This window comes from Schistocerca serialis, chromosome 2, assembly GCF_023864345.2.
Source record: "Schistocerca serialis cubense isolate TAMUIC-IGC-003099 chromosome 2, iqSchSeri2.2, whole genome shotgun sequence".
In the NCBI taxonomy this organism is placed as follows: domain Eukaryota; kingdom Metazoa; phylum Arthropoda; class Insecta; order Orthoptera; family Acrididae; genus Schistocerca; species Schistocerca serialis.
The window spans coordinates 1,047,073,702-1,047,145,790 of NC_064639.1; the positions used below are offsets into that span (position 1 = coordinate 1,047,073,702).

General features: G+C 41.0%; 1 long non-coding RNA gene across 1 annotated transcript; it reads left to right on the forward strand.

The window, feature by feature from the left end:
- Positions 1-13,769: 13,769 nt before the first annotated feature.
- LOC126456694 (uncharacterized) lies at positions 13,770-47,595 on the forward strand. Its single transcript, XR_007585376.1, has 2 exons — positions 13,770-14,520; positions 47,468-47,595. It is a non-coding gene; the product is annotated as an uncharacterized LOC126456694 (long non-coding RNA).
- Positions 47,596-72,089: the final 24,494 nt, after the last annotated feature.

A 72,089-nucleotide genomic window follows, 5' to 3' on the forward strand; every position in this document is an offset into this window, starting at 1 on the left:
GAGGGCCTATAACACTACCTTGCGGAATGCCAGATATCACTTCTGTTCTACTCGATGATTTACCGTCTATCACTACGAACTGTGACATCTCTGAGAGGAAATCACGAATCCAGTCACACAACTGAGACGATACTCCATATGCACGCAACTTGATTAATAGTCGCTTGTGAGGAATGGTATCAAAAGCCTTCTGTAAGTCCAGGAATATGGAATCGATCTTAAATCCCTCATCGACAGCACTCGTCATTTCATGGGAATAAAGAGCTAGCTGTGTTGCACAAGAACGATGTCTTCTGAATCCATGTTGGTTGTGTATCAGTAAGTAATTTTCTTCAGGGTGATTCATAAGTTTGAGTACAGTATATGCTCCAGAATCCTACTGCAAATTGAGGCCAGTGATATGGGACTGTAATTCAATGGGTTACTCCTATTTCCTTTCTTGAATATTGGTGCGACCTGTGCTACTTTCCAGTCTTTAGGAACAGACCTTTCGTCAAGTGAGCGGTTGAATATGATTGCTAAAAAAGGCGCTATTTTTTAAAGGAACCTGATTGGTATACCATGTAGACCGGAAGACTTGCCTTTCTTAAGTGATTTGAGTTCTTTCGCAACACCTAAAAGATATCTACTTTTATGTCACTCATGCTAACAGCTGTTCTGGTTTCGAATTCTGGAATATTTACTTCGTCTTCTATCGTGAAGGAATTAAGGAAAACTGTATTTAGTAATTCCGCTTTAGTGACACCATCATCGGTAACATTTCCATCGCTATCACGCAGTGACGGTATTGACTGTTTTTTGCCACTGGTGTACTTTACATACGACCAGAATCTCTTTGGGATTTCTACCATATTTTGAGACAATGTTTCATTGTAGAATCTATTAAAAGCATCTCGCATTGACGTTCGCACTAAATTTCGAGCTTCCGTGAATCTTAGCCAGTCTTGGGGATTTTGCGTTATTCTGAATTTGGCATGCTTTTTTCGTTGCCTGCCCCTGATCCATTGTGAAGCAAAATAGGATTCATAATGGATAATAATATTTTTAAGAAAGAATTAGATTTCCTGTCTGTTGTGTGTTCTTGGTAAGTATCGTCTCATTTTTCATACTATAAATTCTCTCTGAATAATGTGACTGAGACAACATTTACAATTTTGTGAAATTTTTCTTTTTCTTTCATAGTTAATCATTTCTTTGTTAAATCTTTATTACTGCTATTTGACCATCATTGTCGGATAAACCTTCAATTAGCAGCTCACATTAATTTCATTAAAGACAGATGGCTTTAGAAATAAGTTGTCAGTTGGTGTTGTACTATGTCTTATTCTTGTTAGGAATCTTACTGTGGGGGTCAAACAAAAGCTGGACGTTAGTAACTATAGTCACCCTCGAATGGAGTTGAAAACTATATTGGAATTCTCACATGATCACTCTCCAATTATTTCTGCTAAGTCTTATCGCTTGATGAAGTTTAACACTTTTCCTGCTAGGACCTACAGACTGTCAGGACTGGTAGTATGGATCGAAGTCTATTACTGAGGTTAGCTGAAATATATCGGTTCAGTCCAGTGTTCACTGAGGCCGACGACGCAGGCCTTTATTCCACTCTTTGGGCATATGGCCACTCCCCCTTTTCTCACCTTAAGCTTACTGTGATGTGATACTAACTTGTATGCGTCTAGGTGCATCTCTCTATTTTTATTTTTATTTTACACTGTTCTTTAGGATCAAATTGAGGAGCAAATCTCCATGGGCATGGAACGTGTCAGTACATGAAATTACAACAGAAATGTAATAATAGAAAAAATAAAATGTTTATGAATCCTAAAAACCCGACAAGCTATAAGTTAATATTAACGCAATCACAATATAACACAGCAGTCAGCCTAATTGTTCAAGGAACTCCTCGACAGAGTAGAAGGAGTTACCCATGCAGAAACTCTTCAGTTTGGATTTGAAGGTGCGTGGATTACTGCTAAGGTTTTTGAATTCTTGAGATAGCTTCTTGAAAATGGATGCAGCAGAATACTGCACGTCTTTCAGCACAAGAGCCAAGGAAGTACTATCCAAATTTAGATTGGCTTTCTCCCTAGTATTAACTGAGTGAATGCTGCTAATTAACAAGAAACGACATTAAAGAATACATGTATTGAGAGGCCAGTGTCAGAATACCCAGACTAATGAACAGGGGTCGACAAGAGGTTTGGGAACTTATACCGCTTATTGCCCGAACCGCCCATTTCTGAGTCAAAAATATCCTTTGAGAATGAGAAGACTTACCCTAAAATATAATACCATACGTCATAAGCGAATGAAAATAAGCAAAGTAGACTACTTTACGTGTCGAACTGTCACTTATTTAAGGAAAAATGACAGCATTAAGTCTTTGAACAAGATCCTGAGCTTGGGCTTTCCACTGCAGTTTACTAGCTCTGAAAACCTAGAAATTTGAACTGTTCGGTCTCGCTAATCATATGCTCATTCTATGTAACTAAAACATCAGGTTTTGTTGCATCGTGTGTTAGAAACTGTAAAAACTGAGTCTTACTGTGATTTAGCGGTAGTTTATGTTACGTACAACTTCCTTTACTACTGTGATGTTCGCCTGCTTTAGTTCTTCGTTGATTGTCCTTGGTATCGACATTCTGCGTTGTTATACTGGCTGAAAAATGGGGGGGGGGGGGGGGTGAACGTTCAACACTGACTACTGTAAATGATGTAGCCGACAGTTGCAGAGTTGCGTTTCATAGTTATTTACTTTCACTGTTCACAACCACCAAATATTACACAGTTAATATGGCCAGCTCACTATTGGTTAACTTTTGATAAGGCTCATTAATAGTTTGCAGGCAAACGTCAGCATACTGCTACAATAGTTTACTGTTGAGCACCTATGAGCAGTAAAAATGTAACCTCTCAGTTCTTGCAGAATAATACGGCGGTTAAGTTGATGCATTGTTGTTGATCAAACCAATACAACAGGTTTCTCGTTTGAAAATCGGCCGTGGACTGACTGTCTCGGGACCAAAAATATGGCCTTTATAATTGTAGCCTCACAGCCTTAGGTAGTGAAACTATACATTGTTCGATGTTTAAGTTACAGAAATTACAATTGAAACATACTTCATTCAGTTAACTGAATATATAGAAGTATTCCCCCTTTTTAACATTTCCTTCAACCACCAAGTTTAGGCCGAATTATTTGTTTAAATAATGAAATTAACAGACGTAGTTATACAAACAGTACTTTTTACAAAATTGGTAATTACTTTGGAATTAATTAAGGGCTGGCTTTTCTAATATAATTTCGAATAGAGCGAAATAAATACTTTCAGAACGCTAGTAGCAGTTCTTCCAAATGTTTATAATTATAACAGAATTTATATTTGTTTATAAGTCAACAATAGAATCTAAGTCACGAAACAATTACTGATTTCACCCTGTAACAAAAGTATTAACTAGGAATGGTCAAAGTGAATTAGGAAATGAAGCACAAAATTAGATCTGGTGCTAATTATTTAAGACCGAAGGCCAACCTTTCTCTTTTATTGAAATGCAAATTATACTCATATACGTTGATGGTACTTAGTCAAAATAGAAAAAAATGAATTTAAGGAGGCAGATGGCAAAACAAGAGAGGAAGTAAAGAGATCCCAGCTTGCTTCGTCACGCTACCAAGTTGGTGTCATCAGCAAACAGAAATATTTTAGAATCACCTTACAGCCCCTGTTTTAACCATGCCCCACTCGGACCCCACATCATAGCCATTCTGAGTGCTATGGAGAATGATCTTTTGCTGTCCTTAAAATAAGAGGTGAATCAATTGTGAGCTACTCCCCGTATTCCAGAATGGTCCAACTTCTGGAGCAATATTTTGTGATCAACACAATCAAACGACTTAGTTAAATCAAAAAAGATGCCTAGCGTTCGAAACCTATGTTTAATTCATCCAGTACCTCACAAAGAAAGGATAATGTAGAATTTTCAGTTGTTAAACCACATCTAAAACTAAACTGTACATTTGACAGTAAGTTATGTGAAGTGAAATGATGAATTATGCTTACATCCACAGCCTTTCCATTGACTTAAGCAAACACTAATGGGGGAGGAATAGTTCTAAAACTGTCTACAATATCCCTTTTTCCCTTTTCATAAATTGACTTTACTACTGCCTATTCCAGGAAACTGACCATTCCTAAAGGAAAAATTACAAGAACGGCTAAGTACAAGGCTAACATGTGCAGTATGACCTATACTTGAGTATTGCTCATCAGTGTGGGATCTGTACCAGGTCGGGTTGACAGAGGAGATAGAGGAGATCCAAAGAAGAGCGGCGCGTTTCGTCGCAGGGTTATTTGGTAAGCGTGATAGCGTTACGGAGATGTTTAGCAAAATCAAGTGGCAGAGTCTGCAAGAGGGGCGCTCTGCATCGCGGTGTAGCTTGCTGTCCAGGTTTCGAGAGGGTGCGTTTCTGGATGAGGTATCGAATATATTGCTTCCCCCTACTTATACATCCCGAGCGGATCACGAATGTAAAATTAGAGAGACTCGAGGGCGCACGGAGGCTTTCCGGCAGTCGTTCTTCCCGCGAACCATACGCGACTGGAACAGGAAAGGGAGGTAATGACAGTGGCACGTAAAGTGACCTCCGCCACGCACCGTTGGGTGGCTTGCGGAGTATAAATGTAGATGTAGATAGTACTTTAGTACTCTGCTAGGTACTCCGTCATATCCATGACAATTCCTGGTCTTCAGTGATTTAGAGATTGACTACATCTCCCCCTTGTCATTATAACAGAGGAGTGTTTCAAGTATCAGTCTCTGAAAGGCATTTTCCAATAGAGTTGTATGACTCCCCGTAGAAACTAAGTTTTCATTTAATTCACCAGCTATGTTCAGAAAATGACCGTTATATACTGTACACACGTCTGATTTATCAGTAAGAGGAACATTTTTACTACGTGCTAACATTATATCCTCGACCTTGTGCTGCTGACGAGACATTTCCTTCACGACTGACCATACGGTTTCTGTGACTTCTAGAAGATGTTCTCGTATGCGTGGTAGATCTGTAGAAATACCTTCAGATTTGTCATTGCCCTTACTACTGAGATAAGAAGCTCAGTTTTTATTGAACAACCTTGTTATATTTTGCTGGAAAAGTTCAATTTTATTATCGTTGTTAACCTTCGCGCTGTCCAAGCTGCCGTTTTTTGTTTCTCCATTTGTTATTCCAACTGTGTTTACAGTTATTCGGCAAATCTAGCTTTCGGAAACATTTACACTAAAAAAGGCTTACCGAAATTTGCTTCTTTGCCCTACACGACAATTTGCTCATAAATACGGAAATACTATTATTTCAGCGTGTATAAAGGCAATACTTTTTTCTAGAATATAGAACTTACTCGGCGATAGATATAGAACATTAAAAAGTTCTTTTTGGTACTGTATTTCTAAAAAGCAATGAGCCATTATATTGCTCAGCAGGATCGGTATATAGGACCATGCCAGTTCACTTGTGTAGGGGGAGAGACTGTTTGTCTGCAGGAAAGACAAATATGTGAGAACCAGATAGTACTACAGCGATAACTGACGCACAGACACGGACTACAACTCCCGCAGCGCCCTCCGTTGACGAACAGTCAAAGGCTGACAGGCCACATTCATACGCAACACTTGCATCGGTTTCTTATGTTTACGAGAACAGAGTAATGAAGGATAACTTCGCAGTGTAGTTGTATGAATAATATACACGAGGAAAAAGTGTAGAATCTAAGGGCCGTGTATAGATCAGTTGTATATTATGGTGATCAATGCTAAGCCTGCAGAATCAAATAAGCTGGAATTCGTTGTGCTATGAATTGTACGAGGTCTTGAGACATGGCCGGTGCTAGGTAGTATAGACTGTGTGACCTCTGAGCTGACACCTAAATTATATCCTTGATATGTTCGACATTGCCGGTATCCGGGTGAATTTCGAAGCCAGGACAACTGGAAGTTGTCATGTACCTCAAGCCGCTCTAGTGCGATTTCTCTTTTGTTGGAAGGACAGTTGGAGCTAACGGCTGGGCATTTTGATACCACTATTAACGTAATTGGAATCGTGTTTTATCTAACAAGGTGATTTGTTTCTGATGTTCTCGCCGAGCGAGGTGACGCAATAATTAAAAAAAAGATGTCAGAACAGGTTAATAATTCAAGGGCTCGTTTAAAAAAGACACGGCCAGTTCCCTTCCCCATCCTTTCCCCATGTCTCTAGAGATCCCGTCGTCAACGGGACTTTCAACCCTCATCTTCCTTTCGTTCTTCCATGGTACAGTAGTGGTGTTCCTCTCCCTTGCGTAGTACTGGCATTGTTTCGCTGATTTAAGAATGACTTACCTATGAATCGTCTGCTGTGGATGCTGCTTTGTACGAATATTCGATAAACTGTTTGCTAAAAAGTGTTTGTACGGTCCCCATTATTTCGTTGTGCTGTTAGTCGCGGCACGATAGTCATATTTCTCTTCATCTCGCACGGGACAGCTAAGAACTAAGGACCAATTTCAATTCCTTATTCGTTATTCTTTTCTTTTCTTCAAGTTCTCATTCATCTGTTCACTATATTTCTCTTCCTGTCTACTGACCACTCAGACCAGTTTATTTCAGTCTCTTACCTTCGAACCCTTCCACGTTAAGTTCTTTTCCCCTAAACACTTTTCTGACATTTGTTTCTTCAGCTTTTACGTAATTTTTTTCTAAATCCTTTAATACTACGTGGATCCAATTTGTTGTTGACTTTTAGTCCCAAAAATATTTTAACATGTTTTTGGTCAATCTATTGGCTTGCATTCGATATAAATATCCAAAAATACTAGTTTTCGTTTTCTCATGGCTTCTGATACGTTTTCTCTGTTTCGATAAATTCCATCGTTCATAGTTTCCAACCTTCCACAGCATTTTCGTGGGCCTAATATTTTCCTAATGAGTCGCCTTTACAGTATTCCTAATGTATCTAAATCGTAGTTTAATCCTAGATGTTCGCATGCTTACAAAAAGTCTGGCTTCAGTGCTATTTGCATTTTTTATTGTAAATGTATTTAGTTATACCAAAGGCTCTTCCCATTTGACATATCATTTCTTTTACAGCAGCTTTTTCCAAACCATCTCCTTGAATTATCTCCCAAAGATATTTACATTTTTTAATCTGTGAAGTAGTTTTTTTTTGTTTTGGTGAATAGGTATTTTAAGAAATTTCGGTGGATTTGTAATGTTTGTTAAAACTTTCTATTTTCTGCAGAAATTCTTGAACCAGTTTTACTGAGTGTTTCTTCTAAAAATTAGTTTGTTTACAGCAGATATCATATTTTCAGTAAACATAGCAAAGTTACCTGCAAATGCGAGACAGTTTATTGAAATATTTTTGTTTCCTCTTCAAAACTTATATTTTATTTCATTTTACTTTATTTGGTCTTCGGTGTTGTAGCATGCCAGCAGGCATTAATACCTGAGGGTAGTCTACTGTGAAGTATGCATCTAAAATTAATCGTTTAAATGATGTTGCTGCACGTAATGATGAAGTCCCATGCTTCTTGACAGAGCATAGGGGAACGATGCGGAAGTCCCGCGAAATTGTCAAGTTGTAATTCAAGTTATTTTATAATTGTGTGTGATACGGGGTGGAAATTCCTCAAGACTAGAACTTAGCGTGTCCAAGCCCCATACATAGAAAAGGAAGCAAGAAAGTTTGTAGTAACTGCCATGGCATAAGCGTCACAACTTCCAGTTACCAGGCTGTACAGGAAGATTTTAGAATCATGAATAGAGAAGATCATAACTGAAATGGAGGAACGATGTGGCTTTTGAAGAAGCGGGTCGTGTGTAGAAACACCTTTACCCTAACACAGATCATGGAGAAGAGATTCGAAAGGAATCCTAGCAGTCATCTGATCTTATTGCCAAAACTTTATGTAAGAAATATCACAAATCTCTACAGGTCAGCATAATGTGTCATTAAAGGGGGGGCATAAATTTCTAGAGAGACCTACAGAGTAACTAAAGTACTGGAACAAGGGTGCTGTCTGTCGTCCACACCCTTTAAGAAGTATGAGCAGAAGGTACTGGATCTCTGGTGTAGAAAGTGCATGTGCATGGGGATCGAAGTAGGGAATCACTGTATGTACACATTTTTAAATGCTAATGATCAGGTGGTCGCAGCAAACGATGAAGAGGATATATCTTACTTGCTTAGGAAGTTGTTGGAAAAGTAAAAAAAGTGAAGTCCGAAAATTTATTTTGAAAAGACTAATTGTCGATGTTGCTGAGTGGGGGGAAGTAACTTGGATATTGGCAGACGTGAAATTAAAGTGTGTAAAGAGTGTAAGTACATGGATCATATGCTATCACGTCATGGAAGATGCGACAGAGATATCCAACAACGGATCAGGCAGGAAGGGTGGCTATCCAAAATTAAATCCGTGCTTAGGTAATCAAAAATGAGTTTAAAAGTTATAATGCAGCTGTACAAATCCGCCGTGGAACCGGTAACAAGCTATGGAAGTGAGTGTTTGGAACTCACAAGACGAAATAAAAAGAGACTGAAAGCTTTGGAAATGGACCACTTGAGAAGAACGTGTCGAAGTTCCCGACTTGACCACGTAGAAAATGAGGAAATACGAGAATTGACGCAGACCTATTATAGTATTACGGCAAAAATGGAAGAAAGACAGCTAGGGTGGTTAGATCATGTCAAATGAATGTAAGAAAACAGATGGCCAAAGAGAGCACTTTCATGACATCTTCCTGGAAGAACAGTGTATAAAAGAAACGATGCAGAGAAGAGGAATAAAAGAGGATGAGGAATAATGGTGAGATAGAGGCGTCTGGCGACGGAGATGAGCGATGCGGCGATAGCTGTAGTACACCCACGACAAGAAGAATTCAAGGTGTACGATACATAGCCAATAATAACATTACATACGGGGTATAACAAAAATATTCCGACAGACTTCGAAGGGTTGTAGATGGTGCCTTGAGGAACAAATTGTGGAAAGGAACCGATGCTCGAGAACGCCATCCGACGTCGCTGCAGAGTGTCGGTGTTACAGTGGAAACGCCTGCCGTTGGTCCACTCCTTTTAAGGCGCGTACATATTAGGCCAACGAGAGACAGCCGTCGTTGGCCGACTTTTGCTTAGTGTCTACGGGCGGCAAATCGGAGCCAACGAAGCGGTTGGCCTTGGTTGTGAATCGGTCTGCTGGCGGTAACATCAAAGTGTTGGCGGTTGGTTGGCGTTGGGACCCCTCTCCCAGTGTAGAAGCCAGGTCGAATGTTCTCGTTGGTTCAAGGGCAATTTATTGTGTCTGTAGAACGGTGTGTATTTAAGTGTTTCAGGAGAGCCACAAATCGCACTAGTACGTTTTATTGACCGGTTTCGCTTTTTAATTTAACAAGAGCATCATCTGTAACTCTGGAATTTAAAGCTTAAAGTACAAAAGTTGGCTGTTAGATTAAAGAGCGAAACCAGCCGATAAAACATACTAAGTGCGGCTTGTGGTTATTACTGAAAAACTTAATTTAAACAGTGGCTGTTAATCTTTCCAGTTCGTTTTTGTTACTGCAGTTCGTAGGGGCCCACTAACATTCCCATTCACGATAAAACTCTATCAAATTTAATGCTCTCTCTGTAATCCTCTCTATACTCTAGTATTTTTAAACACAATAAATACACACAATTAGTGAGAGCAGGCACTGCCTGCAGGGGAAACAGCCACTGTTTAAATTAAGTTTTTCAGTAATAACCACAAGCCGCACTTAGGGGCTTGGGGCCAAGGGATTCGTCCATGTGGAATCGCAGTTGGCTCTGATAACTTGTCGAGGTTCCTCCCATTTTGATATTGTTATAAAGTAGCGTTTTAGTAACATATTCACTGGCCGATATCCATGCATCAGCATGGATGATGGGTATCAGACGGATGCCATATTCCTTTACTTCAGGAAAGCGTTTGACACGGTGCCCGACTGCAAGCTCCTAACTAAGGTACGAGCATATGGGATTGGTTCCCAAGTATGTGAGTGGCTCGAAGACTTCTTAAGTAATAGAACCCAGTACGTTGTCCTCGATGGTGGGTGTTCATCAGAGGTGAGGGTATCATCTGGAGTGCCCCAGGGAAGGGTGGTAGGTCCGCTGTTGTTTTCTATCTACATAAATGATCCTTTGGATAGGGTGGATAGCAATGTGCGGCTGTTTGCTGATGATGCTGTGGTGTACAGGAAGGCGTCGTTTTAAATATTTGGGCGTAACACTGCAGAGCGATATGAAGTGGGACAAGCATGAAATGGCAGTTGTGGGGAAGGCGGATAGTCGTCTTCGGTTCATTGGTAGAATTTTGGGAAGATGTGGTTCATCTGTAAAGGAGACCGCTTATAACACACTAATACGACCTATTCTTGAGTACTGCTCGAGAGTTTGTTACTGGCAGGTTTGATCATTACGAGAGTGTTCGGAAATGCTTCAGGAACTCAGGTGGGAGTCTCTAGAGGAGAGGAGGCGCTACTGAGGAAATTCAGAGAACCAGCGTTTGAGGCTGACTGCAGTACAATTTTACTGCCGCCAACTTACATTTCGCGGAAAGTCCACAAAGATAAGATAAGAGAGATTAGGGCTCGTACAGAGGCATATAGGCAGTCATTTTTCCCTCGTTCTGTTTGGGAGTGGAATAGGGAGAAAGATGCTAGTTATAGTACGAGGTACCCTCCGCCACGCACCGTATGGTGGATTGCGGAGTGTGTATGTAGATGTAGATGTAGATAGTTTTTGCTGTTGTTTCTTCAGCATCCAATGCTGTACCTGTGTTCTGGGCACCCCTGTCAATGTCTAGCAGATGAATTGGTGTTATTATGCGTCCTCTGCTCGTTTTGCGTATTTTCTGTGCTTTCAGTACGACAAGTTTGATTGTCACTGCCAGAACAATGAGTACATCTGTTCTTGCTTCTGTTACTATTGTTATGCTGTTCATTTCCATTCATAGTTTATTGATTTACGAACTGATTCATGGTGGCTTTGGCATTCTAGTTCATCAAATTAAATGAACTAAGGACTACTGTAAACTCCACCAAGCTGGTTTCAGAAAGTTTATTAATTTTTCATGGACTTTTATAGGCAGCTTTGCAAGCCGTTGCTTGCTTTAATCGTAAATATTTGTCCGAGTGATGCTAAATGTTATAAGTTTTACATAAGAAATGTATAATGTTCTTAATAAGCTTCAAATCGTGAGCTACACCCTTAATTTTTATGTATGAATTACTGAATTTACTCAAAGAACTTTTATTGTCTATGCCTGTGGCCACTTTCAGAACTCACATTAATCAACAATTTAATTTATTCAATAAGATTGAACCTTAAATTGCTGATGTATCCGTAGGCCACCAAAATAAAATAAAAACAGCGAATAGTTGCGGGAGTATGAGTAAGAACAGTGGCGTATTTAAGTTTACAAAATAATGATAAGTTTTATTAACCCCTTTGTAACTACAACTAGCTGATAAGTCTTACAATGACAAACAACGATCAGAAAAGGAATGATGTTTGGTTGGAAAAGCGTACACTGGGATGGAAGCTATACAAATTCTCCCCTGAATTAATCTCTTTTATAACGCTATGTGACTTTGTTTACATGAACCCACTATGAGGCCCAACTCCATCCAAATGGAATCAACTATGAGCAAGTATACCACAAACTACGGTTCACCTGAGTACAAGGAGTTGTGAATATCATTTAACAACTCCACGCCGGTGCAACAATATTTTACTCTTTCACCCCGATTCAGGCGGCAGCAGAAAACGGCACACTGTGGGCGAGAAGCGGTACACAGCAGCAGCTGTAATGTCCTGACACGTCCACGAAAATTTTCAAACCAGGTGGTCAGGCGTCCTGATTATCAGAGCGCGGGAAACTTCCCTATGAGAGCCCTGAAATCCCGTGAGATTTCAGTGTGAGGTGCACCCATTCGCTGGTCTGCCAAGACCAATTTGACTTACAGGAACGACGGTGCGTGCTGCAATTGTCAAACACCAGACGGTCGACTCTAGATGACAAATTTCACCCTCGTGACACACGATATGTCTGAGAAGCAGTTCCATTGTCAGTACAGTTGGAAACTGCCACTGGCTCTTAGTCCACCACAATACACAGACCACAACTCTCACCCACTAGGGAAAGACCGGAAGTACTCCACCAGGAGAGGAACAGAGGACGAAAGAATCACAATCACTTTCCACCAAGCCTCAGTATCGGAGCTGAATTAGCAAAAACGAAACCTCCCGGAGATCGCACAAACTTATCGAACAGTTCTCTACTCACTGAATCTCTCCTCTTGGCTGTTCTGTTGGCCTGGTAACCAATCCAGTTACAGGACCGGGGTTCCCACACTAGGGGAGCAAGAAGCCACTTTGCATATCTTCAGAGGAGCCAATCAGGGCCTCCCAAAACTCTCTTGTCTGAAAAAAGACGATTTTAGACAAGGGAGGCGCCTTTCTCACGCTGAGCATGGCCACGTTTTGCCAAATTATTGATTGAGAGGACGCCAATGCGCCCTGCTTCTCGCAAATTTCGTTGACCATCAGGTCTTACTTTTGTCACAAGACCACTTGCTTATCTGTGATTTCTCTGATTGTGGCTATTTACATTGCTGAAATTTCGCCTACGCGGATTAGCTCTACAGACTTCCATAACAGAGACGTTGGATCTAGCTCCCAAGTAGGTCAATCAGCTACTACTTGCAGGCTAGATATAAAGTCTCTGTTATGGAAGTAATCCACCTTTGTCTAGTTAGCAGTCTTCACTATAACAAACACAATTTGACGCAAAAAATTACTATCCCTAACATCAGCATGAAATTAATAATTATCACTTCCTTTTTTAATCTGTCACTAAAACAATATTAATTTTAGGGTAATAAACTGGACTAAAAAAAGGAAAATATGATCTAGCTTCGCCTGCCCATCTTGTTCAAACACCATGTACAGACATTCATATTGAATAAACAAATTTTTTTAATTACAGTATTTAACTACAAGACATTTTCACTTAATCTACAAGCTGAATTTTGAATTAGTTTCGAAGAGTAGCTTTTGGGAGCAAGTAGAAGCTAAGGAAATAAACAAGATTCACTTGGTTCCAACATGGGTTCAGCTCTGACAGAAGACGCCTCCTCCAAGCGCGTATTTTGTATCGGATAGTTCCTCAGAAACAGATTTCTTAGCAATCACTATCCACACAAATTTGTTCTAGCATGAAACCGAAAAAACAACAGTTAGAATTACAACAATGTAAATTAATTAAAACTCTATTATTTCACTTATATTGTTAATCGTCTTACCACCAATAAGCCACTTAACAATATTTTTTCTTTTGGTTGCTCGCTTAAACGTCATAGAACACAGGCAAAGATAATAAGTAACTCTTTTCATTGAAGAGTGCAAGCTAAGACTGAATACGAAATGTAACAATGCAACAGAATACTGACTTCTTAAACCAAGATTCAAATACCAGTTAACTCATTTCTGCCTGAATTAATTTTCACTTCTAAATTTTACAAATAAATATTTATTTGTTTATTGTCATCAAAGAAACATAACACAATAAGATAAACGAAAAAGTAATAATTCAAGCAAAAGAGGGCATGACATACACTCTAATGGAAAAAAATCATAGCACCAAGAAGGAGGTGCGACATAGACGAAAGTTGGTAGGCATGTTTCTACATCTGAAAGATGATGTCTATTCAAATTCGGCGGCAGTCGCATAAGAACGGCGCTAGTTGCGCCACTATGAGGATGCAAATCAGATTTACTTTAAATTCATGCTGTAACAGTCGTGAACGTTAGTTTCCTTTAAGATTGGACGTGGTGAGTTGATGTTAGCAAGAATGCCTGGAGTGGGCGCGCGGGGTATATTTGTCTCCCAGCGGTTTTCCATTGTGATTATTTCCGTTACGTTTAAAGTTGCAGCGTTCCCACGCTCAGTACCTTTCAAATGAGTGCATTGTTGAAGATCCGTTTACAGCTAACGTCAGTCGGACAGCTAAACAGAGACCAGCAGGAAGTTGAAGTGAGTTGGGGTACAACCGCCCACCACGCTCCTATGTACATAACAATTTCTTAAGGTAGGTGTTTTCCTTTTTTTTAACATTTTTCATACTAAATTCGCTGTAAGTACAATATTTAAAATTTTTATTAATCTGAATAAAATAGCTATGTTAACTGAAGTGATTCTTACGCAGTTTTCAACATGTTCTGTAATTTCAGAAACTGATACTCATAAACATGTTATTAGTTTAGTGATGTCAGATCCGAAGAAGAGTGGGTGTGTCTTCCGACACTGAAGTGTAAATGAGGTGGCTCGAAGAAGATGCGGAGAGTGATGAAAATGACATATTTGATCCTGAAGAATCTGATTCAAATGAAGATGATCAACTGATGGAAAGCGATCATGATACTGAAACTGAACAATTTTGCAGATTAATACGATAATGAGAACGGTAAGTCTTGTATCTCCTATTATCTTGGGAAAGACAGTAAAACAAAATGGTCTAAGTCTTTCCCTAAAGGAAACGTGAGAACAAGGTCATAGAATATAATAACTCATCTACCTGGCCACAAGATGCAAGCATCAGCAATACTTGCTGAAGATAAGTTATTAGATATTTTCTTAGACATCAGTGTTTAAAAAATTATAATTAACTGCACAAATATTTGTGTAAGAAATTTGAAAAGCAAATTTCAGAGACACAGAGATGCTAGACTTACTGATGAGACTGAAATAAGAGCACTTTTCGGTATATTCTACCTAACAGGAACCCTAAGAAATTCTAGAAAAAACACTAGCATTCTCTGGGATAACTCTAGAGGAAACAGCTTAGAATCCTGATACCTAACTATGAGTGAAAAAAGATTTAAATTTCTTCTGAGATGTTAACGTTTTGTTGACGTAAGGGACAGGAGCCTTCATAACAAAATTGATAAATTAGCCCCAATTAGAGACATTTTTGAGACTGTTGTTCATAATTTTTCAAAACACTTTGTTCCAAGTGAGTATTTGACTGTCGACGAACAGTTATTTTCTTTCGAGGAAAATGCCAATTTAGACAGTATTTTCCTAAAAAGCCCGCCAAATACGGCATTAAGACATTTGCTTTGGTAGATGCTAAAACTGCCTATACTTTCAACTTATATAACTTACGTTAGCACTCAGCCAGAGCGTCCTTTCAAGCACAGTAATTCTCTTACAGATGTAGTAATGAGATTAGTGGAACCTGTCTGCGGGACTCACCGTAATATTACTGGTGACAACTGGTTCAGCAGTACACCACTGGCTACGAAGCTATAAGAAGACAAGGGACTGACGTACGTTGGAACGCTCCAGAAAAACAAGAAGTAAATCCCCAAGGAGTTTTCACCTAATAGGCAAAGACCTCAATATTCTTCGTTGTTTGGCTTCTAAGAGAATAATACTCTAGTTTCATACTGTCCTGAAGTTAATCAAGCTGTTCTCTTGATATCTACGTTACATCATGATGATACCATTGATAAAGATACAAGAGATTCGCTGAAACCAGAAATTGTAATTTTTTACAATATGACAAAGATTGGAGTTGATTTACTTAATCAGCTAATCGATAGTGAAGGAGGCAATTGAAATTCGCTTGACGACGAATTTAATTAATAGTGATAGCGATTTCAATCTTGATAAATCGTGGATTCCGGCACTTGCTGTAATAAACTCGCAAAGACGTAGTCACAGTGCAGCTCACAATGATATATCGATATGCCAGCACGGTCAACTGCGGAGTCATAGATACAACTCGCGCATTATGCACGTCTCTGCCGCCGACCAACTTCTCTGGCGCATTTGCATCTGTGGCCGCATGCGCAGTAGCGCGGTACACGAATATAAAGGGACGGCAGTCTTGCAGCTCACTCTGAAGATGGATGAACGTTATACAGCCGAAATATTAGAAGAAGAAGGAGATTTCTTGCGGCTGCACACCCGAAACTTAATGGAACAGTCTTTGCGCCTCCAAAACCTGAAGAATCACAGCATTAACCCTCCCTGTATTGACTGGCCAAGTGCAACAGGCATGGAACGCCATCCCTTAAACTGACATCCGCCACCTTGTCAACACAATGCACGCAAGTTTGAGTGCTTCTATTCAACATTCTCTCAGTTATACCGGTTATTCATGCACCACCACTTGACATTTTATCGTGTGATCTTGCAATGTTTATCACTTAAATAAGTCATCTAGGCAAAGGTATTTCCAAAATTTCATTACCCTACATTAGCTAAATTTTTGTATTGCGATTTTTTTCGCTAGTGTATGTCACGCGAGGCAGAACATGCATTTTATGTGAAATAAATGGCAATAAATAAAATAATGCAGTGCATGTCAATTACATTACGTTTAGGCAATAGCAGTCATTTTCTGAGATACGGTACAAAACATTCTATGCACAAACCATTATCACATTTGCAGCACATTGTTCTTGGAGTTCCTTTGCAGTTTTCTGTAGTGCACCGTTTTCTTTTTTCTTGTGGCACCGTTGCTACCAGATGATTTTTCTCGTCATATACAATGTCATGCAGCCATCTGTCTTGACATGAATTACCTGCATGGCAACCAGGACCTCAGATTTTGCACTAGAAGTCAGGTAACATTTCACAATGTAACACTGAAACTGCAGTAGTAGCATATTCACACCCATCTTCCTGTAAACAAGCCAAGTTTTATGCACAAACACTTCCAGTAGCCACGTAGAAATTGCTCACAACCATTCTTTCCTATTATACTCATTCTATATAACGGTATATTTTCATCAGTTCGGTCGGTTTCTCAATATTTTGTTGCATTCTCCAATAATATGTGCTCGGCATGCAAGGATTCTTTTCTTCTCTTGTCTGGAGTATCAGCCCACAGAGCTTACTGAATTGATGGCACTGCTGGTCTAAGCAACTGTTACTGCAGGATTATCTAGCCATCTGGTGATAATTATTCCAATTTCCTTGCTGCTCTTGTAATCAAAGTCTTCCCTTTTATTCCTTTTGGACATTATATACTGTATTAGAGGGTACAAGTTGACATTCTTTTGCCAGACGAATCTCACGAATATCCCCAGTTGAACCATAACCTCGTTCTTTTAGGTGAGAAGTTGGTGATGTAAACAGGTTATCAAAATGAAACCTGTAGAGAAGATTTTTACTTTTCTCTGGAAGTGAACTGATCATTTGAACCAGAGGTATAGTACATTTTCCACGTACTTACTCGTACACTTCGTTCCTTTGTGCACCAGTTACTTGGCAGCCACTAGACAGCCCATGTTTGTGTTTAGGTACCATGCTTTGTACCCAAATCTAATGTCTTTACCTTCCAGAAATTGGTTGCATCCATGCCCGCCAAAATACTTTATCATGCCCTCATCATAATCCAAATCTTGCTAAGGCTGAAAGGTTGACACTTTTCTTATCATATCTATTTATGAACGAAGTTTCCACAGTTCATCATTTACATTGATTTGTGTTATCACATAAGTGAATGAATGTCAGAATTATTTCAAATCTGTCTCTTCTCATCGTGTTGTGCACCATTTTTTTCTCATGTCCAACCCTGAATCCCTGTAATACCTTCTGCTAAGCAGAAGATGTTTGACCGATAGAATTAGAATTCCTAGCAAACCTTGTATCTCTTCGTGTGTTATTTTGGGATCTGTGCAGTTTGTGAACAAAGCATATTCTGTTGATTCAGTTATGAGAAATTGAATTAGTTCATCATTGCAAAACAGTTCAAAGCACTGAACTGGAGACAAGCTTCTGTATTTACTACTACCACTCTCAGGAAATATAGTCATCACTTTACAGATCCTTTCTTCAACAAACTCTGACCACAATTTTTAAGATCTGTAGCTTTTTTGGTTAATCTAGTGTATCACGCTGAAAGCAGTCCGTCTGCAGTTCATCACCTAACATGACTTTGTTGGTCAAAACCGCTTCTGCACCAGCATGAAATTGCTTGGTCCAAGATTATCTATCTTTCCACCCCCACACTCTTCACCAGAATCTTCATCCAACTCCACATTAGCTTCAGGAGGATCAATAAATAGATGTGTTGCATCTTCTTCCTCCTTCTTAAGAACAGCCAGAACGACTAAACAGAGCCTTGTTGAAAACTTGGGTCCATGGCTTTGTGGGGTCTGAGTGACTCTCGAACCCTACCATCAGTTCTGAGACAGAAGGAATCATTATATTGACGGTTTTGCCTGAAGTGATATAAGTGATGGGATATCTCCTAATATCATGTCGGACCTTCTTTTACCCTGTGCAGCGCAGCATCTCGACGTGACATGGACTCAACAAGTCATTGGAAGTCCCCTGTGAAAATACATAATCTTTACCAGTCAATAGTCAGTTAAGTTGGACCAGAGGACCCAGTCCATTCCATTATGGGACCACCATCAGCTTGCACAGAGACTTGTTGACAACTTGGATCCATTGCTTTGTGGGGCTGAGCCACACTCGAACCCTGCCATCAGCTCGTATCAGCTGTAATCGGGACTTATCAGACCAGGCTACGGTTTTCCAGTCGTCTAGGACCCTACCGACATAGTCAGGCACTCGCGTCGCTCCTATAGCCGTCCATAATTGCGGAAGTATTGCCAATGCAGGATTTTGTTCACGAACTAACACCTCGATAGTGCCTATGTTCGATGGACAAATCATTCTCTCAAATTCTCCAGAATGTTCTTCAAACTAATCGCGAACTGTTGTGGCCCGATGACATGGCGCGTTGTCATCTGTAAAAATTCCGTCGTTGTTTGGGAGAATCAAGTCCATGAATGGCTGCAAATAGTTTCCAAGTTGCTCAACATAATCTTTACCAGTCAATAGTCAGTTAAGTTGGACCAGAGGACCCAGTCCATTCCATTATGGGACCACCATCAGCTTGCACAGAGACTTGTTGACAACTTGGATCCATTGCGTTGTGGGGCTGAGCCACACTCGAACCCTGCCATCAGCTCTTATCAGCTGTAATCGGGACTTATCTGACCAGGCTATGGTTTTCCAGTCGTCTAGGACCCTACCGACATAGTCAGGCACACGCGTCGCTCGTCTGCTGCCATAGCCCATTAACATAAAATTTCGGCGCACTATCCTAACGGATACGTTCTTCGTACGTCCCACATTGATATCTACGGTTATATCACATTGGCTTGCTTGTCTGTTAGCATTGACAACCTACGCAAACGCTGCTGCTCTCAGCCGTTAAGTGAAGGCCTTCTTCCACTGCTTTGTCCTTGGTGAGAAGTGATGACGGAAATTTAGTATTCTCAGGCACGCTCTTGATACAGTGAATCTCGGAACAGAGAATTACCTAATGATTTCCGAAATGGAATGTGTCTAGCTCCAACTACTATTCCACATTCAGAGTCCGTTAATTCTCCTTGTGCGGCCATAACCACATCAGAAACCTTTTCACATGAATTATCTGAGTATAAATGACAGCTCCGCCAATGTACTGCCTTTTTATACGTTGTGCTCGGTTTTCCAGTCGTCTAGGACCCTACCGACATAGTCAGGCACACGCGTCGCTCGTCTGCTGCCATAGCCCATTAACATAAAATTTCGGCGCACTATCCTAACGGATGCGTTCTTCGTACGTCCCACATTGATATCTACAGTTATATCACATTGCCTTGCTTGTCTGTTAGCATTGACAACCTACGCAAACGCTGCTGCTCTCGGCCGTTAAGTGAAGGCCTTCTTCCACTGCTTTGTCCTTGGTGAGAAGTGATGACAGAAATTTAGTATTCTCAGGCACGCTCTTGATACAGTGAATCTCGGAACAGAGAATTACCTAATGATTTCCGAAATGGAATGTGTCTAGCTCCAACTACTATTCCACATTCAGAGTCCGTTAATTCTCCTTGTGCGGCCATAACCACATCGGAAACCTTTTCACATGAATTATATGAGTATAAATGACAGCTCCGCCAATGTACTGCCTTTTTATACCTTGTGTACAAATACTACGATCTGTATATGTCCCTATCGCTGTCCCATGACTTTTATCAACTCAGTCTGTGTGCAACACACAATTAAAAACTGGATTAGGGACCTTAGCAACGAACTGAATTTTGTGGCTAGCCTGTGTCATAAATTTCAGCACCTTTTACATTATAATCAAGCAAAAGTTTTAAAAATTGTGATACATTGCAACAGAAAATAGTATTTACTTCTAACTCCAAAAGAGATTTTAGGAACTGAAGCACCAGGCACCGTCCTCTTCTGTGTTCCACCGACAGAAACCCACCTAAATATCAACAATGGATTGATCTTACCTGAGAGCCAGGCAACAATAGGCATTCGAAGTGCCTGAAACGTATGAAACAATAACAGTATGTTACGTGACGTATCTGTTCCGCTAGGCAGAAATGGGTTAATCTTAAATTTTTATCTGGGCTTCAGAGTGTGCCCGTTAGGTTCTCAAACTGTATAAGTGAGAATTGGTAAACAAGATAATACAAATAACACTACGTCGCTGTGAACTCATTTCATATTGCCACCCGAAAACAGAGGTCGACCAATTCACACTGCACCAAAATGTAACTTTTTTGCTCATTTTAGTGAGAGGGTTGATCTCAGTAAGAAGTGTGAAGTCAAATGTAAATTAAATTCACGACATTATTTGTTAAATTATCTCAACACTCCACACAATATACTGGTAGTGTGCCTGTTTTATACACACATCGACCAGCGTCAGCGCCAGACTGGGTAAAAGAGATGGTGAGAATGAATATTGGTGAATAATTCAACTCCTTTCATGATTTATTCTAAAGCCGCGACAAAAAATAAAGTGATGGTAGGGCATTATGATTGCGAGTTATTTAGCCAGTTAAAGAACGTCGTTCTATTTGATGCCGCTTTGGCGCCTTGCGAATCGATGAAAATGAGATGGCGTGATGGGAACAACACAAACGCTCTCACCCCGAGCGCAAATGAAATGAAATGATCGTATGGCATTGTTGGCCGAGAGGCCGCCGTATTGCAAGTCCTTTTTAGTTGGCGCCACTTCATCGACTTGCGAGTCAATGACGATGAAATGATGATGAAGAACACACAACACCCAGTCATCACGAGGCAGAGAAAATCGTTGACCCCGCCGGGAATCGAACCCGGGACCCCGTGCGCAGAAAGCGGGAACGCTACCGCAAGACCACGGGCTGCGGACGCCGCGAGTAAAGAAAATCTTTGACACGGCTCGGAATCGAACCCGGGACCCCGTGATCTAGTGGCAGTAACGCTAACCACTTTTTTTCTTTCTTTCGTTTTCTTTCTTCGTCGTTCGTCATCTGAGGTCCTGTGCAATATCGCATGAAATGTTTCAGATTCCGTCGATGACGACTGGAGTCAGTTTTGTTAACGCAGAGGGTGGCCACTCCCAACACCTAACACAATGAGCTAACATGCTGTCATCGACTAGGCCACGAGCTGTGAAGAAATCCGTGAGAAAGCAGACGGTGGACAACGATTTTAAGCCCCCCTGGGCATTACCCCTGGAAAAGTATCGAAATCAGCCATTATAAGTAAGTAAGCTAACGATTTTATTATTTGAGTGGGACTACAATCTTCGCGCTAATTACACTCTAAGAAAAAAAAAGGAAAGAACGACGGATCAGGAAGGAATTACCTGAATGCGGACGAAATCGGTGGATGTGATGCATGCGTACAGACAAACATATGATTATAATTTAAGGAAACTGGGCGATTTATTCAAGAGAAAGAACTTCACAAATTAAGCAAGTCAGTAGAGCCTTTACTACCTCTGGCCATTCTGCAAGCAGTTATTTGACTTGGCATTGTTTGATAGAATTGTTGGATGTCCTCCTGAGGGATATCGTGCCAGGTTCTGTCCAACTGGAGCATTAGATCGTCCAAATTCCAAGATGGTTGGAGGGCTGTGCGCCTAATGATCCAAATCTTCTCAGCTGAGCAGAGATCTGGCGATCTTGCTGGCCAAGACTGGGTTTGGCAAGCACAAAGACAACCAGTAAGAACTCTCGTCGAGTGTGGGCGGGCATTGTTTCGCTGAAATGTAAGCCCACGATGGCTGTTCAGCCTGGAATCTCATTGAGTGCGGTAGAATTGTCTCCAGTGATGAGACCCACTTCGAACTGAGCCCCGATGACCAGTGAAGACGAGCCTGGAGACACCGCAGGCAGTGATGAGATATCAGTCTGACTGTCGCCCGCCATATGGCCCAACAACCAGGAGTGATGGTCTAGAGTGCCAGTTCATTTCATAGCAGGACCCATTTGATCTGAGGCACCCTTACAGCACAGTGGTATATCGGCGATATTCTACTCCCCGTTTTGTTCTCCTTCATGGTGAGCCACTGTGAGCTTACATTTGAGCACGATAATGCCCGCCCACACGAGACGAGTGCTTCTGCTGGTTGTCTTTTTGCTTGCAAAGCCCTACTTTGTCCAGAAACGTTGCCGTATTTCTACTCAATTGAGAATGGGCAGGGCCATCCAACCATCTCGGGCTTCTGACGATTTAATCTCATTTGGACAGAATTTGCCACGATGTCTCTCAGGAGGATATCCAACATCTCTATCAAGCCGAATAACTGCTTGCATAAAGGCCAGAGGTCGGCCAATGTTCAATTTGTGAAGCTCTTTCTCTTGAATAAATCATCAATTTTTTTGAAGTTGTAGTCAATTGCTTGTCTGTACATGTGCAGTCCTGCTCAAAAGTATCCGAACGACCAGAATTGCATTTCGCCTGATTCACATGCAACCCGCATAACGCAGCTGTCTAGCAGGTCTTCTAATCGCTCCTCAGTACAGTCACTTGACTGTTGAAAATGGTTCCAAGTCACCACTAGGAAACACTGCTCCGTATCGCAATAACTCAAGATGTAAAGTAATACCACGATACTACAAATATCAGGAAGCAAGTCATCACAGATAAGACTGTCTTTAAGGCTTGTCAGCTCACGTTTATTACAACAAAAGACATACCTGAAATGTTACCACTTTCATTATTACGTCAGATAAGTAATGGACGTAGTAAATTCGTTGTATTCAGGATTTCCTCTGCAAAGTAACATACCGTACTTATTATTCAACACAAAATGACATTAAAAGTTGAAGTTATTCAGGAGCAACTAGTTGAGAATATGAATGAACTTCAAATGACACGACGAACCGTCTCGTTCTGCATATGGATTCAAACTCAGGACATGCAGACTAAGCAAAGATTTCGTGATTGACGGAAACTAACAGTCATTCTTGACTAGGCACACAGAGAGTGATATACCTCGATTTTAGGCAGTATAAGTTAGCAAATATCAACTTTAAATTTCATAACGTAAACATTTTTATCGGACGTGAATTCCTACCCAGCATTTATTGTCCCTGTTAACGAACTACGAGAAATGTTAAATATTGCTTCTTCTCAAGTAACTTACTTGAAATGCCGTGAGGCAAGGCTTTGTGTTGGACAGGGATTCGAACCCAGAACCTAATCGGATTGTTATCGAAGCACAATCAACTGTGACATATCGGATTTTCTCGGCAGTAACAAGATGTTTTAACTGAAATGACGAGACGAAACATTCATTTTTTTTCCTTCCCAGGACGCCAACATGGCACCTATCGCTGTTATATTCTAGAGAAAACGAACATTAAATATGGATTTGTTACACCAGCAGCGACATGTGAGCATGTTTGAAGTAGAAATAATATGACGAAGAGTTCAGGTGCTGACTGGTAATCGAACCCCACACATATCGTTGTTGACTACACACAAAGAGACGTCAGCTACCTAATTTTTCTCCACCAGCAGCTCGGAATAACATCCTTGAACTTACAGTAAGCTCGCAAATAGTTCTGTGTGTCACTGGGAGTCAAAAACGTCAGATATCGTTAGCGTTGACAACGAATGAAAATACATTAAAAATCAAAATTATTATCCTCCAGCAGATAGTGTTCTCATGATAGAGATTGATAGCACGTAATGAAAACTTTAGTGCCGGGCCAGGATTCGAACCCATTCACGCGCAATATGTGGAGATGTTGAGGGATCTGCAGTTTTGAACAAGCAACAAATTGAAGTCGAGCTGTATTGTCACGAAGGGATCACATTCCGCGTTAAGGGCGGTGTGAGTTGTATTTCCAGTTCAGAACCAATTTTATCGACATACAGAAGCTCAGATAAAAGATGGAATAAGTGTCCTGTGCCCCTACATACCCTTCGCTTCGTAACTAGAAATAAATCGCTAGTTTAAGAAAGGTGACTGGTGATAGGGTTTCTACATGTCGCTACTCCTGACTTTATTGTGTGGTTCAACCTAACGTCTACTTGGTAGAGAAGGAATATCATGTTTAATGTGAATTTCAGACCATAATGCCATTATACCTTCTTCACTTGGCATAGCCAGAAGAGAATAGAATGGGCCTCTCCCTGTCAAAAATCATCGGCAGAAGTTGGAATCGAACCATAACCGTAAGTATACGAACCTATCATCAGCCCAACGGACCACCAATCCCTCTTCTCTGTGACTCATTTTTGTACCATAATTTTCGTCCCATTAGGATAATTCCTGCATGATGCACCGCCTTTTATGTCTTTGAATTAATGTAACGTTAATTTAACGTTAGATTGTCTGCAGAGAAACATACTGTTCCAGACTGCTATCCATTCAGATTACAAGACCATGAAGACAACTTCCAACAAGCGTCAAATGGACGTGAAATGTACTACGTGCCTGTATATGCAGATGATTCGCATTCCAGTGCACCCTCACAAAGTATGTAGGAACGGCAACGTCGACGTTGTATTTGTAAGGAAAGATTACGCTGTGCATTTGAATGTTTGTTGTTCACTGTCATGTCTCATGTAACAAGGAGAAACATCTACCTGTGCAAGTCAGAGTATGACAGTGGCAGGATTGTGGAGTAACGAGACTGTGGTTTATCATTGCACAACACTGCTGCTCGCATTGGTCAAGCTTCCACGACTATCATATGAATATAGAATTGGTGGGTTCAGGAGTGCTATAGCCCTCGCCAAAGCACATCTTAATGACTCCACACCATTAGTGCCTGAGAAGATAGACATATTGTTCAATCAGATGTGCGGGATCCTACAGTCACGTCACATACAGGTTGTTACAAAAAGGTACGGTCAAACTTTCAGGAAACATTCCTCACACACAAAGAAAGAAAATATGTTATGTGGACACGTGTCCGGAAACGCATACTTTCCATGTTAGAGCTCATTTTATTACTTCTCTCCAAATCACATTAATCATGGAATGGAAACACACAGCAATAGAACGTACCAGCGTGACTTCAAACACTTTGTTACAGAAAATGTTCAAAATGTCCTCCGTTAGCGAGGATACAAGCATCCACCCTCCGTCGCATGGAATCCCTGATGCGCTGATGCAGCCATGGAGAATGGCGTATTGCATCACAGCCGTCCACAATACGAGCATGAAGAGTCTCTACATTTGGTACCAGGGTTGCGTAGACAAGGGCTTTCAAATGCCCCCATAAATGAAAGTCAAGAGGGTTGAGGTCAGGAGAACGTGGAGGCCATGGAATTGGTCCGCCTCTACCAATCCATCGGTCACCGAATCTGTTGTTGTGGAGTGTACGAACACTTCGACTGAAATGTGCAGGAGCTGCATCGTGCATGAACCACATGTTGTGTCGTACGTGTTGGCACATGTTCTAGCAGCACAGGTAGAGTATCCCGTACGAAATCATGATAACGCGCTCCATTGAGCGTAGGTGGAAGAACATGGGGCCCAATCAAGACACCACCAACAATGCCTGCCCAAACGTTCACAGAAAAACTGTGTTGATGACGTGATTGCACAATTGCGTGCGGATTCTCGTCAGCCCACAAATGTTGTTGTTGTTGTTGTTGTGGTCTTCAGTCCTGAGACTGGTTTGGTGCAGCTCTCCATGCTACTCTATCCTGTGCAATCTTCTTCATCTCCCAGTACCTACTGCAACCTACATCCTTCTGAATCTGCTTAGTGTATTCATCTCTTGGTCTCCCTCTACGATTTTTACGCTCCACGCTGCCCTCCAATACTAAATTGGTGATCCCTTGATGCCTCAGAACATGTCCTACCAACCGATCCCTTCTTCTGGTCAAGTTGTGCCTCAAATTTCTCTTCTCCCCAGTCCTATTCAGTACTTCCTCATTAGTTATGTGATCTACCCATCTAATCTTCAGCATTCTTCTGTAGCACCACATTTCGAAAGCTTCTATTCTCTTCTTGTCCAAACTATTTACCGTCCATGTTTCACTTCCATACATGTCTACACTCCATACAAATACTTTCAGAAATGACTGCCTGACACTTAAATCTATACTCGATGTTAACAAATTTCTCTTCTTCAGAAACGCTTTCCTTGCCATTGCCAGTCTACATTTTATATCCTCTCTACTTCGACCATCATCAGTTATTTTGCTCCCCAAATAGCAAAACTCCTTTGCTACTTTAAGTGTCTCAATTCCTAATCTAATTCCCTCCGCATCACCCGACTTGATTCGACTACATTCCATTATCCTCGTTTTGCTTTTGTTGATGTTCATCTTATATCCTCCTTTCAAGACGCTATCCATTCCATTCAACTGCTCTTCCAAGTCCTTTGCTGTCTCTGACAGAATTACAATGTCATCGGCGAACCTCAAAGTTTTTATTTCTTCTCCATGAATTTTAATACCTACTCCGATTTTTTCTTTTGTTTCCTTTACTGCTTGCTCAATATACAGATTGAATAACTTCGGGGACAGGCTACAACCCTGTCTTACTCCCTTCCCAGCAACTGCTTCCCTTTCATGTCCCTCGACTCTTATAACTCCCATCTGGTTTCTGTACAAATTGTAAATAGCCTTTCGTTCCCTGTATTTTACCCCTGCCACCTTTAGAATTTGAAAGAAATTATTCCAGTCAACGTTGTCAAAAGCTTTCTCTAAGTCTACAAATGCTAGAAACGTAGGTTTGCCTTTCCTTAATCTTTCTTCTAAGATAAGTCGTAAGGTCAGTATTGCCTCTCGTGTTCCAGTATTTCTACGGAATCCAAACTGATCTTCCACGAGCTACTACTAGTTTTTCCATTCGTGTGTAAAGAATTCGTGTTAGTATTTTGCAGCTGTGGCTTATTAAACTGATTGTTCGGTAATTTTCACATCTGTCAACACCTGCTTTCTTTGGGATTGGAATTATTATATTCTTCTTGAAGTCTGAGGGTATTTCGCCTGTTTCATACGTCTTGCTCACCAGATGGTAGAGTTTTGTCAGGACTGGCTCTCCCAAGGCCGCCAGTAGTTCCAATGGAATGTTGTCTACTCCCGGGGCCTTGTTTCGACTCAGGTCTTTCAGTGCTCTGTCAAACTCTTCACGCAGTATCGTATCTCCCATTTCATCTTCATCTACATCCTCTTCCATTTCCATTATATTGTCCTCAAACACATCGCCCTTGTATTGTCCCTCTATATACTCCTTCCATCTTTCTGCTTTCCCTTCTTTGCTTAGAACTGGGTTTCCATCTGAGCTCTTGATATTCATACAAGTGGTTCTCTTTTCTCCAAAGGACTCTTTAATTTTCCTGTAGGCTGTATCTATTATACCTCTAGTGAGATAAGCCTCTACATCCTTACATTTGTCCTCTAGCCATCCCTGCTTAGCCATTTTGCACTTCCTGTCGATCTCATTTTTGAGACGTTTGTATTCCGTTTTGCCTGCTTCATTTACTGCATGTTTATATTTTCTCCTTTCATCAATTAAATTCAATATTTCTTCTGTTACCCAAGGATTTCTACTAGCCCTCGTCTTTTTACCTACTTGATCCTCTGCTGCCTTCACTACTTCATCCCTCAAAGCTACCCATTCTTCTTCTACTGTATTTCTTTCCCCCATTCCTGTCAATTGTTCCCTTATGCTCTCCCTGAAACTCTGTACAACCTCTGGTTCTTTCGGTTTATCCAGGTCCCATCTCCTTAAATTCGCACTTTTTTGCAGTTTCTTCAGTTTTAATCTACAGGTCATAACCAATAGATTGTGGTCAGAGTCCACATCTACCTGTGGAAATGTCTTACAATTTAAAACCTGGTTCCTAAATCTCTGTCTTACCATTATATAATCTATCTGATATCTTCTAGTATCTCCAGGGTTCTTCCATGTATACAACCTTCTTTCATGATTCTTGGTTTACCAAGTGTTAGCTATGATTAAGTTGTGCTCTGTGCAAAATTCTACCACACGGCTTCCTCTTTCATTTCTTAGCCCCAATCCATATTCGCCTACTACGTTTCCTTCTCTCCCTTTTCCTACTACCGAATTCCAGTCATCCATGACTATTAAATTTTCGTCACCCTTCACTAGCTGAATAATTTCTTATATTTCATCATACATTTCTTCAATTTCTTCGTCATCTGCAGAGCTAGTTGGCATATAAACTTGTAATACTGTAGTAGGTGTGGGCTTCGTATATATCTTGGCCACAATAATGCGTTCACTATGCAGTTTGTAGTAGCTTACCCGCAGTCCTATTTTCCTATTCATTATTAAACCTACTCCTGCATTACAACTATTTGATTTTGTGTTTATAACCCTGTAGTCACCTGACCAGAAGCCTTGTTCCTCCTGCCACCGAACTTCGCTAATTCCCACTATATCTAACTTTAACCTATCCATTTCCCTTTTTAAATTTTCTAACCTACCTGCCCGATTAAGGGATCTGACATTCCACGCTCCGATCCGTAGAACGCCAGTTTTCTTCCTCCTGATAACGACATCCTCTTGAGTAGTCCCCGCCCGGAGATCCGAATGGGGGACTATTTTACCTCCGGAATATTTTATCCACGAGGACGCCATCATCATTTAATCATACAGTAAAGCTGCATGCCCTCGGGAAAAATTACGGCCGTAGTTTCCGCTTGCTTTCAGCCGTTCGCAGTACCAGCACAGCAAGGCCGTTTTGGTTATTGTTACAAGGCCAGATCAGTCAATCATCCAGACTGTTGCCCTTGCAACTACTGAAAAGGCTGCTGCCCCTCTTCACTAACCACACGTTTGTCTGGCCTCTCAACAGATACCCCTCCGTTGCGGTTGTACCTACGGTACGGCTATCTGTATCGCTGAAGCACGCAAGCCTCCCCACCAACGGCAAGGTCCATGGTTCATGGGGATAGGAGCCCACACATGTTGATTGTGAAAATGTACAATTTGATCACGTTGGAATGAAGCCTCATCCGTAAAGAGAACATTTGCACTGAAATGAGGATTGACACATTGTTGGATGAGCCATTCGCAGAAGTGTACTCGTGGAGGCCAATCAGCTGCTGATAGTGCCTGCACACGCTGTACATGGTGCGGAAGCAACTGGTTCTCCCGTAGCACTCTCCATACAGTGATGTGGTCAACGTTACCTTGTACAGCAGCAACTTCTCTGACACTGACATTAGGGTTATCGTCAACTGCACGAAGAATTGCCTCATCCATTGCAGGTGTCCTCGTCGCTCTAGGTTTTCCCCAGTCGCGAGTCATAGGCTGGAATGTTCCGTGCTCCCTAAGACGCCGATCAATTGCTTCGAACGTCTTCCTGTCGGGACACCTTCGTTCTGGAAATCTGTCTCGATACAAACGTACCGCGCCACGGCTATTGCCCCGTGTTAATCCATACATCAAATGGGCATCTGCCAACTCCGCATTTGTAAACATTACACTGACTGCAAATCCACGTTCGTGATGAACGCTAACCTGTTGATGCTTCGTACTGATGTGCTTGATGCTAGTACTGTAGAGCAATGAGTCGCATGTCAACACAAGCACCGAAGTCAACATTACCTTCCATCAATTGGGCCAACTGGCGGTGAATCGAGGAAGTACAGTACATACTGACAAAACTGAAACGAGCTCTAACATGGAAATTAAGCGTTTACGGACACCTGTCCACATAACATCTTTTCTTTTATTTGTGTGTGAGGAATGTTTCCTGAAAGTTTGGCGGTACCTTTTTGTAACACCCTGTATATCGAATCAAGAAATGGGCTGATCTGCAACAAGACAAGTACCTAGCGGACATCGCGACAACATCTGGTGCACCATGGTCTGTCAGAATGGCGACGATTGATACTGTTTCCCTTGAAGCGGTGACAGAGAGAGAGACACACTGGTGCATCAGTAACACAGGGCACATGATGTGCTCCATGTAGTCTTTTTAGACGAGTCCCAGTTCCACATACAGCATCACAGTAGACGTATTGGTGACTGGAGGCTCTGAGGAGAACGAAGATTGCCTGATTTCATTCTTCGTCTTCATATGGGTCCAATACGTACCACTATGTTATGGGGAGTGTCCACCCGGTAAACAAAATGATCATCTCTGATTCACATAGCATTTCTGGCCAGTGACTGTATCCTTTTTTTGAGGTTTCTATGATATTATCTTCTAACAAGGTAAGGCAGAACTACATGGTGCCCATGATGTGCTGAGATCTCTCGATTTGAACTTTGCTCCAGCCAGAAAGTCCTCTGTATAGGTTTTGTATGTCCATCCTTATGGTTGATGGTCTGAGGGACTCTAGCCGTTCACTTACATAAAAAATTAAATGCCTACAGCCGTAATTTTGATGTTATTTTATTATATTTGCAACCAGTTTTGGTGACTCATTGCACCATCTTCAGGCCTTAACTGACGCTGTGGCGGTGAACTACAGTTGTATACACAGTCCCATCAGTGGCCTATATCTATGAACTGACTTCTATGGAATACTGTAAAAGCGATCTTCTGTCTGCAATCATCAACTACCAAATGAATCAGGTAGGGCCTGAAGATGAGGTATTGAGTCATCGAAACTGGTTCCAATATAATTAAATAACATCAAAATAATGGCTTATAACATAAGTTCTCACTTAAAACATTTGATCATTTGATGCTCAGAGATTGATATACCACCAATCACAGCCACTACAACTGATGAATAATATCATAAAGTTGAGGCAGCAAGGAATGACATACCCGCATCTGTCGTCCAAGTTCAGTTCGACTTGATACCCAGAATGATTACAGTCATTGTTGCTACTATAGATGGCGGCTCTGTGCACTAAATTTCGCAGCCCAGATACTCTCACTTAAAAAACTTGCTGCTATCTTTGTCTATGTAGGCAAATCACAATATGAGGACTGGCCTCAAGTGACATTGTAATAGTATATCTATGGGGCCTCCAGAACATCGTTCAGGTTTCTGCCACTAGTAGGTACTGCAGCCACCAGAGTCGAGAAGTTGTTATCAGCGAACTCTCGACATTGAAAGATGTTTCTTAAAAAAAAAAAAAAAAAAATTATCCCTAAAGATCCAAGATGGCGGCACTTCCCATCACGTGATCATGACATCGCTTCCAGCCGAGAAACAGCGAGACTCCTTTCATACGTATAGCATTAAATCTTCAATATTTGGGTATGTGTTGTTTCCAAACTGGTTGAGGGTATCATATCTATAACAGAATCATGAATAACCAGGCACTACGCTACCGTACGTTTTGGGAGGATGTTTTTGTTTGCATTTCAATTCTCATGTCAATGACACACGATTCCATTTTTTCTTCATCTTGCTGTGAACAATCGTTGAAATATATGTGACATTTCTGGAACTCTGTATGACTCATGAGCGGATTTTTCCTTAGCGTTCACTCTCGATATTTCACACACTTGCACAACACGCACTGTGCTAAAATCGAACTGAATAGTTCTCTTCTGAATATTTAGGTGAATTCAGAGATACCTTCAACTCTATGTCTACTGTATAAAACATACTGCAATTACTGACGAACACATTTCCTGTTAGTCCGAAAAGCTGAAATTTTGCTGTTTCGAGCGTTGCATTTCCGTTTATCCTGCCATGTCCATGTACTAACTTCTGGTGCAACACGTACGAGAACAGACAGAGAATAACGCTAGTATATTTTACAGAACTGTGTTTCCTGTTCTTCTTCCTCTTCGAATCAGTTTTTTCTCTTCAGACACAACATGCTGGCTGATTACTGTGCCCATTACGTTTCCTTGAGTGTAGACCGAGCGAGGTGGCGCAGTGGTTAGCACACTGGACTCGCATTCGGGAGGACGACGGTTCAATCCTGTCTCCGGCCCTCCTGATTTCGGTTTTCCGTGATTTCGCTTCAGGCAAATGCCGGGATAGTTCCTTTGAAAGGGCACGGCCGATTTCCTTCCCCATCCTTCCCTAGTCCGAGCTTGCGCTCCGTCTGTAATGACCTCGTTGTCGACGGGACGTTAAACACTAATCTCCTCCTCCTCCTCCTCCTTGAATGTAATAGAACAATTATTTCTTCACCGTCGAAATGTACAAGATTTTCGTCTTGATCTATGATTGCGATACTTAACTCTGAAACATGTCGCACCACAACTGGCATGTAAATGGGAGAATTTGGTGATTCCACAGTCCTGTATCCAAGTGGTACTGCAGGCCAGAAGTGATATGTGTAGGGTAGCGGCACAGTGGAATAAGCGCCCAGAAATGATGCAGTCAGTGTACAGGGTTTCAACATTCTGAATATTTACGGATGTTCTGCTGTCGTTGAGGATTATTTTTCAACTACATCTGTCTCAAAACGTGAAACTGAGCTGATGGTGTCATCCAGCTTGTAAGTAGGCTGTTTAGGTTTTTATGTTGGTAACACCAGGTAGCGCTCTGTATGAAAATCAATGACTATGCTGTGTGCAATCTGTGGCTGGTTGGCATTGTTGGAATATTCGCTATTGTAGTGTTGGGCAGTTGGATATGAACAGTGCGTAGCGTTGTGCAGTTGGAGGTGAGCCGCCAGCAGTGGTGGATGTAGGGTGAGAGAGGGCAGAGTTTTGGGAGTGGACGATCTGGACGTGTGTCCGTCAAACAAAAGAAATTTGTAAGACTGGATGTCTTGAACTTTTGAACACTATTAAGGTAAATACATTGTTTGTTCTCCACCAAAATCTTTCATTTGCTAACTATGCCTATCAGTCGTTAGTGCCTTTAGCAGTTAGAATGTTTTATTTAGCTGGCAGTATTGGCGCTCGCTGTATTCGAGTAACGATGATTTTTGTGAGGTAAGTGATTCATGAAAGGTATAGGTTATTGTTAGTCAGAGCCATTCATTTGTAGGGATTATTGAAAACTAGATTGCGTTGCGCTAAACATACTGTGTGTCAATTTAGTGATTATCAGAATAAGTAAAGAGAGAAATGTCTGAGTACGTCCAGTTTTGCTCAGCTATTTGAAAAACAAATAACGTAGAAGTTTACCAGCACTGTCATTCTTAATTTTTCTAAGGGGATGTTTCAAGCTTAAAACAAACATGAAGATTACTCCACATCTCGCACTGCTTGAGAGTTTTATTGTAACTGATGCTCACTTTCAAACATAGTTTTTTCCTTTCTTCTACAAAATCTTCTCCGTTATATTGTCTGATTCTGTCTTCCTCAACAGGGCGGAAATGATGTCATTGAGTTCATAAGTTCCTTTACCTTAAAAGGTAAATCTGTCCAGAAATTCCGGAACACCTATATGATTATAAAAGTAGAAATTGTTGTTGCTCGGTATTCTGATGAGATAAATTTAGTACGGGGTTAAAGATGCAGGCTATAATCGAGTTTTTAACAGACAGGCTAAATGTTACACTATGTTCTATGACAGTATTTCTGAACCTTTTAAAATACGCGTAGCCTTTCCAAGTAAAAATATTCTGGCGACTCCCAGAACCATAATAAAAGTATGTCAGTGATTTAAAAGGCAACGTATTTAATTTTCTTTCTATTGATACTATACTGATCGAGAAATCAAGTGCAGTGTGAAAAGAGTTCGCAGTGCTCGGCGGAGAGAGATATAATTCTATTCTTTGGCGGAAGAGGCGTGGGAGTGTGAAGGGGTCAGCGGGGAGAAAGGCACGCGTTTTCCGTCACTACATTCAGTTGTCCGAGTACGCCAGCAAGTACGGGCATGATTATTGTCTTCGCGCTTCGCTCTCAGCGAGCATAAAATGGGCAAGTTTCTTAAAAGATCTGTGCAGCCCGCCACGTCTGGTACAAGTGGCAGTGGCAGAAGCGAACCAAAATCGAAAAAAAAAATTGATTTTATGACGACAATTATCTGAAGTATGGTTTTACTGTCATGAACAATACTCCTCAATGTGTAATTTGCGGCGAAGTATTGTCACGTGAGAGTATGAATTATCAAAGCTTCTGCGTCACCTCTCAACTAAACATTCCAAGGAAGCTGATAAACCGTTGGATTTAGTTGAAAGGAAACCGAAAACACTTGACCAGCAGCAAACTACTATGATTCAGGTAATAAAATTGTAATGTTATCTGTTGATTTAAAATAGTATTAATTTCTCTGATTTTTTATTCGTTTTCCTGATTTAACAATTATTTTTTATCTGATTTTAAGTATCCAGTGCCAACGAGAAAGCGTTACTAGCTAGCATCCGAGTCGCTAAAGCAGGGAAGCCGCATACAGATGCAGAGAATCTTATTTTGCCAGCAGCCCTGGATATGGTTGAAATTATGTTAGGTAAGCAAGGGGCAAACAATCTAAAAAGCATACCACTTGCTGATAATGCCAGTGAATGCAGAATAAACGATATGGCCGGTGACATTCGAGAACAGTTGGTCGAAAAATTAAAGAAGAGCCCACATTTTGCTTTGCAATTTGATGAATCTACTGATTGTGCTCAATTTATAGTATTTGTGCGCTTTGAAGCAGATGAAAGTATCATGGAAGACATTTTATTTTTGCAAAGCACTCCCTGCGAACACTACTGGCCAGTCTTTGTATGACATGTTTTTAGATAGCACCCCCAATTACGAGACTGATTGGACAAAATGTATCGCCATTTGTAGTGATGGGCTAAAGCTATGACTGGCAGTAAGAGTGGGCTTGTCGCGAAATTAAAATCAATAGTCCCAAATTTTTCGTGAACACACTGCTTTCTTCATCGACTAGCTCTGGCAGACAAGATTTTAATTTCTGATTAAAATGATGTGCTTAAAGTGGTGGTCAATGCTGTAAACTCTATTAAAGGTAAAGCGTTGCATATTCGACTGTTTAGGATCATTTGTGAAGAGATGAGTTCGCTCCATCAACATCTCCTTTATCACACACAGGTCCGGTGGCTTTCCAAATGAAAGGTATTGACTTGAGTTCTGGAACTAAAAGGCGAATTGTTAGTATTCTTACAAGATTCTAAATCTGAATAGGCGAATTACTTTCATGACCCTGTTTGGCTATAAAAATTAGCATTTCTCGCGGATCTTTTTAACCACCTATATATTTTAAACAAGAGCTGCCAAGGGAAAGAAGATAACATTATAACAGCTAGAGATAAAATCAACGGATTCCTCGCAAAATTTAGTTTGTGGTCAACGTTTTTACCAAAAATGATGTTTGTGTCTTTCCCATGTATTCAGATGATTGTCGAATAAATTGCGATGGTCCAGTCAGTGGTACTAAATTCTCACAATCCTTGCATGATACAGAGCTTGAATAATTTGGAAGAGAAACTGTTAAGTTACTTTCCAGAGCTGAGCTCTGACGCTGACAACGGTCTTACATGGATACTCAATCCTTTTTTAGACATGTCAATACAACTGACTGATCTGAGCACGATGACGAAAGAAACACTCGTAGATTTGTGAATAAGCGTTCTCTTCAATGGTGAATATAAAAACTAAGAACTGAAATAGACTTTAACTGGAGCATGATTTGGTGATTTGTGTCTCAAAAATAGAACCACGATTTGCCAGATTATAAATAAATAAACAGGCACAGCCTTCTCATTGGAGCTGTTATATTTTTATTGTAATCAGATCTGCAGCCCTCGCTTACTTTCATCTGGATAAGTGGCACCAATGGCAGATATCGCTGGTGTCGCCCTATGAATAAAAACTGTTCAAAACAATAAAATCTTAATAAGTGTCAAGTATGCTTTTAATAATAAAAATAAGAGATATTAGTCATCAGGCATCAAATTGCAGTTGTGTCGATAAAGCGCTGTACATTTGCGTATAATCGCTGGATCGTACCAGTATTGTTATTGACTTTACTCTTGACGGTATGGCTTATGCTCCGCAGGAAAGAAATGACAATGAAATAATAGAAAACGGGGAGGAAAAAAGGGCGTAATGTTTTACATCAGTGTTATTACTATTATTATTACGACGAACAAAGTACATTAGACGCTACGACATGGACAAAGCCGCCGACAACGCAGTATTCAGTTGTACTGTTAGCGACACTCCTCGCGTTGCAATTATTGTAACCGATACCTCCGCTCGGGTCTCCTCGACGACGTTGCCAAATTCTCTGTTACGGTGTTGCAAGCAAGACTCAGGTTACTTCATGGCCTTGAAATACCTCTACATGAATTCCATTTTAGATATGTCGTCGTTAACCAGCACGAATTCAATAAAGCTGGCCATTAACCAATACGTAGGCAGATGTTTCATTCAGCTAGCCATCTTCCGTGTTTATGACTCATTCTGAAGAGAAGGTGAAAGCAAATGTCTTTAAACGGCTTCTTGTAAAAAAGGGTGTACATTTTATAAATTGTTTTAGTATTTTTCGAAATGGAGTGCATTATCCTCCAACAGGAAAATATGTTTCGCATAACGAGTGTTTCGCAATGCAGGTAAGACTCGGGAGTGAATTATCGTCGTTTAATGGGGTCCCACTGCATAGTCAAGTTGCAACAAGATTTTTTTTCGACTTTCTCAAAGTTACTTATTGGATTTTCTTCATTTACTTATCGATCGGTTCCTGAAAACAGATATCCAGTTTTGCTTTTATTTATCGTTAACACGGTGTATTTAGTATAAAACAGTCTAGATTATGCTCAATTCAGAATTAATGTTAAACAAGGAATTATGTAATTTTAATGAAAAATAATTACCATTTCCATTGGCCTATGTTTTTGTGTTAAAGAACCCCTAGTTTTGAGACATGTAGCAGGATGGTTATTTCATGTACTTTCATTCAATTACAAAAGAAGACAATATTTCTTTTTAATTAATTGCGACAATATGTAGTATATATTTTTACAGATGATGGTACTAGTTTTTTGTAAGATATTTTTCAGCTCTTTTATAAAGCTCTATCGAAAAAACAATGATTCACTTCACGCCAATCGCCACAATTAACTACACGAAAGAAATTAGAAATTAACCAGGTGACCAGCAACGACGATTTTGTGGGAATCCCGATGAAGCCACAGAACCAGGAAAATAGAGACAACGTCAACATGCAATGTGAGAATTAAAGTCTGAGTTGAGCTCAGTCATCCTAGATCCGCTGGGCAGAAATTGCTGCACTTCCTGCCTTGTCTCACTGCTGCCAGCTCTAGCGATCAGTTGTTTGGTTCGAAGTTTGTTTCTGAAATGCATTTTAGTAACCGTGGTGCCAAATCTTGCATGTGAGCTTTGTGCGTTTTGTTGCAGCCATTTTGTATCACATTTGAACCTGAGCGTCTTTTAAATGCGCTTTCATAAATTGTTCTCGTTCCGTGTGATATTTTTATTACAGCAGATGATAGGCACGTAAACTAAGTTGTCAGTAACACACAAGACGCTGTCACTGTACCGCCGTTCCAGCCCGGAAGCTGATGTGGTCCTTTTCCTCTTCCTGCAATCCTCAGAGGTAAATACTATCCGTACAAGACTTAGCGACTCTCGCCGCCCTAGTTCCATTCCGCAGAAGTGGGAAGAGATCGATAGAGATCGTGTTGCTTCTGACTGCTGCAAGTGTTTGCGTGTTTCAGCTCTTCAACATGTTTAAATTAAATTCGTACCAGATATGAACGTGAGGGAATTTGCAAGGTGCTTTCCCAAAACCTTGCCACTTCCGTGTGACGCAGATGATCGTCATGAAACATACGTTACCAGCCATGCTGCAACTGGGTTCTCTTGCGACCGCGACCCCCTGAACAAGGCTTTGCGAACCCGTTAGGAGGTCGCGACCCACAGATTGAAAAATACTATTCTGTCAATGCGTCCTAAAATACTTGTTAATTTATCTAGAGCTCAGAAACTTTAAGCAAAGATGACCACATATCTGACCTTCAGATGATTGAAATATATTGTAACTATACTTGATCGTATAGTTTTTGAAATGCCTCGCCATTTCCAGAGGAGGTGGTAAACTGCGAAACTAGCAAAGTAAAATACAATATTACTCTTCTTCCTGTAAAATAACCGTTGTGAAGAAATTTCACTTTCCATCTAGAAGTTAACAATTGTATTCTCATATCTTTTAAGCGTTCTGGGCAAAATATCTCTCCTGAACAACACCCGAAGAAGGGTTTTACCACTTTTTTTCCACAATATTCGAAATCAATATTGGTGAGCGCTCTTGTTGGGAGACTGCTTAAGGAGAACTTTTTTTTCATCAAATAGAGACCAAGTCTGTTTTTCCGTATAGTCCTAAATAGACGCCATTCCTTTCAGGAAGTGCTCTTCCCTCCATGTTTAAACCTCAGCTAACTGTTCGTGAGCAGTCTTTGCATCATTAAGTGCCTTAGCAATGGCCGCTGCTACACCAGGTAATCCTCCAAGCGCTGATAACGCAGCGGATATTGGAATGAGAGATAATACTCCATCTGTTTTGGTGATGGGTATTATAAGCTCTCTGCAGAGCAATTTTCCTGTGCCGGCCAGAGTGGCCGAGCAGTTCTAGGTGCTACAGTCTGGAACCGCGCGACCGCTACGGTCGCGGGTTCGAATCCTGCCTCGGGCATGGATGTGTGTGATGTCCTTAGGTTAGTTAGGTTTAAGTAGTTCTACGTTCGAGGGGACTGGTGACCTCTGAAGTTAAGTCCCATAGTGCTCAGAGCCATTTGAACCATTTTCCTGTTGGAGCAACTTCTGAAGCAGGTTTATGAGCTTTTTTTCACAGCTGTTATGAGATTACTGTCCAGCTTAGTACACTTCAGACTACTTTGGACTGCTTTAATTATTCTGTTCATTACATTCTCTGCATTCTTCTTCTTTTCCATTTTTCGTACTTATATCCATTTTAGCTTTCAATGCACCAGTTACTGCTAAAGCAGCTATTTTTTCACTAAGCTCGGCGTCTTTTGTCATAACTCTGCACAATGCTCTTTAAGACAGAATCCAGTCTACTCAATGTCCATTTGACAAAGTATCTGGGTACACTGCATAAGCGATGTCACGTTCCTTGTATGTGCTTATAATGGATTTACTCCCACATCTAGTCTGTTTGCTGTTTTTTCAAATCTATTTTTGGCCCACAGTATGAGCAACCAGTTAAGGACGGATTCATCTTGATTCTTCTTAGTCTTCCTCTTCTTCTTCTTCTTCTTATCTGCAGCTCGAATTATACATCATGAGTGATGTAATCAAAGACAAATAATTCTCATATATTAGTTGCTGCAAGGCAGAATAATCCTTAGTATATATGAAATGCAATTCAAAAAGCATGCACTTCAACTTCCCACTAGTCCTATTACTGACGAAATCAGATAACCACAAACTTGGCGACATATTTTCAGGTTCAATTAGATGCATTATATCTGGCCCTTCAAAATGTCGAAAAGCAAATGATTATTAACCTTCTCCTTCATGAAGATGATCTTGTATTTAGAGAGTGTACATATAGTCGAAACTACTTCAGCAATATAAATATAAATTTCTTACACAAGTCCTTAAAAACCATAATAATATTGAATGCTTCACATTTTCAGGTAAGGAGATTGTAATGCAATCCTGTATAGGGTTGGTGCTTTCGATTTTTATATAATATTATTTCTGATAAGAAAATTCATATGATGGTATACCTTTCTGTGAATCACTATAATGGTGCAGACAGATTTTATCTACGTGAGACATATAGCAAAACTCTGAAACAATTAATTAGAGACAATGATAACATAATTATTCTTTTCAAGCAAGAATTCACCGACATTAACAAAGATATGACTTTTAATCCATTCCTCAAAATATGTAAACGAGCATGGGGTTAGAAATGCACAGAGGATTTTGGTTATTAGCAAAGTGATGATTTTAATAATGAGCTTTATCATGTTAATTTTGATGACAATATTTGATTTGGTATCAATTGCTACACACCTAAGCAGTGGTATAAATTGGGACAATTGCTTATAATCTGTTAAGATGTTCACAGAGCATTGTAGTTGTCAACATGTCTCTCAGTTCCACTGGACAAAATGTTAGCCTCAAAAGTCAGCTGTTGAAATCTTGATGAAATATTTGCTGAAAACTGGTGTTATTGCAAAAAAGACAAGCTGAAGCTGTGTCCGTACTGGAAAGAGCATTTACACCCATTATCAATTCTTAGAGATATTGGTGTAGTTATTCCTGCAGAACAAGAAGACAGATCAAGGCAAAGGAGATGGTTTTAAAGAAAAAGTGTGTATGACAGAAGAAGAGAAGATGATGATGATGGTGATGGTGATGGTGACAGTGGTAGTACTGATGATATGATGATGATATGGTGTGCTATGATGATAATATGATATGATACGATATGATGGATCTCATATGGGGATTTACCAGTTTCCTCCATCAGATCAGTAGCCCCGTCATTGGAATTGGGAAAACCTTGCTGACTTTGCCACCATTAGAGTTGGAGGGTAGTGAGGAAATAAAATACCCACCATGAAAAAATAACTGGACTGGTCCTCCAGGTTGGGAGTTAGGTACTGGGCTGAAAACCTGTCCCATAAAAATATGACTTGTTACTAAACATTAAGAAAATGCCTCAGAGGAAAATAGAAATAAGGAATATAGAAAATGGCTTACGAACAAGGACTTATGATTTGAAATGTGGAACATTAGGACTTCCACAACACCTCGAGTTCTCAATTTCTGTCAGAAGAGCTCGACAGATATGAAGTGGATCTTGTAGTACTGCAAGAAAATAGATATCCAGGAACAGGAAAACTGGAAACAGACAGGCACACTCTATATTACAGAGGATCGGAAATTGGAAGGTGGCAGAAGGGAGTAGGTTTTACAGTCAGCAAAAGTTTGGCAGTGCCAGTAATTGATTTCCAACCGATTGATAATAAAATAGCTGTCATGAGACTGATAGGTAGATTCACAAATATAACAATAGTTACAATATATGCTATACCTGAGGAAGCAGAGGACGAAAAGAAAACAGTTTCTATGAAATTCTCGAAGAGATAATTAATAAAACACCAGGATATGATGTGAAATGCATTATGGGAAATGCCAATGGTAATGTTGGAATGGAGATCATCTGGAACGAAATAGCTGGAACTGAAAGCCTACGAAGCTGTGCAAGTGCAGCCAACCTAAGGGTTATGAGCACACACCTTCCATGGAAGGACATTCACAAAGTAACTTGGATATCACCAGATGGAAGACCAAAAAACCAAATAGACCATCTCCCAGTAGATCAAAGATATAAAAGCAGTATAATGAATGTGAAAATCGTAAGGGGAGCCAAAGCAGCCACACACCATTATCTAGTCGTAGCAAGGTTCGCCAAAGAATAGCCATAGAAAAGCCAAGGGGGGGGGGGGGGGGGAAGAGCATAACAGACCATAACATTGACATAGGCAGACTGAAGGATAACACAGGAGTCTGTCATTAAGCTACAAGACAAAATTGCTGTTCTAACAATGGAAGACAATCTTGAAATTGAAGTCCACTGGGAATTGATAAAATGTGGAAGAAGCAGCACTAGAAGTATGTGGAAAAAGAAAAAGAAGGAAGAAAAATCGCTGGTTTTCAGAAGAACATGAGTAAAAAGTGAAAAAAGAAGAGATGCGAAGTGAAGACACCTACAAGAAGATACCAACGAAATTAAAGAAGCATTTGCAAAATGTTAATAGTGCAACTAAAAATTTTCGCAGAAGGACAAAGAGAGAAAATGTGGATAGTTTAATCAAAAGAGCAGAGGAGGATTAAAGTGCAGGGCATGAAAGAGGTTTTTACAGATCATTCAGATTTTTCAGAAAAAGATAGATACCATGAATGTATGGCATTAAAGCTAGAAGTGGCAACACATTTCTGGAAAGATCCAAAGGTATGGAAATTTGGAGTGAATATTTTGAGGAGCTTATAAACGTTGAAGATAGAAGTGCAGAAATGGAGCAACAACATGATTTTCAGAGTGTAAATTCCTTTCTTGGAACCGCCGACTGTGAAGGTGACAATAGACTCAATGAAAATACTAAAAAACAACATCAGCTCCAGGGAGAGATGGCTTAACAGATGAATTACTTAAGAAGGGAGGAATAAAATTTGCAAAAGAAATACACAACTTGTTACGGATATGTGGAATGAAGAAAGAATGCCAGAGGAGAGCACAGAAGCGATAATTATACCAATTCATAAAAAGGACGACAAACAACAATGCGGGAACAACAGAGGCATCTCATTCATTAGCACCGCCTAGAAAGTGCTCTCTAAGATCCACCGGAAAGAATTAGAACCATATTTAAAAAAAAGATAATAAATGAGAAACAAGTGGGATTTATGAATAATCTTTCAACTACTGACAAGATATCCATACTGAAAGAAGCCATATCCAAATATTGGGAGTATAACAAAACAACAGGAATACTATTCGTTGATTTTAAGAAAGCCTATGTCAGTATATCCAGAGACAAGTTGTGAGAGAAAATGCAGAGATTCGGAATACTAAAGAAGATTTATAAATCTTGTGAAAGTGTCACTTAAAGGCTCGAAAGGGGTAGTGAAAACGGATGGAGAATATTCCAAGGCATTTGTCATAAAGACAGGAGTCAGGCAGGGAGATGGAATATCACCTCTATTGTTCAAAACTGTAATACAGGAAGCGCTGGACACAGCAAGTGAAGCAGAATGGGAAATTAAACTAGAAAAAAATGAACATACTTGCCTTTGCAGATGACTCAGAACTAATCACTGAAAATCTGGATGACCTTAAAATACTGGTAAAAAGACTCTTTCACAAAGCAAAGGAATCTGGATTAGAAGTAAATGATGAGAAAACAACATTTATGATAGTCGAAAGAAATTACAGAACAAAAAGATGGGAAACTCTGCAGACCCATAACCACATGTCTGAAGAAGGAGATGAGTTTCAGTATCTGGGGGTAATAGTAAACAACAAAACTATAAAAAGGTGAGTATCAAAGCTGCATCCAATCAAACTACTGTAATCTAAAAATTTTTCAAGACGAACCACAGTAAGTACATATAAAACCATAATCAGACCAGTATTGCTATATGGGGCAGAAATATGGAGAAGAGATAAATACACAGAGAGAAAGATAGACGTTTTTGAAAACGAAATCCTGCAAAAGATATTTCGACCAATCTATGAGGGAGGAGAATAGCTAAGAAGAAAGAACAGGGAACTCAGGGAGCTATGCAATAACCAGATGTAGTTGCGGTAGCCAAGACAAGAAGATTAAGATGGGCCACCCACGTCTATAGAAGAGACCAGGGATCTTTACTGAGAGAAATTTCAAAGAATAAACCAGAATGACGAAGACCTCTATACAGGCCGAAAATGAGATAGACGAACCAGGTTGCGAAGGATCTCCAGGTACTGCGAGGAAGGAGAGAAGATACCGAAGACAAAATACTATACAAGAGGCTACTTGACGAAGCCAAAAACCGACTGCAGTTTGGGGGCCTGGAGAGTAAGAGTAAGTAAGTAAGTATGATACGATGGATATGATATGAATATACACTCCTGGAAATGGAAAAAAGAACACATTGACACTGGTGTGTCAGACCCACCATACTTGCTCCGGACACTGCGAGAGGGCTGTCGAATGGCGCTAGCTGCGCAGCATTTGTGCACCGCCGCCGTCAGTGTCAGCCAGTTTGCCGTGGCATACGGAGCTCCATCGCAGTCTTTAACACTGGTAGCATGCCGCGACAGCGTGGACGTGAACCGTATGTGCAGTTGACGGACTTTGAGCGAGGGCGTATAGTGGGCATGCGGGAGGCCGGGTGGACGTACCACCGAATTGCTCAACACGTGGGGCGTGAGGTCTCCACAGTACATCGATGTTGTCGCCAGTGGTCGGCGGAAGGTGCACGTGCCCGTCGACCTGGGACCAGACCGCAGCGACGCACGGATGCACGCCAAGACCGTAGGATCCTACGCAGTGCCGTAGGGGACCGCACCGCCACTTCCCAGCAAATTAGGGACACTGTTGCTCCTGGGGTATCGGCGAGGACCATTCGCAACCGTCTCCATGAAGCTGGGCTACGGTCCCGCACACCGTTAGGCCGTCTTCCGCTCACGCCCCAACATCGTGCAGCCCGCCTCCAGTGGTGTCGCGACAGGCGTGAATGGAGGGACGAATGGAGACGTGTCGTCTTCAGCGATGAGAGTCGCTTCTGCCTTGGTGCCAATGATGGTCGTATGCGTGTTTGGCGCCGTGCAGGTGAGCGCCACAATCAGGAGTGCATACGACCGAGGCACACAGGGCCAACACCCGGCATCATGGTGTGGGGAGCGATCTCCTACACTGGCCGTACACCACTGGTGATCGTCGAAGGGACACTGAATAGTGCACGGTACATCCAAACCGTCATCGAACCCATCGTTCTACCATTCCTAGACCGGCAAGGGAACTTGCTGTTCCAACAGGACAATGCACGTCCGCATGTATCCCGTGCCACCCAACGTGCTCTAGAAGGTGTAAGTCAACTACCCTGGCCAGCAAGATCTCCGGATCTGTCCCCCATTGAGCATGTTTGGGACTGGATGAAGCGTCGTCTCACGCGGTCTGCACGTCCAGCACGAACGCTGGTCCAACTGATGCGCCAGGTGGAAATGGCATGGCAAGCCGTTCCACAGGACTACATCCAGCATCTCTACAATCGTCTTCATGGGAGAATAGCAGCCTGCATTGCTGCGAAAGGTGGATATACACTGTACTAGTGCCGACATTGTGCATGCTCTGTTGCCTGTGTCTATGTGCCTGTGGTTCTGTCAGTGTGATCATGTGATGTATCTGACCCCAGGAATGTGTCAATAAAGTTTCCCCTTCCTGGGACAATGAATTCACGGTGTTCTTATTTCAATTTCCAGGAGTGTATGACATGGTATGATGAAATGGTATGATGTGATGGAGATGATGAGATGTTGTGATGAGATAATATGATGATGATGATGAGATGATATGATGATCACAGTCAGGAACATGGTGATGGAGATGAAAAAGAATCATCTAAGAAGATTATGCCCGAGGTATGGGGTAAACTGGCAACACCAGTACACCAGTACACAGAATGCTTGATACTGTTTACAGCATCAAATATGATCTGATAGCAAGAGTGTGGGCGATTAATGATTCACAAGTAGATCTTGATGGGGATGATTTAATAATTTGCTATGTAAAATACTAGGGAAAGAGGGGATTATGCAATCTATTGTTAAAAATTAAACCTTCTAAATGCAGTTACTCAGTACAAGATCTTGAAAATTATGTTGCAATTCTAATGACTGCTAATGCTTGTAAGCAAAACTACTTCTGCTTCAGAGGCCTCAAATATATATCATATCATATCATACCATATTGTCATGCTTCAGAAAAAAGTGATGCTGAATCACACTACAGATGATGACATTATATTAATATGGGGGATTACAAAATTATGCTTCATGTTCATGATTTGAAGACATTCTCTACTGAATCTCCAGCACCTATCAGTTTCGCTCACAAGAATAACACATATGAATCAGTGAAATAATTAGAGTTCCTGCTAGTTTCTATAGCAGTAGGCAAATACTCACAGAATAATGAAATAATATCTATTGAAGAGGAGCTTCATGAAGCATTGGTTATTGTTTGAAGTTGATAATGGCTGCCAAAAATAAAGTAAGAGACTTCATTGCAGAATGGGAAGTAATTTATGAAACCGTCCCACAGTTGAAAGATGTCTGCAAAAAGTATATTTTACAGATTTAAAATAAATTCGCGTAATTAGTGTATGAGATTTTGTAAATCAAACAGCACACACTGGAACTAGGAAATAGGTAGCAAGAGACTGTATTCGATTTCACAGGAGAGTTGAAAATATAGGCCGAATTGTAGAGCCAATATTTCATCCACATAACAGAGAGCAGTGTCTGAGGGAGCAACAGCTAGGATGTCTATCTTTGCAGAGGTGGCTAGCGAGCACTGATGGGTGTTTTGTCAACTGAGACACGACCAGGATTGTGTTATTATAAGTGACTTAAAGAGTAGATAAAAAAAAATTGCTACAAATTATGGTCAGCCACAGCATGCAGATGCAGAATCCCTTGAATATTTGTTTCCTGTTGCAGAGATTCAACAAGCAAATCCAAGATCATTTCCTTCATTATGCAGGTATCTCAGAACTTGCATGCCTCAGAGATGGTGTTCCTTCGGAATGTGGAAAATCTGAAATACGAGATTTACATCAACAAGACAGGACTTGCTGACCAATGTTTACTAATCTAATTTTTAGAACTTGCTGATTCTGCATAATGATGTGCTATAAAACCTGGAAGCCTCACTGGAGTAGCTTGTAAGTGTTCCTGCACTCTCAGAGATTCCATCATCATCATCATCATAGTCACTGTCATCATTCATTGCTTTCTTCTTTCTCCATGTAAAATTTAAATACAACTTGCACTCTATACCATTGATACATTCTATAAATTTCTCTTGTCAATTGGTTTTTGTAACCGAGAAGGTAAAGCTTATTCTGCATACATGTCATAGAACTTGAAGCACCTGGTTTTCAATGGAAGTGCAGTAAGCAATGAAAGATTATCAGCACTGCAGAAGGGGCAACAGCAACCAGTACTCCATGTAAGATGTGTCAACAGTAAATTTGAGGTGGTTCTGGTTCATGTGAAAGACAGTATAATATAGATGGCATCAAGATTCTTGAGCATCAGTGTTGGTGTACTTGACTTACTCAACAGTGGTTCCATGTATGTGACTCATCACAGAAGACTGAATAACGTGGACACAATTGATTTCGAAAATAGTGATACTAATTTTCTTCATATATGCTAGAAAGAAAAAACTGTGTATACAAAAATGTCAATTTCTGTTTACAAAGTATTGCACAGAGGACCTATAAGAAATATTTATGTTAGATCACTGAAAGAATATTGTTGTGGCTCCTAGTTTAATCCACAACAGTGTTTAGTTCTCACATATAAAGTCATTGGCTTAGTCTGTGATCTAAATGTTTTTTCAGAAGTGAATGGGGACATAATACACTAGCTTAAGAGAGTGCTTTACAGATTACAAACACATTGTTATTTTCAAAGTGTACAATAGCTACACAACACTAAACTGTTTGTGTTTCAGTATAACAAACTGTTTGATTGTTACATTAAGGCTGTATTATTCATACTGCTTACAGTTTACCCAGCTGGCCGGTGTGGCCGAGTGGCGCTTCAGTCTGGATCCGCGCGACCGCTATAGTCGCAGGTTTGAATCGTGCTTCGGGCATTGAATAAAGCTAAGAAATAAATAAAAATTAAAATTTAATGTTTACAAGTTAATAATTTGACCACCTCCTTCTTTTCCCAAAATTCTTGCTTGTAAATTGTTTACATAACAACCTGTAAAATGATTCATATTGACAATGAATTTTTTTCCCTGCTAGCAGCTGAAATTAGCAACAAAGCGTTGGTTTAGCAGTTTTGTTGACTAATGATGTGCACATAATTTCTCTCATTAAGTGTAGAGAATAAAGCACTTTGCATCAAATATGTTATTGTGTGAAAGTTCGCCACGTATCTGATGAGGTAACTATAATAAAAATTTTGTGTGTCAACGTTTTGGTCATTTAGTGTTGCTGTATAGTCTCATCATTCAGGACATAAAATGTGAACAGTGAAAGCAAAAGATCTTTTGCACAGAGTTAAGATTTTTGAGAAGCAAAACTTGTCAGCAGACTTAACAGCAGTACAGAAAGCACACATGTAAACACAGCAGAATAACTGTGGAACTGACCTTGCAGGGAAGGGTTGGAAGGTACAAGGCAATAGCTAACAATGAACGATAAACTAAACACACACACCCTGATGTAGTTACATAAATGGTAATTGTACTTTTTCTATGTAGCAGAACAATTTGACACCTTGTCCCCATGGACATGGAAACTGTGACGCCAGTTTAGTATTGAGCTCACTGTAAATTATCTACCCTTTATTGTGAGATGTCTCCAACTTTGTAAGGACAGTGAAGCTCCAAAGATTAAATACTGCCACATCTAAGTGGCCTGTATAACTCATTAAAATGGATGCTTAGTGTAAAATATGCAAAACGACAACGAAACTTGGAGCAAAAATAAAGTTATACTACATGTAATATTTCGCACAGCTCGCAAGCACAACGAGGCATCGAATACACTCGACACTTAACACAAGACATTCTCTGTAAGCACTCACTTGTATGACCACCCTTCGTCACTATGAATGCTAAACAAATGCCACAACATATATTAAAACGATGTTAGTGTCTATAATGTACGGTATGTAGATGTAGATGAGGAAGTTAAGTTCTAATGTTTAGTGGGTCACAATCAGGAATAACATTAGAGATCCTACCAACCGTTTATGATGCTACCGCTTAAACATTCGATTAATATCAAGTTCTCAACCACAATGTTCATGTTCGGACCCCCAATGTCCAAAGCTTAAACAGTTGGCAGTAAATATTAGGAGGTATGGTGCTTCAACATTGGAATGTGGCAGCGTGATATTGACAGTTCGCAAAGCCGATGACATCGACGTCTTAATACACAGAAAACAGAGACGAAATAATGTGATTACGGCAGTTGATCCAAGTGTGGCGTTCTGCAGTCAGAATACTGGAATGATAAGCCCCTAACCATGGTTAATGTTATAAGTATGCAAAGAACAAGGAAACCTGAGATGTAGGACCTTGAAGCCAAGAAACGAAAACAAGAGTATACGGCTTAGACTACATCTGAGTCAATGCATTGTCTGTAAACAGTACAAAACAAGAACACCGTCCTTCTTTTATATTCTTGCACAGTAAAACGATACCGCAGCATAAGAAAGGTACATGTTTCTACCAAAATATAACGTTAGGTGTCTCTATATGTGAGAAGTCACCTCTAAAATAACATTACATCTGAGATACAAACCTTTATAGAACTATCAAAGCAAACATTTTACACCAGATGTTACCATAGCATAGTCTTCATTCTATGACAGTATCCAACAACGAATCGATTTCCAGTTTCTCCCAGTATTAACAAATGCTTCGTTTATGCCTATATCATTTTGCGCCTCAACACATCGAGATTCCACATCATAACAAGTTGCTCAGCAACATAGGTGTAAATCAGGCAGAGAAGCAAGGCATCCAATGTCACTCACAAGTAGGACGAACCTCCTACAGAATTTCAAATTAATAATCAGGTGATCAACATAGTAGTAAACACATTATAGATTGTAAGGCTCAAAATGTAAATGCAGGCATCTAACTGTAACATACGTTTATACCATGACACCCATACAGTGTTCTCAAGTATCGAGGCAGAGGTGCTTTGACACATATACATTAATATCTTGATGTATATCTGATCTCTGCATTCTTAGATTTACTGTCACAGAGACGATGACTTTCTTATAGGTAAGAAAAGGGGTCGGTATGCTTTCGGCCACTTTGTTTCAACTACTTTTCAAGGCCACCTAATTAACCACTGCTTTTCAAGGTAACTGTCCAAAGGACACATGTGTATTATTTTGAATAGAAGACTATTTTACAAATCAGGGGATACTTGAGTAACCTGGAAAATTAGTTGAAACTACTCATGTGTAGGGAGGTTGCACTGTCACATTTTGTGCTCAATATGTTGCGTTATGCTGGAGATAAGTGAATTCGAACGTATGCAACTGTTTCTTACTGTTAAAAACAGTATATGTTCTGAAATCTTCCGAAAAATTCTCCAGTCTTTGGATAATCATACTGCTCAATCTGTTCTGCAAAATCAAGCGTAATGTAATACTTATGGTGGAGTTGTGTTATCAATTGATCCACACATTATCTTGTTATTATGAAATAGTAGTATTGCACCATACATTATAATGAATGCATGCTAAGGTACCATCTAGTGTAAACAGGTTTCTTTGGCAGCTCTATAAATTTTCGTCTGTCATGTGTAACGTTTGCTTGAAGGTGACACCTCACACAGAAAAAGACATTAGGAGATACATGTACCATTTTATGCTATAGATATCTCTTTACTATGTGAGAACATGAAAGATGGGGGTCTTGTTTTGCAGTCTTTACAGACAGTGCATTAACTTAACTGTTGTCTGTGCCGTATTCTCCAGTTTTCGTTTCATGATTTCAAGGTCATACATTTCTAGTTTTCTTTTTTCCATATACTCAAAACATTATTCATGCTTAGGGGCTTATTACTCCAGTATTCAAACTGCAGAACATCACACACAGACTGGCTGCTGTAATCACATTATTTTTTTTCTGTTATCTGAGTATTATGGAGTTGATATCATTATTGCTGCAAACCAGTAATGTCATGTCGTCACACTGCAATGTTGAAGTACCATTCATCATAATATTTACAGCTGTTTTGTTTCAACTTTGCCTATTGAGAGTCCAAACATTAATGATGTTATTGAGAACTTGACATTAAATATATATTTCAACTATAGTAGTGTAAATGGTTGGTAGAATCTCTGACCTTATTTCTGGTTGTGACCCACTAAATTTTAGAAAACAACTACTTCCTCATCTACATCAAATATTGTATGTTACGCAGACCAACATCGCTTTAATGTGTGCAGTGGCGTATGTTTAGCATTTATAGCAATGAATGGGGGTCATACAATGGAGTGCTTACAGAGAATGTCTTGTGTTATGTGTTAGGCATATCTGGTGCCTCATGGTGCTTGCAGGTTGTGTGGAATCCTAAATATAATTCAACTTTACCTTATCTAGAATTTCTGTAGAGCTCTTTCATACAGTGATAAGGATGCAATCTAATGAGTTATACAGGCAATTTAGAGTTAGTTAGTTAGTTAGTTGGAAACATTTCCCATGGATCATTTTACTTGACAAATCATAATAATGTGGAATGAGTCATTATACATTCACATCTCAAATTAATTTGTACATATGGTTACTTTCTGAATATTTATAATTTTTTTACAAAAAGAAGAAAAGATATACAGATGCGAGTTAGTAATTCCTACCCACCACGTTTTACACATTACATTAACAGAAACTCTTCTACAGAGTAGAAGGAGTTGCCGAGGAGAAACTTCCTCAGCTTGTAGATGTGGTAATATTTAATGTTTGGAGCTTCATTGTGCTTGCAAAAATGTAATATGTCTCACAATAAGGGGTAAGTAATTTAATTTATTTACGAGATATCGCCCCTGGAATCGCCTTTGGAAATGTCTCACACCTCACTGCTACCATCTGGTAGTCTTTCCCTTGAGTGTTTGTTTATAAACACTTCCTGTTGTTCTGCAAATTAAGTCGTATATCATAATAAAGCATGTTATCACCTCCCAAAACCGAAGACCTCTTTACTTCCTTCCCTAATAAGACAACTGTGTACTGTGTATGTGTGTGTGTGTGTGTGTGTGTGTATTGATGGTACTTTAATTATTTGTTAGTGTACCTGATTACAGCTTTTATTTTAGCGAGCTTTAGCATCCTGAAATACAGTTGCACAGATTAAAAACACACTTTATGTATGTAAATACTGCTGCAATGTAAACATTACATTTTCTGGTGCCTTTTAGTATATTGTGACATCATAGATGTGGTAAAGTAATTGATTTGCGCCTTACAGCGTAGTTTCTTGTACATATACTCAACTAGGTTCTAGATAATAGATGTAAACATCGCACTATTCGCATTGGCCATATATTTTGCAGACGTTTTAGAATATTGTCTCGTTATGATGCGTAAAATAATATAGGAAATACAGTCTACAAAGCGTTTAGAGACTGTGGGCCCCATAATTCTGACTGCAAATATCGTCAAATGTTATTATTGCACATAGCCCTCCAGTAGGTCTGGCTCATTTGTAATAATAGCAATAACTGGCTATCGTTATAATCAGTTGTATTTTTTCTAGTGAATAACATAGCGTCTCATGTCTGTCCCTCACAAAATGGTGCTTGAGAACAATTTCAAGGTGGAAATATTTACTCTAAAGCTGTATTATGGCTTATATCAAGAGCAGGCCTAATTAGTTACACTCAGATTGACAATTTGGATGTGTGTTTACCTGTTTAGCGTAGTAATTTAGCTTACACACCTTTTTTGCAGTTATAAGCCCAGTAACGTTAGTTTTATGATCTAGATTCCTTAAGCCTACCTTCTAAAATGTCAAGCATTATTAGACAGGGAAAACTAGCATTTTAATACATTCATTAGTATTTTGGGCACTAATTTGATGATTATGTGTATTTGTGAAATTAACATCAGGACACTTGCACTTTATTTACATTGCAGACTTCTTTTTGAGTAATATTTTAGGTCACTGTGACATCTGACAAGCGTCATTGATGTGGGGAATAGTAGGAAAGTATTATAGATGCTGAAAATAATTAATTTATAGCTCTGGTATCTCTTAAACCAAGTATTGTACTCAGAACGATCAATTATCGTTACTTAACAGTGCAATGCTCATTTTCAATGGTGTAGCCATCTTTTTGTGACATATGGAACTAATGATACAACTGATGGATGATGCACATTTTCTACTGTACTAGCATCTCTTGGTGACAGAGAAGCAATTGTAGAAGACAGATCGAATTAGGCTCGTTTTCTACAGTGCACCCATCTGCTGGTGATAGTAAGCAGCTGAAATGTGATAGAAGACTTGATTTTATTCCGTGTTTTCTGGGTTTGCAAAGTAGTATTTAAGGTAAAACTCATTTTCAACAAGTATATTTTCATACATCGTTAATTTGTATTTTATAAGCAACTGTCAGTCTTTTGTTATTTATAGAGGAATATCTTCTCATTCCAATGTTCCATGCCAAATGATATATATCTTTGAACATAATCTTTGTATGTGACTCATGTGCCAGTCCTTATGCCGAATTTTGTATTGCAAACATAGTTGACAAAGGTTTTGGTGTTTTAGGTAATTAACATATTTTATCATATTTGGCCATTACGTCTTCATTACATATTAAATTATTCTCTAACATTACCAAATCACATTTTGTCTACTGCACTCCATGCAGTTGGCTTCTGAGTGTAGTGACAGGTGTGTAGGTGTGGGGGGCATAAGGTAGGGTGCAAGACATGTGGCTGGTGTGATTGCTGGAATTACCTTGGAGATAAGGAAGTGCTGATGCTGTTGTCAGCGAAATTTGATATGTGCAATTGCATAAGCATAGTAGGGATCCTAGAATGGCCTTGAAGATAAAGAAGTGATGATCCTGATGTTAGCAAAATATGACAAGTGCAATTTTGTGAGCTGTACTATTACACCACAGATGAGAAAGTGCTGATGCTGATGTCAGCACTTTTCTGCCCCATACTGACAGTGTTTTATGTGTGTGTGTGTGGGGGGGGGGTATGGTCGTGCACGTGAATGTCTGGCAGTTCACAGGCAAATATCATTTCAAATTATGTCATTCACAAATATCTTTGATCATAAGCCGCTCTCAAAGGAAACTTATTTTTTTTAAACACTGGTTATCTTCCAACTTGGCACTATTGTCATGCAATTGAAGTAACTAACTGACTCCTTTTACACTACAATGAGATTGACTAAGAGCTGGGAAAAAAGAGGTGATGAAGGGAGATGGAGGAGGAGGGTGTGCAAAGCACAACTGGGTTAGTTCAACTGTCATGCATTCTTTAAATTTCTACCACTGCATTTTTAAATTTTCTTGCAATGCCATCTTGCATTTTTTAAAAATTTCATGCCATTCGACATCTTGCATTTTTTAAATTTCCCACCACCACCATCTTGGATTTTTCAGCAACTGAAAAGCTGACTGGCAGCAGAAACTTGAGTTATGGTGTGGCAGCATCCTAGACGTACCACACACACTGGTATGAATTTTTCTCAAACAGCAACACACAGCTAACCTCTGGCGACACAAGTCAGTTTCTGGATTTTACTCTTACTTTTTTTTCAGATGGATTATTGGTTCTGCATACTTGCACACTGACAACCCACAGGTCAACTTACATGAGTATTTTCAGTCATCTTTAGTCTGTTATCAACAACCAAATTTCTGAACTGAGATACAGAAGTATTTATACATAATTGTGGCAAAGATCTGTTCTAAAATTGATATTGCTGTTGCATCATTTCATAATGCGATTACCGTAGGTTTTGATGATGGACTAATGTAGCGTAGATACACTGAAATGATGTATCACGTCCACATCCCAAAGATGTAGCATCTCAACATGTTGCTCTTGTCAGATAAGCACACTACTGTTACATTCCACTGTTTGTCACTTCTTTGTAACTCGACGTTTCTACTTCGATATTGAATAAGGAAAGGATGTACAAACACGCAGAACTATTTTTGAAAATTTGACTCTGTGAAAATAAATGATCGTATGGCATTTATTGGCTGGGATATCCCCTTCGGGGTTCGGCCGCCGTATTGCAAGTCTTTTTAGTTGACGTCACTGTGGCGACTTGCATGTCAATGATGATGAAAGTGATGATGAAGGACACACAACACCCAGTCCCCTGCCGGGAATCAAACCCAGGCCCCCTTTTGTGGTAGGCGGTAACGCTACCACTGCGCTATGGAGGAAGACATTTGACTGTGAAATATTTGCTTGTATTTACATACCTGTATATTTCTTTCAGCAAACGTTTAGTTTTTTGTCAAATAATACTCCATGTGAGTCTGCTGGCCATAATTGTCCATTACACAGTATTATTTCATCAGCGATTTGTGCATGTATAGCCTTTAGATTCATTAACATTCAAACATAGATTACATAGAAATAAATGATCTTGACAGGTGGTAAAGTAGATACATTTCCAGCTTTTAAAGTATTTTTATTCGCATTTAGCCATGCAAGCTTGGATACTTCTCTTACTAGATTTTTTGTAGTCTTCTCGACCCTCTTCATTCATTTTCGAGCTGATTTGTCGTCAGTTAGGTAGCCCCACAAGCATTCAGTCATTCAGCACTTCGCTACTAAATTTAATTTTTCATAGATAATATTATCTTTATTTAATATTTCAGTATTCAAAATTAAAAGTATTTCTACTTTGTGATTTGGATGTCTTAAATGTGGAAACACAAGGTTAGAATCAAAGATTGTTAAAGGACATTTCGTAAAAACCCTTCTGTATGTTCACCATTTCTAATAAATATTCAGATGCTTGCTATTTATGTTTCTGGGATATTATTGGCAATCTTGATAATGAAAGTTTGTAATTTTAACTATTTTGGTCATGGCTACCATTTGTAAGATATGTTTGACACCTGTGAATTGGATAAGATGGGTACACCTTTCTAGTCTAGGTTTCGTGATTCCTGTCAAAGATTCTGTTTGTTATAAATATTCAAGTATGGTCATAATTACAGGATTTATATTTCATTCATCATTTGAATTCTGAGGCTTTAACACTAAAGGCGTCTTATTATGGTCTACTTTCACAGTGACGTCTACAGCTGTACTCTGCGAGCCACCATGTAGTGCCTAAGTATAAAGTTCTCTATCCCAACTCCATATTGCATATGGTGTTGGGGAAGAAATATTGTCTGTGCCCTTCCTTAGGAACACGAATTTCTCTAATTTAACGTCATGGTCATTATACAAGATACATATTGAAGGGACGATATGTTTCTTGATTAATTTCAGAACATGGGCTTATAACACAGTGAAATGGTCAACCTAAATTTAAATAGTGTCAAGTGGTAACCTTATCTCATTATGTTAACACTGAATAAAATGAAGAATGTTAGTCAACAATGATGATTCCATATGTGAGTTTATGTGACGAAAAGAATGAAATTAAATTTACTGATCAACTCAGAAGCAATAAAGTGTACTCATTTATTTGTCCTGTACGTTAACTCAAACAAGCAAATACCAAGATCAAGAAAATTAAATGAACGTCACTCTCTGGCATTAGATACAATTGCCACAAGTGTGTAGTAGCAATGTTATTGAATGGTAAGTATAAATGCACCCAGAATTGCACTCAGTTACTCGAATTATACTGACTTGCCCAACTTACGCGACTCGAGTAATATTGCAAACAAATCAGCCAGCTTACTCACTTCAGAAAGCTAATTACGCATTATGTGAGAGCTCAGAATATATGAAACACGGCATATGCTTTGAATGAATGAAACATGTATAAAAAGCATTTTAAAATTGATAAAAAACTGTAATAAGGGTTGTGGAACGAACACTACATATATATGTTGGTACAATTGTGTTCATATATTAGTTTATTCCAAAAATATTTATACTGTATGTTTCCAAGTTTAATGTTAACAGTCAAGTGCATGCAAACAAATGTTCAAATAGATGTCACATTTCTATATTTTCCATGAAATTAGTGGATGCATTGTTCAATATATGGGAGCTTTGTAAGGACACATTTTGCACCATCTGTTTGATTTTTCCAAAACAGACATATGATCTCCTAGTTTTAACAGTAGAAGATTGTTATAATACAGCCAAGTGTGAGGAGTTTCCTGAATGGGATAAAACCGACAAACCATACAATAGACTTCAGCTGGGAAGGCTCAACAGGGTCAATATTCGGTTTCTCGAGGTTACTAGTACTGAGAAAATTTACGAGTTGAATCAACCAATGGATATTCTATCTGTTAGCACAATCTGTGTCAAGTGTAATATCACTACAAATTCATACATCAAAGACTGATTAATACATACCCCCTACAGACTTTTCCTTACAGTGGGATCAGGATGCAAACTAGTTCATGTGCCCAGTAGTCAAATATACCTCCCAGTGACTATGCAGATATTAAACCATCTCGAGTTGAGCATTGTGGAAACTGGCTGGTTTTCAAAGAGAGGATATCAAAGTAGTCTTCATTTGAAGCAACAGCAACACTATGGGCATAAAGTACGAAAACAGCCCACACACTAGTCAGTGCTCCACTCTGTAGTTGAAGGGCAAGGGAATAACACATCAGAATTACAAATTCCTAAAGTCGATAAGACTAAAAACTTTCAACATCACTTAAAATAACGACATGAGTTTAATATGATGAATGAATCATTTATCAGGAATAGCCTTTTTCTTTGCTTCAGCGACACTCAGTGTTAACGATGAGGTTAGAATTCTGATTCAGAATCCAGATGATTTAAGAATCCCAAACAGCAGTTTCCTGTACTTGGAAGGGCATCTGTGAAGAATGATGAAGGCACTCTAGCAGGGTACAAGATGATTCACTGATGGATCGATGAGTAATCACTTTGGTAGATGCATACCTTTCAAAATTGTTATGGAACTCATCGAAGATAATAAGTGAATCATTATGAATGCTAAGCAGGAACTGATTCTTGTTCAAAGTGCTACAGATAATGTGTACACTGAAGAAGTCCAGGCAGTAGAAAAAAAAATATTTTGGATAAATTAGTGTTCAGAGTATCACACATTTTCCGTATCAGGTGAGCCCCAACCGAAACTTGTATATATGCTAAATTCTAGACTTCATCTGTCATTAAATTTCCATTCGTGGGAACTCTATGAGTATCCAGATCTGCCAATGACTTCAAGACATTGCTTGTCAGTTAATGTAAATGCCTCAATTCATTATTCAGGGGCTGCAAACAGACAGGAAAGGGAATGTGACTAAGAATTCCAGTGTATTCGGTAACTGTAACACAACCAAAGCAAGAGTTTCCTGAATTCAGTAGATTACCTGTATGATAATCGACAACTTGACTAAAATATTGACAGTTTCGATCTACTGTACAATGTGTATTCAAGGTTTTGCTCGCCATTACTATGGGGGTGATGAATCTGGATGTACGCTCAGCCCACAGAAATTTGAAGATTTATCAGCAGTTGTTGTGATTGACTGCAAAAAGCAAAATGAGAGTATCACGACAGGCCTATAGACATCCATATTGAATTTGAATCATCAGATTATTTCCGTCAAAATACAGTGGTGTTCACATTACTGTTGCTAAATTGTTATTAATTACTCGCCTCTCACTGGAATTGTGCAGCGATTTGTATAAATGTGTCGGTGCTGCTTCACACCAGAGACACTCCACGAAGTACCTCATTGCATTCGAAAATACTGGACGAATATTGACAATGTTCTCAACAATCGTCGCTTCCACCAAACTGTTTATACCGGTACATAGTGCCAAGAATCGCTGAACTGCTGCCTGGTTAACCAACGATCATCACACAAAGAGATGGGACAAAGTCGGATTGAAGTACTAAGAAAAGATGACGTCACTCTTACTTACATTGTTTATATCAAAGGCTATGAAATGTTTTGTAGGTTCATAATGTTTTCAGAAGTGTATCAGTAAAGAATCTTGAAGATTATAAATTCCCAGCCATTCAGAGACTCAGGGAAAAGTATGGTGGTGGATGCACAATTAATTATATTTGTGCTTCGGAAAATGCACAGATACTTATAAGCTTTTAAGCTGATTATCTGTAAATGGTATTATCTTTTTTAAAAACTGTTTTTTTATTTATTCACATCTCCTCCTTTTCCTTCTCTGACAGGTTTTGGGTAAGTATTCATTACACACTGTGAGGTTCACTAAGTACCGGAATTATTATTCTAGAAGCCTCCTCAATACATTTCTGGATGTGTCACCGGTCTACATCTGCCTGCACTTATGGTTCCATACAAGCCTCTCTGTACGCAGTAAGTGGCCAGTCGTTTAATATGTGAATTGAGGTACACACCTCTTCAATAAAATGCGTGTTCTTCGCCACCACTGCGACTGTCTCGCGTGTGAGCGCACTGTATCAGATTCAGCGCTTGGTGCAGAGCCGCCTCGGCTGGCCAGATCCAGAGAAGTGGACAGGTCTGCACCACCTGCTGGCGATATCATTCCAGTTGGGCAGACCTCTTCCGGCAGCGGCAGCTGGCGGCAACCTCGAATATGATATACTGCACACCTGCAATGAAATATATCGCAGTGTGATAATACTGCTGCTGAGCTGCGGAAGAAAGTACTATTATTTTGAGCACAGGATACTGTGGCGTGATGGCGGGCAGACACTGACTTGCACACACTTATGCATTCCGGAATGACACTGTCTGGACAGTGATAGGCATTCTCGTTTCCTTTTGACTGAAATGTGCAGCTCTCACCTATAAAAAAGGGTGCTTTGGCATGGAGAATCATTCTGGTCTGATCACTGACAAGAGTCACTTCCCTTCCTTCCGCTAATGAGTAGACTGGTCAAAGGGGCTATTTGGTGCTTCTCAGTAAGTGTCAAAGCCCTCATTCCCTATTGAATAGAGTGGCAAAGGCGACCCATTGGTGTTTCTCATTAGTAATCATCACAGCATTCTCTGTTAAGTAGATCTCAATAGTAACTATCCTGGCATTCCCTTCATTCCCATTGCTGTTACCCTTGTCTTCTTTCCTTCACACCTAGACCATGCTGATGATTGTACAAGTGGAGATGATTTTTGTTCACATTGTTTTTCTGTGTGTGTGCGCATATTTCTTTTTTTTGGATTGCAATCTGATGACTAATTTCTTCTTCCTCTTCTGCTGCAGAGTGGGCAATGGTCACCCCTATTGAACGACTGTGCTCTCGAGGATCTAGTGACGTTCCAGAGGATGGCGGCCTGTTAAATCACAATTCTTGTGAACAAAAGTACTAGTTTATCTCTCTCTCTCCCTTCATCCTCCAAATGTGTGAATAAAAATGCAGTTGTCTCACGTTATGCTTTTTTGTGTCTGTCTGTCGCAGAATTCTTCAGTGAGCTTGTGGCCATGGGTATGCATCTTGTGTCATAGCTGAGTCCTAGAAACCTTGACTCAGTGCTGCTGTGGCCCATACTAATTACCACAATGAGGGTGATGATGTGCAGGAGATCCCTGTATTACTACCAACACCTTTATGTACTATGAGCTCATGGTGGATGACGCCAGTCACTGAGGAATGAATACATGAGTAGCAGTTCTTTCTATTCTCATAGAATAATAATACACCACACACAGTTGTATGCTTGCCTTATTAAAAGATGTGTTTTTTTCTGCTTGTAGGTACAACTAATGCTGATGATGAATCCTGGACGAGTGTTTTGACACAGCCTTTGAGCTCATTCTCCAGCATTAGTTCGTAGTGGACAATGCAGGTCATCAAGGAGCAAATACATGAGTAGTAATTCTTTCTATCCTTCTCCTACAATACTAACACCCAACATACGATTGCACGCTTGGATTACTAATGTAATGTGTTCTTGTTAGTTTCTATGTGCACTCAATGACATGAGCCAGCGGAGAGTGGATCCCCAGGCATAGCTGGACCAACTAATGCTGGAGACAGTGGCCAATAGAATCTCATATGCAGGTTTGGATACGGTGAATTTTGAACATGAGTAGAAACGCTACAGACACCTAACTATGTCTGTTTATTATTTACTTATGCATGCTACTTAATATTTTTCCTCTTTCTGTCTGTGCTAGTGATATGGAGGATATATGGAGTGGTGGACATGCACTTGCAGCAACTGACCCAATGATAATGGTGCACCTGTGGATGGATGCATTGCAGCCCAGGGTACCACCATCAATGAAGATGTTCCAACAGCCCACCTTGTCACCCATGATGATGCAGCCCAGTCTGTCAACCATGAATGTATACGTGCAGGTGGCCAAGCAGCAGCGCACTCTACTGGCCATGCTCATGCCGTACCCACAGCTGGCCATGCAGCAGCATGGTCCATCATCTGCAATGATGTACTCATAGCCAGCTGTGCAGCAGTAGCATCAACAGGGTCCATTATCGTTTGCAGGGCAGCCCAAGCTGTCGACGCCCTGGGCTGGTCCAACATTCAGACATAGCAACATGTCTCCGGACCATTTTCTGTGGTACAGGTCATGCTTTGGTCCTGCTCGCAAATGTCACCACCTTCGGAAATCACCGAGACATGGCGTTGGATCTAGCAGCAGCAACACCCCAGCCCATACTGCTATGCATTGCCAAGTCCTGTAGCTTCACTGAACTACTCAGTGATTGCTGGCGCATTTTAAGCAGGACGCCTCTTGCCCGCATTGATAAATCGAATGTAGACTGTAGAGATCCAACTACTTTCCTTAATGCCCATCAAGCAGTTTTGGAAAGGGAGCTCCATACATATGTCAATGATCTGCAATATCCATCCAATTAATTGCAAAGCAGTTCTGTACTGTGAACTGATGCTCCTCCCCCCCCCCCCCCCCCCATCCCTCCCAAAAGGCACAGTAATATGGATGTTGAGGATAAGAGCATCATCCAAATATGGGTGATATCATGGGGTGTGTCAATCACTGAGTGGCTTGGAACTTTTACCAAGAGTATCATACTGGGCCATTTTCCCTAAATTTAGGAAGGGGGGGCAGTAAGGCACTCAGCCATCTCGATATATTCTCACATGTCTTAGGTTGGTTGGTTTGTGGGATTGAAGGGACCAGACTGCTACGGTCGTTGGTCCCTTTTTCCAAAATTTCAAACACCCACACAGAATAAAAATGAACAATGGAAAAGACGGCAGATGACACAGGACAAAAAAGACTTAGACAGAGACCAGAGAAAAGGAATTAAAATCACACAGTGTGTGACATTGGTTGGCCGACCATAGAGAGAAAAAGGAAAAGCCAACCACCGAGAAACACATTAAAAACTCAGTCTAAAATCGTAGGCCAAAGGCCAGACTCAACACAAAAAAGACAAACAATTTGAGTAAGTGATAAAAGCCTCCTGCCCGAATAAAACACAAAACTAAGCCTGCCATGGCAGTGTCATCTGTTAAAAGGGCAGGGAGCGTATCAGGCAGCACAGCTAAAAGGGGACAGGTCAACAAAATGTGGACCACCGTCAAAGCGACATAGAGGCGGGTCCTCACGGCGCAGTAAATATCTGTGCGTCAGCCGGGTGTGGCCAATGCGGAGCCGACAAAGGACAACTGAGTCCCTGCGAGTGGCTCACATGGATGACCGCCTCACAGTCGTCGTCTCCTTGATAGCACGGAATTTATTGGATGTGGTCAGATCGTGCCATTCAGCGTCCCAAAGCGCGAAAACTTTGCGGCGTAAGACTGCTCGCAAATCAGTCTCTGGGAGGCCAATGTCCAGAGTTGGTTCACTGGTGGCCTGTTTGGTCAGGCGGTCAACATGTTCATTGCCCGGGATGCCGACATGATCAGGGGTCCACACAAAGACCACAGAGTGGCTGCAATGGGCAAGAGTATGGAGGGACTCCTGGACAGCCATCCCCAGACGAGAGCAAGGGAAGCACTGATCCATAGCTCATAAACTGCTCAGGGAGTCGCTGCAGAGAATGAAGGCCTCACCTGAGCAGGAGCGGATATACTCTAGGGGACCAGCTCAGCAGTGAAAACGCTGCAGCCAGCCGGCAATGAGCATTGCTCGTAATGGTCCCCTAGAGTGAGAGCATAACCGACACGACCAGCAACCATCGAACCGTCAGTGTAAACAACGCCAGAGCGCTGATACGTGACAAGGATGGAAAGAAAGCGACAGTGGAAGGCCTCAGGAGGGAGTCAGTCCTTCAGGCCCTGTGCCAATTCAAGCCGAAGGCAAGGGCGGGGCACACACCACAGGGGATTACACAGGGGGCCCGGAAAAGAGGTGGAAGAGAGAAAACCCCAAGCCTGGAGAGAAGCTCTCCGACGCAGACTGCGATCGTACTACCCGACCGGGGCCGACGTTCTGGGAGATGGACGACTGACAGAGGGAACAGGAGATGATAATTAGGATGCCCGCGCAAGCTAAAAACATGTGTAGCATAAGCGGCCAATAAACGTGGGCGCCAGAACTGCAGTGGAGGGACACCTGCCTCTGCAAGTATGCTGTTCACAGGGCTGGTCCGGAAAGCACCAGTGGCAAGTCGTATCCTGCTGTGAAGGATTGGGTCCAGCACCTGCAAAGCAGAAGGGGATGCTGAACCATAAGCCAGGCTCCCATAATCCAGACGGGAATGGATTAAAGCCTGGTAGAGCCGTAAGAGGGTAGATCAGTCGGCGCCCCAGCTGGTGTGGCTCAAGCATCGCAGAGCATTAAGATGCCGCCAACACATCTGTTTAAACTGCCGAATATATGGGAGCCAAGTCAACCGAGCATCAAAAACCACACCCAGAAACCGATGTGTCTCCACCTCAGCAAGAGGTTTGCCGTCAAGATAAAGCTGCAGCTCAGGGCGAACAGTGTGTCGCCGGCAGAAATGTATAACGCATGTCTTGGCAGCCAAAAACTGGAAGCCATGCGCTACAGCCCAAGACTACGCCTTGCGGATAGCACCGTGCAGCTGACATTCAGCAGCTGCAATGCCAATGGAGCTATAGTAGAGGCAGAAGTCATCAGCATACAAGGAAGCTGAGACAGACGTTCCTACCGCTGCAGCGAGCCCGTTAATTGCAATTAAAAACAGGCAGACACTTAAGACAGATCCCTGTGGTACCCCGTTCTCCTGAACTTGGGGGGAACTATGGGAGGCCGCGACATGCACGCGGAAAGTACGATGCGACAGAAATATTCGTATGAATATCGGCAGCGGACCCCGAAGACCCCAGCCATGAAGCATAGAGAGGATGTGAAGGCGCCATGTCGTATCGTACGCCTTCCGCATGTCAAAAAAGACAGCGACGAGGTGCTGACGGCGGGAAAAGGCCCTATGGATCACCAAATTGTCGACGGCAGAGCGGCCTTTACGGAACCCACCCTGAGACGGAGCCAGAAGGCCGCAAGACTCGAGTACCCAACTCAACCGCCGGCTCACCAAGCGTCCGAGCACCAAAGAACGTTGGTGAGGCTAATGGGGTGGTAGCTGTCCACCTCCAAGGGGTTCTTGCCAGGTTTCAAAATGAGGATAACAATGCTTTCCTAGATACGGTTGTAAAGGTCGAGGAAGCGTGGCTGGCAGTCCACTGAGAGGTGTTTCAGCATCTGACAGTGGATGCGATCTGGCCCGGGAGCTGTATCAGGGCATGCGGCTACGGCACTGTGGAATTCCCAATCACTGAATGGGACATTGTAGGATTCAGAATGGCGGGTATGAAATGAAAGGCTTCGGCGTTCCAACCGCTCTTTAATGCAGTGGAAGGCCAGTGGCTAATTCACAGAAGCTGAACTGAGAGAAAAATGGTCTGTTAAGTGGTTTGCTATTATGTCGGAGTCAGTACAAACTGCTCCATTCAGTGAGCGCGCAGGGATGCTGACAGGGGTCCGATAGCCATAGAGGCGCCTAATCTTGGCCCAAACATGCGATGGAGAGATATGGAGGCCAATTGTGCAGACATACCGTTCTCAGCACTCCTGCTTGTGTTGGCGAATGATGCGGCAGGCCTGCGCACGGAGCCGTTTAAAGGCGATGAGGTTTCCTAATGAGGGATGACGCTGGAGCGCCCGCCTGCGATCTTTAATCGCCTTGGCGATCGCAGGCGACCACCAAGGCACAGTCCTCCGCGGAGGGGACCCAGAAGAACGGGGAATGGCAGATTCTGCGGCAGTAACGATGCTGGTGGTGACCGAGTGAACCACCGCATCAATGGCTTCAATAGAAAGAGGCTCAATAGCGGCAGTGGAGGAGAACAAGTCCCAGTCAGCCTTATTCACAGCCCAACTGCAAGGGCGCCCAGAAGAGTGACGCTGTGGCAGTGACAGAAAGATCAGGAAGTGGTCGCTACCACACAGGTTGTCATGCACACTCCATTGGACAGATGGTAAGAGCCTAGGGCTGCAGATCGAAAGGTCGATGGCGGAGTATGTGCCATGCACCACACTGAAATGTGTGAAGGCACCATCATTTAAAATGGAAAGGTCGAGCTGTGTCAATACATTCTCAACGGTGGCGCCTCGACCTGTTGCCACTGACCCACCCCACAGAGGGTTATGGGCGTTGAAGTCGCCCAGTAACAGGAAAGGTGGCGGCAATTGGGCTATAAGCGCAGCCAGGACATGTTGTGGACATCACCATCCGGTGGAAGATAAAGACTGCAGACAGTAACAGCCTGTAGCGTCCACACCCAAACAGCGACAGCCTCTAAAGGTGTTTGTAGAGGGACAGAGTCGCTGTGAAGAGGGTGAAGGATGTAGATGCAGACGCCACCAGATACCCTTTCATAATCTGCCCGGTTCCTATAATAACCCCGATAGCCACGGAGGGCTGGGGTTCGCTTTGCCGGAAACCAAGTTTCTTGAAGAACAATGCAGAGGAAAGGGTGAAGGCGTCCCTGATGTGTGTGTGTGGGTGTGTGTGGGCGCAGGAGCAACAGGGAAGGTAGGGCCCCCTACGGGCAAGGGGTATGTGTCGTCCTGTTTGGCGATCCGACTGGAATTCACGGAACAGATGGGGCTAACACAGTTGTCGTTGCAGCGGCACATGAGGCAGTCATTCACACAGGATGCAGTCATTCATATTTCCTCTTAGCCTCAGTATAGGTCAGTCGGTCCAGGGTCTAATATTCCATTATTTTGCGCTCTTTCTGTAAGATCCTGCAGTCTGGCGAGCAAGGTGAATGATGCTCTCCGCAGTTGACACGGATGGGAGGCGGGGCACATGGAGTATCAGGATGTGATGGGCGTCCGCAATCTCGACATGTGAGGCTGGAAGTACAGCGGGAAGACATATAGCCAAACTTCCAGCACTTAAAGCACCACATCAGGGGATGGATATAGGGCTTGAAATCACACTGGTAGACCATCACCTTGACCTTCTCCGGTAATATATCACCCTCGAAGGCCAAGATGAAGGCAGCAGTAGCAACCTGATTATCCCACGGACCCCAATGAATGCGGTGGACGAAATGAATACCGCGACGCTCTAAGTTGGTGCGCAGCTCGTCATCAGACTGCAAAAGTAGGTCCCTATGGAAAATAATACCCTGGACCATATTTAGACTTTTATGTGCTGTGATGGTAACGTTAACATCCCCCAACTTGTCACAAGCAAGTAACTTTCGTGACTGGGCAGATGATGCCGTTTTTATTAAAACTGACCCAGAGCGCATTTTGGACATGCCCTCCACTTCCCCAAACTTGTCCTTTAAATGCTCTATGAAGAACTGAGGCTTTGTGGATATGAAAGACTCCCCATCAGCTCTCGTACAAACTAGGAACCGGAGCGAATAACTGTCACCGCCATCCTGAGACTTACGCTCCTCCCAAGGTGTGGCCAGGGAGGGGAACGTTTTCGGCTGAGAGATGATGTACCACGCTACATTGCGGGTCATCCGCCCTCATGCCACCCACTCCGACCAAGGGCTCTCCCCATGGGCGCCACCCAGCCTCAGCAAGGGCCACCTGGCAGGATGGCCATTGCCAGGAGTCCTGATGCCCCAGGGAGATACACATCTACTCCTTGGCGTACGTGGGGAGTTAATGGCGCAGGCATCAGCAGAGCGATCCCTGTGTTGTCAGGGGGCTACAACCAACAGGGTACATGGTGGCTCCACCACAACGGACTGGCTACCATGCTGGTTCTTAGATGCAAAAATGTCCAAGGTCGTCGTCTCAGCAAAAAGCAACACTGCACAGTGCATAGTGGTAATCGCACCCAGGAACATATCCTCGCCCAATAGGTGGAAAACGAGAGGGACAGCATTGCGACGATGAGAAAGCCGGCTAAAGGTCTCAATGCACGACGTATACAGTGCACCATGTAAGGCGCCCTTCCCCAATTGGCTTGGTCATCGGAAGAGTTTAGAAAGATGGAGGTCAAACCCTAATGGGGACCATCACATTAAAGGCCGAAACAGCTGAGACTCCTTTTAGTCGCCTCTTATGACAAGCAGGAATACTGCGGGCCTATTCTAACCCCCAAATCCACAGGGGGGTCTCACATTTCTTAGGTCCAATTATTGGGGAGTTCAGTTACATCCCTCTTCAGAAATATATACCACTAAACATGTGTACATTAATGTCTGGAATACTGGTGAAAGGGATGTATTTTACATTGGATAGTTGCTGTGATTTATTGCCACAATGTCACTGTGATCATTGGTGATCAATTTGGATGAGAATGATATCTTATATGAGCAGGCAGTTAATTGGCATACTTGTGGACTCCTGGTGGATAGAGATGCGGAAACGCCTTGTAGAGAACATTGTCATTTATTGGGGAAGTTACGCAGTGCAGCTCATAACTCATGTTACTTGAAGTGCCAACTGCCATGGCAGATACTTGACCATTTCCTCAATTTAAGGGTGTATGATGCCCACTTTCTCGTTCAACACATCACTGATTTCGGGTTGCATGATGATAATGCTGTTGAGAGTACTTTTCTTTTTACAAGAGAATCACACTAAGAATAACACTCCAGTTCCTAGATTCATTTTACTTCATACACATGTGTCTTCAGAAACTTGTTGAGACGATGTGTCAGGAGGATATGCTCATCAACAGAGCTGCATATCTTGATGATGCAAAGTTTCAGCTTGTAACATAGAAGGGGGTGTTTCCAAATGAATACCTGGATTCAGTGGACATGCTCCCTGAAATAACATTGCCTGACATAACTGCCTTCTGTAGTAGATTAACAGGCACTGGCGTAAAGGGTATGGAGTATGAGCATGTGGTGAATCTTTGACAGGATTTTGTCATTTCTAATTTAGGAGAACATGCTGGATTACATATGAACACAGATGTACATTTGCTTGCGGACTTCTTTGAGAGGTGTATGCTTGGGTACATACTATCTGTATCCTGTCTTAAATTTCACTGCATCAGGGCTTTTATGGGATGCAGTGTTATGGAAGACACATGATGTCAGCATCAAACGGTAGACCAATGATTATGTGCTGTTCTTCTTCAAATGTAGGATTTACTGTGGATTTGTGAGTGCACACACAACTACATCAAGACGAATGCCCCATGAAAGGGTGAGGAGGAATACAAGCCATTTGACAATTACTTGGATGTAAACAATCTCTACAGATATGCCATGCAAGGAAGTCTTCCATTTGGAGGGTTCCAATAGCTGCCTGAGGAGGAAATCGCTAGTTTAAATGAAAAGATGAAGGATGTGGCTGAGGATGCTAGTGAGGGATACGTCCTGCAAGTAGAACTGGATTATCCCGCCCATTTGCGTTATGGACACAGCAACATCCTGCTATGTCTATAGGGCCTAGTCACGTGAAATGATTCCATCCTGAAGCTGGTGACAATGCTGGGGAACAAACCACATTATATTTTCCACTACAGAAAATTCCAGCAATACCTCAGATTTGGGGTGGATCTTGTTAGTATCACCTGTGGAATCTCCTTCAGGCAATGTTGCTGGTTGAAGGAGAATATTGATGTTAACACCGAACAGATGGCTCTTGCAATGTGTGATTTGAAAGAGATCTTTACAAATCAATGAATAAGTCATTTTTCGGAAAAGTCATGGAGAATGTTAGAGAGTACCACGAAGTACATTTTGTTTGCTGCTGGGATGGGGGTTATGGTGCTACAGATAGCAACGACAGCACAAATTTCAAGTGGGTCACACTCTTGAATGAAGGACTAGTCTCTGTGGAGATGGCAAGGTTTCAGTGAAATTCACAAAGCCCGTCTATATCGATATGTACGTTTTGGATCTCTCCAAACTGCACATGTGCCATTTACACCACGTCTTTGTTGAACCAGGCTTCACTGACCCCGAGTTACCTCATATGGATACAGATAGTTTTATCTATTGGGTGAAAGGCTGCGATCCATATGAAGTAACCAGGTACAATCCCAAAACATTAGACACTTCTGGATATGCAGACGATAATCCGTTTGGAAGAACTCGCCAAAACAAAAAGATTATTAATATGAATGCCTGGTGTCTGTTCTTTTAGACATTCCTGAAAGAACAGACATCACACGGAACCAGCAGCAGTGATACATATTATGTAAACTGAAGGTGGTGGGAAGAGAAAGGAAAGGGAAGAAACTAATGACATCAGCTGCACTGGGATTTTATGTGAAACCAGCACAAACGAGTGAAAATTTGTGCCAGTCTGGGATTTGAACCCAGGGTCTCCTGCCTACTAAGCAGTTGCATTAACCACTTTACCATCCATATTTTATTACAAATGAGTGGACTATCTCGACATGCTCCATGACTGACCCACACTCCCACCTAGTGCCACCTATTCACAGTCCCCATCCATGTACTCCATGCTCCCTAATTTTAAATTCTCATTGGACGTCGTACGTAAATGTGCATCCACACTGAGGGTTGTGGATTCATAGCTTATCAAGACAAATCAGTTATATGAATAACCCACTGAGGTGAATCAATTATAACAATCTATATATATAAAACAAAGTCGGGTTTCTTACAACACTTATAACTCGAGATCTGCTGGACCAATTTTCATGGTTTTTGATTTGTTGGATTTGTCTCCACCCCGAATAGCAGAATACATCTTAAAAATAATGAAAAATTGACGAATAAAAATTTTCATGGTTTTTGATTTGTTGGATTTGTCTCCGCCCCGAATAGCAGAATACATCTTAAAAATAATGAAAAATTGACGAATACTTGAAAAATGCGTTATTTTCCCTAAAAGTTATTTAGTTTCGGAACTGTCAAATTTTTTTGTCAAAATCTGTAAGTAATGATTGACATTTATGCATGCGTTCATAAACTATTTAAAATGGATGAACAAACTATTATGTGTATTTTTTAAAAAAAAGATTTAAAAATAATACGCGTGCATTCAGAAATGTGTAATGAATACTTAATCATTTCAATAAATGCTCATTTGTTTATTACATGTCAAACATTTGTTGTCCAATCCTGTCAAATACTGTAACAACTATTTATGTGTGCGTTCAGAAATTTATTTTGTGTAAAATGTCTCGAAAGTTCAGGTAGGTACTGTTATATTTGTTTGTTTTAGACATTAATTTGTGTAATTAATTTATTAAATTAATTAAAGATTTATTCTACAGGTTAACAAAAGTGTAAATGTCTTTTCATAGGTTGTCTATGATTTTTCTTGACAAGCTATTGTCTATGTCTCGATTGTTATGTGGTTTTGTGCGAGTGCATATTCAGTATTACTATTAATAAAAATGCCGCGTCCTAGAAGATCTAATCTTTCCCAGCGGAGCCGTAATGCAATTAGGCAACGGAATATCGCGAGTCAATTATCTGACGAAGAACGAGAAATTGCCCGAGAAGAGCGCCGCGTTAGGATGGAGCAAAGAAGGGCCTTAATTCGTGCTTCTCAAACACAAGAGCAAAGAGAGGCAGCCCGTGAAACGGCTAGATTAGAAACGAGAAATCGTCGAGCTTATCGTACAGATGAACAGAGGAATAATCTTCGAAGTGCAAGAAGAAATGGTTCAAGTATTGATTTGAATCGAGCAGCGTTTCGATATGATTGCACCATCGACTACAGCTTGCATCGTTTAGTTTGCATTGGTCCTATGGACGTTGTTTGCCAGCATTGTGGTGCATTGAAGTCTGCTGGTGAAACGCCTGGTTTGTGCTGCCTTAGTGGTAAAGTGACATTGTCATTAGTGGTCCCGCCACCAGAGCCATTGCGTTCCCTGCTTTATGGCGAAACACTAGAATCACGACATTTTCTAGCGAACACTCAAAAATACAATGTCTGTTTCCAAATGACTTCATTTGGGACGGAAATTATCGAAGAACACGGATATAATCCGACATTTAAGGTAATTTACGTTAAAAACGGTGGCAGGAGGAACAAGACTTCTGGTCAGGTGACTACAGGGTTATAAATACAAAATCAAATAGGGGTAATGCAGGAGTAGGTTTAATAATGAATAGGAAAATAGGAATGCGGGTAAGCTACTACAAACAGCATAGTGAACGCATTATTGTGGCCAAGATAGATACGTAGCCCACACCTAGTACAGTAGTACAAGTTCATATGCCAACTAGCTCTGCAGATGACGAAGAAATTGAAGAAATGTATGATGAAATAAAATAAATTATTCAGATTGTGAAGGGAGACGAAAATTTAATAGTCATGGGTGACTGGAATTCGAGTGTAGGAAAAGGGAGAGAAGGAAACATAGTAGGTGAATATGGGTTGGGGCTAAGAAATGAAAGAGGAAGCCGCCTGGTAGAATTTTGCACAGAGCACAACATAATCATAACTAACACTTGGTTTAAGAAGCATGAAAGAAGGTTGTATACATGGAAGAACCCTGGAGATAGTAAAAGGTATCAGATAGATTATATAATGGTAAGACAGAGATTTAGGAACCAGGTTTTAAATTGTAAGACATTTCCAGGGGCAGATGTGGACTCTGACCACAATCTATTGGTTATGACCTGTAGATTAAAACTTAAGAAACTGCAAAAAGGTGGGAATTTAAGGAGATGGGACCTGGATAAACTAAAAGAACCAGAGGTGGTACAGAGATTCAGGGAGAGCATAAGGGAGCAATTGACAGAATGGGGGAAATAAATACAGTAGAAGAAGAATAGGTAACTCTCAGGGTTGAAGTAGTGAAGGCAGCAGAGGATCAAGTAGGTAAAAAGACAAGGGCTAGTAGAAATCTTTGGGTAACAGAAGAAATATTGAATTTAATTGATGATAGGAGAAAATATAAAAATGCAGTAAGTGAAGCAGGCAAAAAGGAATACAAATGTCTCAAAAATGAGATCGACAGGAAGTGCAAAATGGCTAAGCAGGCACGGCTAGAGGACAAATGTAAGGATTAGAGGCCTATCTCACTAAGGGTAAGATAGATACCACCTACAGGAAAATTAAAGAGACCTTTGGAGATAAGAGAACGACTTGTATGAATATCAAGAGCTCAGATGGAAACCCAGTTCTAAGCAAAGAAGGGAAAGCAGAAAGGTGCAAGGAGTATATAGAGGGTGTAT